Source organism: Odocoileus virginianus, chromosome 9, assembly GCF_023699985.2.
Source record: "Odocoileus virginianus isolate 20LAN1187 ecotype Illinois chromosome 9, Ovbor_1.2, whole genome shotgun sequence".
NCBI lineage: Eukaryota > Metazoa > Chordata > Mammalia > Artiodactyla > Cervidae > Odocoileus > Odocoileus virginianus.
Window position 1 is genome coordinate 54,501,218 of NC_069682.1, and position 70,884 is coordinate 54,572,101.

Genomic DNA, 70,884 nt, shown 5'->3' on the forward strand with positions numbered 1-70,884 from the left:
AAAACAGAATGTCAAAGTCCTTTGGCAGATCTTCCCACACTGATGTTTATGACCTGGCCAGGCGAGGATTCCGCAGTAGCTGAGCCTGGGAGTTGGGGGTCTGGGGTCTTTGGAGCTGCCCCGGGCACAGGAGCGGGGCCGGAAAGACTGGGGAAAGTTCCGCCGGGCAGGAGAGGGGTTAACGGGTTCGCAAACTCTGGGCTGCCCGGGCCTCCCTGCCAGCCTGGAGCTGACACAACTGACCGCTGAGTCAGGCCCGACCGGGCTCCTGGGCCCGATTGTTTGTAAAGACAAAAGGGACGCTGACAGCCCAAGTCTCCAGCCAGGCAGGCGGGCGCTGGGAGGAGACAGCTGACCCCGAAAGCCTGGCCGAGGCCCCTCCTGCCCATGGGTCTCAGAGCAGCCTGGTGGGAGGCGACCATCCACCAGCCGCTGGAAAACGCAGAGCTGGACCGTCCCTCCAACCCCAAGCTTGTGCCTGTTTGTCGACTGTCCTTCCACCCCTTGGCAACCAACAAATAGAGCCTCTGCATCGTCATTGGTCTTAAATGGCCGGCCAGCAGATTCAGTTACAAAACACTATCGCCGGCGCTCAGAAGCATGTGGCAGTAAGATCTGAGTGACCCCTGACCACCCTCCTGTGGGCGGCACTCTGAGGACTGTGAGGGAAGCCGTCTGGGCACCCTTCCCACCTCCCACCCCAGAGAGCAGGGGCTGAGAGCAGAGGCCCAGAGCCAGCTCGTGGAGGTTCAAGTCCCCTCACTTCAGCCACCCTGGATGGGTCGTTAACTGTTTTTAACCTCTCTCTGCCCGTTTCCTCACCTATGAGGGAGGGATGATGTCCATTCCAACCTCAGAGAAGTGCCACGAGGGTGTGGAGCACCTAGCCCCATAAGCCAGCATTGCCTTGTGTCGTTATTATTCCCATTTTCCAGATGAGGAAACGGAAGGCTCAGGAAGACATCACTTAGCAAGGAGGATCCCACTGGTAAAGTGACAAAGCCAGGATCTGAACCCAGGTCCGCAGGCTCCAGAGTCTCAAGTATCAGGACTCTGAGACTCAGTCCCAAAAGCAGCTGTGATGGGTCAGAACAGAGCCCAGGCCCAAGCGGAAAGCCACGGAGGCATTTTAAGCAGAGAGCTGCGTGTGCTCAAGGCTCACACCCGGATCTCAGTGCTAGCCCCTGTCCCAGCCCCTGCCCCAGGGAACAGAACCAGGACTGTGAAAAGTGAGAAACGCCCTCCCCGTGTGGCCTGAACCCAAACAGGAAGAACCTGGGTGACAGCAGGAAGATGGGGGTGTCCCCAAACACCTTCCAAGACGCCTACAGACACAGATGAAGCAGATCCTAGGGTGGGAAGAAAACCAGAGCCCCCTACTCCCGGCTGCCCTCCAGGCTTCCTCCCAGGACACACAGGCACCAGGCCCACACACAGTCTCTGACCCACAAGGGGGCGGGGGCACAGGACAGCCACAGAAACTGCCTGTCAGGGCAAGGAGCCCCGAATCATGGCCAACCTGCTCAGTCCCCCCGAGCCCAGCTCCCAACTTGCTCCAAAGCCTGGTCCACACCACCCCAGTGAGCCAGGGGAGCAATCAAATAAGTCTCTGGGGCAGACAGACACACACACTTTTGCAACTTTCAACACAGAACACAGGGCCTGGAATCTGATCTCTGATAAGCTTAAGAAGTTCTACCATCCTAAAAGGGGCTGCCCTTTCTATAAATGGTCCCCCAACACAAACCCCTCATCGTAATCAGCACATTCCCCACACCAGGGCATAGAGCCGACATCAGTCATGGGGCTGAGAAGTCAGCCAGTACGGCAGGCTCCTTTGTGCACCTAAAGTTTGTGTCCTTTCCCAAGCAGCTACCAGGCCTTATTAGATGCTTTAAAAAAAAAAAGAAGAAGAAGGCCCTTTTCGGGTGGAGGAGGGTGGGACACTCTACTCCAAAGCATGTTAGACAAAAGGCCCACAGGCTGAGCCCACTCGGGCGGAGACATCTGGCCCTGATTCCAGCTCACCTGCTGCAGCTTCACAAACACCGGACCGGTTGGCAGTGACCTGCTGCCGCCATCTGTTGGGCACCGGAGCAGGTCAGAGAGGCGCCCTCAGAAGAGCCTGGTCCGGTTCCTGGTCGGCAAACACTTCCAGCATGCTCAGCTACCTGCCTGGCCTCCGCCCACAGAACTCAGAGGTGCTATCACTATCCCATTTTACAGGTGAGGAAACCGAGGCACACAACCAATCAGGGGAAGCTAGGACCTGAATTCAGGCCCATGTTCCCCATCTCTCTTCAGTGTGGCCTTTGCTGGAGGCAGAGAAATGCAATCTGCCTTCTCTCCCTTCTCCCAGCTGAACCCCTCCCACTCCCACAACACAATCACACTTCTGAAAGATTGGAGCAAGTGACAGGTCTCAGACAGAGAAAGGGAGCTGCAGACAGCACCACCAATGCCAGAGGGTCAGCAGTCCTGGGATAAGAGGCTCCCTCAGACTGAGGGCCACCTGCACGGGCAGACCCAGGAAGCCCACGGCCCCCTGGCCTAGTCTCCAAGGGCTGTGCGCCCCCCGGCCCCAGCCGGCCACGTCCACTCACCCATAAGTCCGCTGGATCAAAGTGGGGGGCACCTGCTGCACGCCGATGGCAAAGCCTAAAATGAGAGACCAGTTAGGGAGGGGCCCAGCCTCACCCAGGGAAGACTCCCACAGCCCTCCACCTCTAGTCCAAAGGGGCAAACAGCTTCCTCTCCCCTTCTGGCCATCTCCACCTGAACCCCAGAACTCCCAGCCAAAGGGGGCCCACGGAGCTGAGGGGCAGCAGCCACTGGGCTTGCGTTCTCCCGACCTCCAGCTCTGGGACCCACTTCCTCCCTCCGGTGAGGACAGCTGACAAGCGGGTGACCTGCCCTCCTCGCCGTGTCCCACTGGCACATGCCGCCGGAGGAAGGGGTTTGACTTCTGAGCTGGGGGATGACTGCCCTGTGATGGCTCTCTTGGAGCACATGACAGCCGACTGTTACTCCTGGAGCAGGGCAGTGGGGGGGGGGGGGGGGGGGGGGACTCTTCCACCCCACAGAGAGCGAGGCTGAATATAGCAACCTGAAGCACAGGGAAGGAAAGCACGACTCTCACCCGTCTGGAGGCTGCGCGGCTTGGCACCCAGATAGGCCAAGTTCACGTTTGCCTTGCGACCATCGATGTTGGGGTTAGGGTCTTTGCAAGCCCTCTCAGCGGCTGCACGGTCGGCCATGGTCACCTGGAGGCGCACAGAGGCATCAGGGGCTTCCCCGGAAGGTGGGGGAAGCAGAGAGTGGGCTCTAGAGCCCAGGCACCCCCGGCATTCACCTCCCCTGACCCCAGGTGCCCGCTACCCAAGGCATCTGCCCAGCCCCCGTCCAGCCTAGGCCACCTCACCCCAAAGCTGCCCCTGGACCCCAGCTCCTCCCTCCGAGTTCAAGTGCTAAGAAACGCGGCCTTGAAGGGCAAAAACAATCCCCGGGGACTACAGCAAATCCGAAGGGAAAGAGGGGTCCTGGCGTGGCCTACCCGGCGCGTGGGGACCACCAATTTCCTCACGGGAGGGGTTTGGGGACACCCTAGTTAGAAAAGGAGTTAAGTGTCTTCAAGCCAACTCTGACTTAGGTTGTTTGGGATGTCTGTGGGAGTTGCTAGAAAATAAAACACGGGTTGCTCAAAGGCTCCTAAGTGCCCCAGGGTGAAGCCCTGTTCCTCGCTCGCTTGTTGCTCCAGGAAGTGCCGAAAAGTAGCCGGCTGTCCCCAAAACCTCTCCACAAACTTAGAAGAGTCCTAATTGAACAGAGCGGCTCTCCCTTTTAAAGCCGGCGTGGCGTGGGGGCAGGGAGACGGGGGCAGGACCGGCTGCAGCCCGAGAAGGGTCAGCAGGTGCCGAGCCGGCGGGAGGCGCCCGGGGCTGGCGTGCGCCCGCCGCTTAACTCAGCGCCCTGGCCGCGATAAGTGCGGGGCGGGAGCGCCCGGCCGCGGGGCCACTTACGAAGCCGTATCCGCGAGACTTGCCCGTCTGGCGGTCGGTGATGACCACGGCCTCCTCGATGTCCCCGAAGCCCTCGAAGTACTTCCTGAGCGAGGCGTCGGTAGTATGGTAGGGCAGGCCGCCCACGAAAATCTTGGTGAACGTGGTGTCCTTCTGCGAGCCGTGCATGGCGCCGGGGGCGGCCGGGGGCCGCGAGAAGCCCGCGCTCGGGGCGCACGGCGCGGGCTGCAGCAGCATGGGGGGCGCCCCGCCGCCTACGGACTCGGGCCGCGTGGGGCTGCGCTCATTGGGGGCGGTGGCGGGGCGAGCGCGGCAGCGGGGGCGCCGGTTTAGCCGCCAGGCCCTTCCACGCGCCGGCCGCTCCCGCCGTGCGCGCCTCGCCTCGCTGCGCTGCGCTGCGCTGCGCTCCTGCCGGCGTTGCGGGCACTCTGCGCCTCAACGCCGGCCCCCGGGCTTTGTAGTCGGCCCCGCCCCCGGCCCATCTAGGCCCCGCCCTATAAAACCAGCCCCGCCCCCATCCTCAGCCCCGCCCCGTCCCGGGCGCGCGAGGAGCGCCGGGAAGCGTAGTCCAGGCCCCGCCCCACCGCGCCCCACGTGAGGTGGGGAAGTACTTGGAGCAGAGCGCGGGCTTGCGGAGGGGGCACATTCCGGTTTTCTAGGGCACCTGTTTAGTGCTCGCTGGGTTCTGGGCCCCTCTCCTCGTGGAGAGCACAGTCTAGCGAATCAGATGTACACGATTCAGATCATGTTTAGTGAGACCGCGTTTCTCCCAGTGCTACCTCCAGTGCAACAACATATTGAAGGTGAAATGATTTTTGTCTTTACGCACAGGTGCTAAGTAGCTTCAGTAGTGTCCCACTCTTTGTGACCGCCACGGACTATAGCCTGCCAGGTTCCCCTGTCCTTGGAATTCTCTAGACAAGAATACTGGAGTGGGTTGCCATGCCCTGTTCCAGGAGATCTTTCCAATCCACAGACTGAACCCTCATCTCTTAGGTCTTCTGCACTGGCAGGCAGGTTCTTTACCACTAGAACCACCTGTGAAGCCCCGTTTGTCGAGTGTGTGTGTGTGTGCGTGTGTGTGTGTGTGTGTGGACTATATACATGAATATAATTAGTTCGAGGAATTTTAGAGTGTGTGGGTGTGTGGTCTATACAGACGAATATAATTCATTCAAGGACTATTTATTAGGGTGCGGGGGATGCAGAAATACACAGAACACACTCTAGCCCCACCAAGCCACTGTGAACAAGACAGATAATTAAACGGGTTCAGTTCAGTTGCTCAGTTTTGTCCGACTCTTTGCAACCCCATCAACTGCAGCATGCCAGGCTTCCCTGTCCATCACCAACTTCCAGAGGTTGCTCAAACTCATATCCATTGAGTCAGTGATGCCTTCCAACCATCTCATCCTCTGTCTTCCCTTTTTCCTCCTGCCTTTGCTCTTTCCCAGCATCAATCTTTTCCAATGAGTCAGTTCTTTGCATCAGGTGGCCAAAGTATTGGAGTGTGAACTTCAGCATCAGTCCTCCCAAGGAATATTAAGGACTGATTTCCTTTAGGCTTGACTGGTTTGATCTCCTTGCAGCCCAAGGGACTCTCAAGAGTCTTCTCCAACACCACAGTTCAAAAGCATCAATTCTTTGGCACTCAGCTTTCTTTATAATCCAAATCTCTCCCATCCCTACGTAACTACTGGAAAAACCATAGCTTTCACTAGACGGGCCTTTGTCCGGAAAGTAATGTCTCTGCTTTTTAATTATACAATATATTACCCATTAGGAAATAAATCAGGGCACTGCCAGCCAGGAGTGGCCAGAGTGGTCCCGGAAGCCCCTCTGATAAGGTGATTGGGCAGGGGAAGTAATTCTGGCCTCATTAAAAGCCCATCCCGGTGTTCGGGATTCCTCCATCTCTGTCGGCAACCTCTGGGGCAGAGCAAACAGAATGGGCAGTGCTATTCCCTTTGTCCCTTCTCCAAACATAGGGACAGGCCCACCCCTGGGACTCTGGAGCAAGACCTGCTGCAGAATTGTCAAGGCCGCTTGTTCAAAGTTACTAGGAACTTCCTATCTGACCAGAGCACTGAACACAAGGCCCCGGCACCAGCATCCCCCACCAGTGGGTCACACGGCTATGCAGAGCCAGGCCCTGAGGGTCTCAACCCCTCCACATGTCCAGGCACCAGCATTGGGATGTCCTGTGCAGTGGACATTAAGCCATCAGCCACTGTGGCCACCTGACTACACCCTGAGGGGATTCAGGTTGGGGCGGGGACAGGATACTGATCCTAGACGGTTAAGGTACACATCAAAGGAGTGATTTACATGAGCCCAGACTCTTGCATCTTTGCATGCATACAAAAGCACTAAATTCATTAACTTGTCTGGTTTTTCTTTAATTCACAAGGATCCTTTGATGTTCGACTTTTGGGTTTTTGTTACAAAAACTCCCTGTATCCTGCCCCCTCCTTTAGGAGAGAGTGCTTAGGAACACTCTCTCACGCTTAGGAGCACTCCCTCTGGGCTATCCTAGAGACTGCTTCCAGAGTTTGAGTCTGCATAAAGCCCACTGAATAAAATACAATCCTCAGCTTCTAGTTGTGCACCTTTTTTTAAGTTGACAGTGCTCACAGTGGGGTTGAGGGGCACAGGAAGGCAGGCGAGGTGTTTACTAGTCTTTGCGATTATCCAGTACATTCTTTTAGGCCACATTTGACCCCCAGGCCCAGACCAGCTGTGCCTGAAGACCCCGACTCCTTAATCCCACTCTCCCCTAGGCAACCACTGTTCTGATCCTTGCCTCCCCCAAGACGCCCGCTTCAGCCCCCTGACGCTGGGAATGGAGCCACGAGTCTTCACAGAGTCCCCTGGGGACACACTTTTCTGGCTCCCCTGATTTCTCGTCTTGTCCTCGGTATTTCTCCCAGCTCCCCAGGCCCGCTCCTGCCTCGGGGCTGTGTCACACCACTTGCCCTTTAGCCTGCTCTTATCCATTTATTGCACTTTTCACCTCTCCAAACCCTGGTCCCCTATTCGCGGGTTTAAGTTCTCTCTCTCTCCTGCGAGGTGGGGCCTTGGATGTTTTCCTCAAGCTGTACGGTCTGGCAAGCAGAAGTCCCCCGAGGAAAGGTTTGTTGAGTGAACGAATGCATGGTGGAAGGAAAGAGCCGAGGAGAGCTCTCGACCAGAAAAGGGACCCTCAGCGCGCCCTTGGAAAACTTTGCTGAAGTGTCATCTACAGTTGTTGGGCCAGGGAAGGCGGCCATCTTGCAGCCGCGTGATCTTGGGCACGTTGGATACCTTCACCCGGCCTCAGTTTCCCCTTCCGTGATTGGGCCTCTATGGGCGGGGGCAGGGCGCAGGCGGCTAGGCCTACAAGTCCCAGCACCGCCCGGGCCGGTCCCGCCCCGCCCACTCCGCGCCCCTCCGGACTGAGCGGCCGCGCGGGGAGGGGCGCCGCAGAGAGTGAGGCTGCGCCCTGGGCGGCCGGCGGCTGCTGAGCACGTGCTGACGCCGCGGGATCTGGAGGGTTCAGACCCGGGTGGGCGGCCGCCCTGGGCGGGAACAAGGGGTTAGAAAGGCAGAGTGCGCAGGACCCGTGCCCAACGTTTTCCGCTCGTGTCCTGCAGGATAGCTGCGGGCCCCTGGCTCTCCCGCCCTGCCCGGAAGAGGGCATGGGGCATCTTTTTCGTAAAAATGCGGATGCTCAGCCATGGTTCATTCAGTTGTTTATCCTCCGGTCCCTAGGTTTCTGCGTCACCAGCCTCTCCGCCCGTCGAGTGGCCCCGTGTCCCCACGTGTCACCCCCTTCTGCCTGAAAATCGGCCATTCTCCCAACACGTACTTAATGATCTGTCTGTCAGGTGCCGGGCAGGGTTCTAGACCCCAGGAAGACTGCAAGCAGGAAACTAATAACGTTCCCCACTCCCTTCACCCGCACACACGTCCAAGCTTAAACGTTTTAGGAGGACTAGAGAGAAAGTGAATGAATGAATACTATATTTACTTTTAGGTAAATTTTTCTAGGCAGGTGCTGAGACAAGGGCAAAGAAGAGTGACAGGTGTTCTCTAGAAGTAAGTTAGGAGTCTAGGGGATTGAAAACCAGAGCCATTGGCGCAAAGGGCACGGGTGACCGAATGTGAAAAGTCAGAGCAGGAGGAGATCCAGGCGCCATCACTGATGCAGTAACCTCTGAGTGCTGGGCACTTTTATGTGATTAATCCTCCCACACCACTAATAATAATAAAGATCAATTGTTTTAATGCCTGTTGGGGTTAGGTCCTGAACTGGGTAATTTATATATTAGAAAGTGTGAAAGTGAACATGTTAGTTGTTCAGTCATGCCTGACTCTGCAATTCCATGGACTATAGCCCTCCAGGCTCCTCTCCCTATGGGATCTCCCAGGCATATTGAGGATACTGGAGTGGGTTGCCATTCCCTTCTCCAGGGGATCTTCCCTACCCAATGCAGGGACTCCTGCACTGCAGGCAGAGTTTTTACCGTGATTTAACCTCCAAACACCCTTTGTCACAGGGAGGGAACTGAGGCACTGAGTGCCTTCCGCAACACCACCCAGAGCAGCAAATGGTCGGCCAATCCATGATCCCCTCACAGCCTCTAGAGAAGGCCTTTAATTTTTATTTATTTATTTATGCCTTTGCTGGTCTGCGTTGCTACACAGGGTTTCTTTAGCTGTGGCGAGCAGGGACTACTCTGTAGTTGTGTGTGCTAGCTTCTCACTGCGGCCACCTGGACTGAGGTGGTGGTCCTAGACTCAGGCCCTTCCTCTGGAAATGTTGGCCCTTGTCTGAGGCCATGCTTGGATGTGGGTATCTGCTATGGGTTGGATTGTGTCCCCCAAGAATACATTCAAGCCCCCGGTACTCATAAATGTGCCCTTATTTGGAAATAAGATTTTTGTACTATACATCCATTTAAGACAAAGTCATTGGAGTTGTATGGGGACTAATCCAATGACTGTTGTCCTTATAAGAAGGCTACATGAAAACTTAGACAAACAAGGAGAAGGCCATATGACACCAGAGGCAGAGAGGTTGGAGTGATGTGCCTGCAAGCTGAGAACACGGTGATTGCTGGCAACCCCAGAAGCCAGCTCTGAAAAAGGCATACTGGGAACAGAGTTCTCTCTCACTGCCTTAACCAGGACCACGGCCCTGCCGACACCTTGACTTTGGACTTCTGGCCTCCAGAACCATGAGAGTAAATTTCTGTTGTTCTAAGCCGCCCAGTTCAAGGTCAGACGTTGCAGCAACCCCAGGAGACCAGCACAGCTGGAGGGGAGAGAAAGCCAGAGCCCCGGGTGGGTGGAATTGTGGCTGTGGGACTCGTGGTTTGGAATGAATGACCTTCAGAGTCGCACAAGGGTACTGGGGCTCTCTAGGGTCATTCCAGGACTGGGAAGCACTCCTGTGCCTCCCTGGGCTTCAGCTGTTCAGCTAGGGAAAAGTCCAACTAAGCATCCTTTCACTTAGAACGTTGCCAGTTTATGTCCTGTCCTGTTCTTCGCTGCCCAACCCACACTGGGATTGAAACTGATGGCGCCCACTTCCCTGACCCCCTCCTGGCCTTCTCCTGAGTCTGGGCCCTTATACTCAGCAAGCAGTCAGGCTAGGACCCCACCTCCCATCCCCACCTACATCTTGGAGGCAGCATCTGGCTGCAGCCCCAGGACCCACACAGACCCTCTGTTCCCAGCCTGTGCTGGAGGGCAGCCAGCCTGGTGTCTGGATCCGCTATCGCTGAGCTGGACGCTCCCAGGGCCTGGGACTCAGACTCCCTCCAGGCCTCTCCTCCAGCATCCCTCAAAAGCTCGTGTTCCTTCCCAACCCTACTTTATACATCTGTTTGCTTCTGTGTGGACCATCTCCCCTGGCTCTGGGAGGACAGGCTACTGGCTACTTTGTTCACTTCCATGTATTCAGGGCCTGGCACATGGAAGGCACTCCGTAAAGATGTGCTGAGTGGAGTTAACAGCTGTGTCACTGAACACATTCCAGAGGACTGAGATCGGGGGCGTGAAAGGATCCCTAAAGCTTGTTTCTTAACGGATATGCGAGCTACACGATGTTCCTCTGGAGTCAAGCCTGGGCAGCCCCATCTCCATCTCAGAGCTGGGCTGCAGCTGAGGGGCGGGGTGCAGCCACCTGCACCCCCTCCCCCACCCAAACTGGGGGGCCCAAGGAACCTTGAAACAAAAAACTGAGGTGGGGAACCAAAAGAGGAAGCGCAAGAGACTTTTGCACGTCATTCGGGCATGGATTGGGCCCTGCTGTTTCAACTTCAGAGAGTAACCTGCCCCCTGGGTTCCTCTGGTCATCCGTCAAGTAGTGAAAGTCCCTCTCCCTTCTCTTTGGGCAGAGGGCAGGCTGCACTGCACAGAACATAGCCTCCACCTGTCTCGGCGTTAGCTTCCTCCGTTCTAGAATGAGCATGATGACAGTGACTTCTTCCTAAGCCTTCAATGAGGCTGAAATGAGATCACGCGCAGAGTGCCGAGCTCGTCCTCATACTGAACGTTGTTCAGCCGCCCAGTCGTGTCCGACTCTTTGCAACCTCATGGACAGCAGCACGCCAGGCTCCCCTGTCCTCCACTGTCTCCTAGAGTTTGCTCAAACTCACTTCCCATACCGACAACTGCAATTTCGACTTTTTCACCAGGCATGCCTCGGTTTCCAGGCTACACAGGCCAGGTGAGGAGGTGGGCACCTGGCAGCCCTCCAGTGTGTGCTCCTTCCGTGGCTCCCCAGTGCCCAGGGACAGAGTCCCGGATCTCTTCATTCAAGATGCCTTCCCTGCCTCCCAAAGCAGAGCCAAAGGGCCCAGCCTCCCCGGCTGTGTCCCCTTCCCAGGAGCCTGCAGCTATGTGGGCCACAGTGCCCCTGGCTGCTCTGCTGGGCCCAAAGAACCCTCTTCAGACAGATGATCTTAGACACTTAATAAAATCCCAGAAAGGCAAAGGGAAACCGTCATACTAAAACACAGCTATTACAATAGTTAAAATGAGGAATGAGTGTGCTCCTTGACTAATGCAAGAAACAACATATAGCAGGGGCGCTGGTGAGTCAGTAGTTTCGAAGGACTAATGAGCAAGTCCCCTGTTATCAGGATGTCAGTGATGCCCTGGGGTACAGGGCGTCCATGGTTGGGTCACAACTGCTGCTGGGGGGCCCTGGACCAGGTTGTGATTCATCTGTGCCTCAATCCGACCTCTGGTCACTAAAGATGTAGACTTTCCCCTTGCAGTTCACAGACCTTGCATTCTACCTGGGGGGTCTGTGCATGCGTGCTAAGTCACTTCAGGGTGTTAACTCTTTGTCACCCTGTGGACTGTAGCCCGCCAGGCTCCTCTGTCCAACCAAGACTACTGCAGTGGGTTGCCGTGCTCTCTTCTAGGGGATCTTCCCATCCCAGGGTTTGAACCCGCGTCTCTTACATCTCCTGCATTGGCAGGCAAGTTCTTTACCACTAGCACCACCTGGGAAGCCCATGGGATCTGTGGGTCCCAGGTAAAGACCCCTTTGCTTTAGTTCCAGTTACTTGTATCACAGAGGGCCTGCACTTTTTGACTTAAAGCAGCAGACATTTCCTCTCTTAGAGTTCTCAAGGGCACAGCCCAAATGTGTCTCACGGGGCTTAAGTCAAGGTGTAGGCAGAGCTGGTCCTTCTGGCGACTCCAGGAAGTAATCTGTTTCCTTGCCTTTTCCAGCTTCTAGAGGTTGCCAGCATTCCCAGCTGGCAGCTTCCTCCCAGTCTTTCTCCCACTGCACCTTCCTGATGCTATCTCTTCTACCCACCTCTTTCACTGTTAGAGACCCTTGCAACTCCACTGGCCCCCCGGAAAATCCAGCACAAGCTCCCTATCTCAAGACCCAGAGTCTTGGGCATATCTGCAAAGTCCTTTGCTGTGCGAATGGGCATGGAAAGCAGTAGGAAACTTGGGGACTGATGATGGTGTGTCAGTGCATACCTTGGGGCACCGCCTCTGTCAGCCTTCTAAGAGCAGCCACCGCTGGGGTGAGGATGTGGATTAAACAGTCAGTCTCACCAGGAAGGCTACAGGTAGTTTTTTGCATCCTCCAGGCCAGCAGGTGTGCTGGGAAGCCTGTCCTATCAATGGGAGCCCCCTTTCCTGGGATGGTTCATGGCTAATCCCCGGGCTGAGAGCAGTCTGCAAGAATCAGTGCAGGGATGGGGGCCAGCCTGACTCTGCAGCTGGAGGGAGGGTGCCCACCTGCCGGCAGGGGTCTTCCCAGTGAGCGCCAGGGGGAGACGCTCTGCACCTGCTCTGGGGGCCCGGGAATGTGTGTGAAGGCTCCTGTAGGTGTGACATGAGCACGGGGTCTATTCCAGAGGGGACACCTGGTCATATGGCTGGAAGACACATGGCTACCTGGTAACACTTAGCTCAGGGCGCTGGGACAAAGCACCACAGAAATCTATTTCCTCACACGTATGGAGGCCAGGAGTCCAAGATCAAGGTGTGGGCAGTGTTGGTTCTGTGAGGCGTCTCTCCTTGCAGATGGCTGGCTGTCTTCCCCTTGTCATTCCATGGTCTTTCCTCTGTGGTGTCTGAGTCCTAACCTCTTCTTTTAAGGACACCAGTCATACTGGATTAGGGCCCATTCTAGTGACCTCATTTAATCACCTCTTTGAAGACCCTCTCTCCAATCCAGTCATAATTGAGGTACTAGGGGTTAGGACTTCAAGATACAATTGGGGGAGTGGGGGACAATTCAACCCATGACAAATACCTCCTTTGCATCTGCAGGTGACTTAAGTTGTTAGCCTTCAGAATCGTGCTCAGGGCCTTCCCCGCTGTTCAAGGGCCCTCACTGTGGAGGCCCACAGAGGCAGCCGAGCAGTGGTTCATGTCATGTGAAGTCCAGAAGCCAGGGAGCCTTGAGGGAGCCCCTGGGCCTTGGCGCCAGAAAACACGCGCTGAGCTGAGGACAGTGGGAAGCAACCTGCTTGAAATGCTTCCAGGCATTCTCTCTCGGAAAAAGTCAGCCTCCATCGCACTTCTTTAAGGGCCAACCCCAGAGCCAGAAAGATCCACGAGGGAGTGGAAGTGATGGTAAATACAGTGCCTGAGGTATTCTTGCCTGGAAAATCCCATGGACACAGGAGCCTGGCGGACTGCAGTCCACGGGGTCACAAAGAGTCAGACATGACTGAAGCGACTGAGAACCCACACACGGTGCCTGATGAGGTGCCCAGAGTCAGCAGGGGCTGGGCTTTGACTCCGCTGCAGTCGGCGAGTCCTGGCCAACGAGTAGCCAGTGAAGGGCCAGAGATAGGCCCCTCCCAGTCCCCGGGCAGGCTTGTGAAATCTGGTGAGTGATCAGTGCCCCGAAGCTCTGTTGACATGGTACCAGGGGACTGCCGGCCACATCTTAATTCAAGACTCAGGAGGAAGGGTCTCCACTGCTGACCGGTGATGAGGAAGGGACGCTGAAGCCTTGGGGGTGACCCAGCACTGCCAGGGGCCCTGATGACCTAAAGGGTAGTGCTGGTTTGGCCCATGGGAGACAGGGTATTGACAGTGTCTTAGTACTGTGTCCATGTCCTCTCCCCATCACCACCCTTGCCCCACACCTGGGAGGGAAAAATCAAAAGAATGCACACCAGTTGCTTTTCAGTGGCTGAATTACTGTTTAAGCAAGTGTATAACTGGTTTTTCTTATTTGCTTTGGAAATGGCCCTCACCTTGAAGAATATTTCTCAACACATCGATGCAAAATTCACAAGACTTACATCAGGCTGCGAAGTTATTTACTTTGCTTCTGTTTGCTCTTTGGTGACATAACACCTGTCGTGATTAAAAAAACAAAAAACCCCTCTCAAAACTGCAGCCACAGGATTTTCCCGCCTTCTCCCGCCTTCTGATGAACAAGATCTGTGAAATCCAGGAGTCCTCACTTAGCAGGAAATTCTGCAGAGCTATGAAACACTGGGTCTCTGGGTGTCAACCCAGCACCTCTCAAGGAAATAGGACTTTAGTGTTGAAACTGCCTTTGCTAAACACTGCAGCCCCGAGAGACTTCCCACGAGGTACTCTGGACCCCAGGCCTGGGGCTTATATAGCTTGTTCAAGGGCCTGCAAATGTGTCTGGGGGTGGGGTTGGGAGCAGGAAGGAGAGAGTGGAAATTAGCTTCAAAATATAAAAACAACCCCAAACTAAGGTAAGTGTCCACAAATATAATACCATCAAATTCTTCAGTGTTCCAAAGATTTGTCAGAAAACATGTTTTGAGAAACTTCCTGGTATTCTAGGTGATCGTTAAGAAATCATTGCCAAGTATGAGTTAAAGACTGCCAAATAGTCTCAGAAGTAAAACAGAAAAAAAATTTTTTCCCCAAAAACTTGCAGCAAGAATACGTATTTAAGGTGGAATGTGGGTGCATTTTAACATATGATGTGATGAGTGGGGAGATCTTCAAAAAGTCAGAGGGCCTGGGGCCCCAGTGTCCTGGGGAAATACACTGTGGTGGATTTACATTTCTAGTAGCTGCAGTTACAAAAGTATGACAGGGTCATACCATCATCCAGAATATTATTTCAATGTGATATTAAAAAGAAGATATTTATATTCTGTTTTTGAAATCTACTGTGCCAAATTACTTCACTTTCACTTTTCACTTTCACGCACTGGAGAAGGAAATGGCAACCCACTCCAGTATTCTTGCCTGGAGAATCCCAGGGAGCCTGGAGGGCTGCTGTCTAAGGGGTTGCACAGAGTCGGACGTGATTGAAGCGACTTAGCAGCAGCAGCCGTAGTGCCAAATTTTACGTTTACATCTCCATTCTGACTAGACACACAGAGGCCTGGAGCACCCAAAGTTATTAAAATGCATCTTAAAATGACCTGTTTGCCACCAATACCCATGTGGGATGGAGATTTTCTGAATCTTACTTTCCCAAACCAGGGCAGAGATGCTGAAGGGTGAGCAAGTGCTCAGAGCTCCCCTGCCCCCCACCCCACACAAGAAGGCCTCAACATCCCAGGAGGAAACCAACAGGGACATTAGATCTTAAGTAGAAATTCAGGAATCTGACCACTGAAAAACTGTTCCCTTCAGCATTGTGACTCAGACGATAATCTGCCTGCAATGCGGGAGACCCAGGTTTGATCCCTGGGTCAGGAAGATCCCCTGGAGAAAAGAATGGAAACCACTCCAATATTCTTGCCTGGGAAATCCCATGGACAGAGGAGCCTGGCAGGCTATACAGTCCATGGGGTTGCAGAGTCAGACGTAACACTTTCACTTTGACTTTCAGAATTTCCCACACAGAACATCAATCTTCTAAGATAAAAATGTATTAAAGACTAGGCTTTTAGCAGATCAATAATCCTTAGACTCTACTTCCCAACTATTTTACAAGCTTAGTAGCAAGAGCAAATGGTGAGCCACACCGTTTCTTCTAATAAGCTGAAGTCAGTGAAATTGAATACAGAAGCTGGTCCCCAACACTGGCACTGGCATCCTCGGCGCTATCTGCTGGTCACGTTGAAACACAGCCTCCCTGAGGGAGAATCCTCTTAGGGACGTTTTGGTCCCAGCAGGCTCCCTGGGACAGGAAACTTCCCAGACACCATCCCCCTGAAGTTAGAGTATAGCAGCTGACATTTATTATGCGTCAGCCACGGAAGCCCTTCACACCCATTAGCTCTTTGAATACTCACACCGACCATTTGTGGCAGCTACTTTTAATGTCTCCCATTTTAGATGAGGTCACTGAAGCTCACAGACGTTTAAGTCACATGCTTAAGGTCGCAGAGTTGGTCATCACTTGATAGCTGGGACGTGGAGGCAGGCAGTCCAACTCCTGAGTGCATGTTCGTAACTACGTCATACAGGCATTTAAAATGTCATCTTGGAATCGATGTAATTACCTCTTCCATTTGGGGAGAATGCAAGCACACAGTTAAGACTGGTGGTAAGACAATAAATGCTACTTGAGGTTATTGAACCTCAAGAATTCACCCAAATCGAAAGTCCCCAACACCTGGGTTCTAATGCCTGACAATCTGAAGTGGAGCTGATGTAATAATAGAAATAATGTGCACAAGAAATGTAATGTGTTTGAATCATCTTGAAACCATGCCCTCCACCCCCTTGTCTGTGGGAAAATTTTCTTCCACAAAACTGGCCCCTCGTGCCAAAAAAGTTGGGGACCACTGCCCTAAACCATGTAAAAAGAGGGACAAAAAAAGAAACCCCAATCCAGTACATTATTAAACATGTAATGGTAGCACACCACGCAAAACAGTATTTACCATTACTGTAAGCCACGTACTGAAATAGGTTCTGTCGTCTGTGGCTTCACTCGACACTACGATTCGTTGTAATTGTACCACCTACAAGGGGTCATGATTTAATTGGAAAATGCTGGCTTAGATGTTCCTATATGCATTCAAGGTTCATTTCTTACTGAGCCTTTCCTTTAAAGGAAACTAAAATTTTGAATTAAAAAAAATCCCTCCATCTCTCTACGTAGCCCAGAACACATGAAATAGTCACCTTTGTGGAATTTTCACTGTATTTTTTATGGTTACTTTCTATTTGGGGTAAGAGATACTAATTTTCCATGTAGTATTGAAATTTTTTTCTCTAAGTTTATGTCAATGACAAATTTATTTTTGAGGAGCAAATGTTTTCAATAAGTGAATCGATTTAAAAGAAAAACAAGGAATGGTAGCAAAGTGTTGACTGTAGCATCTAGGTGTAGATAAATGGTCACTATAAAATTCCCAACTGCTTCATATGTTTGAAATTTTTCATTAAAAAGTGTTGGGGGGAAAAATGAACAACAAAACCTGTCTTCTCCATGAGGTTTACATACTCCACCTTCAGTGAAAGCAACTCCATCTTACACTGGGTATAAATTTTTAATGGCAGAATGACTTGACACTAATTAAAGTGGAGTGAAGATTATACTTGGGTCTTCCCAAACTAGATGACGCCATCAAATTATGAATACCTATTGAGCACCTGGGGCTTCCCAGGTGGCTCAGTGGTAAAGAATCCACCTGCCGACGCAGGTTCAACCTCTGGGTTGGGAAGATCCCCTGGAGAAGGCAATAGACACCCACTCCAGTATTCTTGCCTGGGAAATTCCACGGACAGAGGAGCCTGGTGGGCTACAGTCCATGGGGTCGCAGTTGGACTGGCACCTGCTGTACGCAACACATAGTATTATGTCTACAGGGATGTTGAAGATGGAGAGAGTTCCTCAGACCCCACATACCTCTTACAAACATGAAAACAAGTATTTTACAAAGTTTAATGATTTCAACAAATATTTACAGGTTCACTTTTATGTTTCAGGTTCTAGGTTGACAAGAGGACTGAACCCATCTCCAGGACTCACATCCTGAGGCCCTTACTTACTCCTGGTTTCTGGCAGCCATTAAGTCCAACCAGGGACTTAAATATTTTAAATCTGACCGTTAGAAAAGAGCACTCTAAAAGGTTCATGGCTTAAGATGTACTATTCTATGGTCACTTTGAACCACAGCCAGTCACTAGCTTGTAAAAAAAGAACAGTGAAACTCTGGCTGAACTAAAAGTGATACATTTCTTCTCATCTCCAACGAATGTGGACTACCGAGACAATCAAGCTTGGCTAGAGCCTGGCTCTCTTCATAGGCACATCTGCACATACATACAGATGACAGGGCTACAGCGCTGATTCATAAAGGAAAGGAAAAAATTAGCTGTAAACAGTTAACTTGAAAACTAAGACCTTTCTAGTGCATCTGTCTTTCTCTCTCAAAAAATTAAAAAAATTTAAGCCAAAAGAAAACAACAACCAGCCAAAACAAAACAACAACACTTTTCAGACCAAAAGAGCCAGAGAGTTAATGGTCTGAATTAATCTATGATTTGATGAGCAAAGAATTTAAACCACTGAGTGCAGGTTATGTCTTTCAGTAGAAAACTTTTATTTTGTCTTTTAGGAGTAGGCAAACATGTCTTACAATATTACAATACCTGACTTCCACACTGAGCAAGTTAACTTACAACCGGCCCCAAAGAGTAAAGCAGAAGCATTTGGGTTTGCAGGGTAAAAACACAATAGACTCTCATTTCTGATGCTTACCAATCAGGAATTTTATTACAGGAAATAAAAAAACACTCCAAAACTATGGCTACTGGGGGCACGAGCTCAGAGCACTTCCCATGCAGTGGACTTGGGTTCTAACTTGGGAGTCCACAAAGGCATCACCCACTTGGGCTTTGCCCACAAAGGGCTGTGCCTCAAAACAGGAAGAACCATGTTCCAGTCACCAGGACACCCAGCAGAGGTGAAAAGCACTGGAATGTCAAAGATGGGAATGAGGGAAGCAAAAAAAAAGCACATCCAAACTCTGTCCAGCAATGCTTGGAGAGGCTGCTGCTGGACATGCCACAGGGCAGAGACGACCCCAGCTCAGGACTGTCTCTTCTGAGGGGCGCGATCTCTCATTTCTGACAGGGCATTTGCAATCACGAAACAAAACCCAACGAGGACTCTGAGCAGGACAACCACTTCAGAGTTCATGGGTGGGTGAGAGGAGAGTCGGACAAAGGGAGCTTAGGAGACAATCTTCAAAATGTTTATTACAAAATACAGTACAGGCTTGCCAAATGTTTCCCAATGTTCTCTAATACATACACTGCGGGATGAAGCACTGCAAATACCTGGCAGGCGCCCATGTGAATCTAAGGACGTCTATAATGATTTGAATCTCCTTAGAGGTATAGACGAAACCTGTAACCGGCAGTGGAATGGAGTCGGACAGTCACTGTGGCCGCCTGGCTCCTGCCTGCTGAAGAATGACATCATTTTCTCCAGAGGTTGAAATCCACATCCAGGGCTGACAACCTACTGAAAGCTGGGACCCAAATTCGTACAAAGACGAGGCAGAATGGAGAGAAAACTCTGGACAACCCACAGGTCTCCAGCCACTACTTCTTATTCCTGGGTTTTAGCTCTTCGGCTGCATTACGCAGGAAAATGTAATTTTTCTTTTGGGGATTATAAAATTCATGTCCCTAAAGGGGAAAAAACGGTATCTTAAAAACGATGAAAAATCAGGTTAGCATTTTGTGGGTACTTTTAACATGCCAAGTCCTACGCCCAGTGTGTGAAGCATAATCTCTTAGGAGTGAAAGAGGTAAATGGAGAAAAATAAAAGTCAAATCTTAAACAAAAACTTCAGTCCCCAGAGAAAAGGTTAAGGATGTGGGACTTGTAATGTCCCCTTGGAAGGATGATCTTTTACATATTTCTCTCTTCAGCACTGAGACTCCTGTCAACCTTCCACCCACTGCTTTACTGCTGAGACAACTCCCCAGACTGCACAGCCTGGGGAGGGGAGGGTGGTGGAGGATGAGCTGCAGGTTTCTCAGCACAGGAGACACCTGGTCTGTGACATCAGAGGGAGCAGATGTGCCATCCCAGACGCTGAGGGAGGTGATGTGCAGGAGTTGGTGTTATCTGCCGGGGAGGGAGGGGGGCTACCTGACACTGGGGGAGCTGAAACACCCAGTTCAGGTCAGGCTATGAACGACGAGGGGAAAAAGGAATGGCAGCCACAAAGGCTGTAAGTGACAATGACAGTGACAGGACAGGAAGAGAGCAGAGTGGGTGGACAAGACAAGAGGAGTGGAAACCCACGGTGACCGAAAGGCCTGGAACACGAGGTGGGAAGGGCCTCTGGGTGTGCCCTGCCACCTGCTCTGCAATGGCACACTTTATTCTCATTCCTTGACAGCTGTGCCGAGATGGTTCTAGAAATTCTGCTCAAACAATGACCAACCAGTCTCATAATATACAAAGTATAGCTTTTCTTACTGGTTACACTAAAGCAGCAAGCTAATATTAATCACGTAATCATGACTCCATACCACAGATACTGTCCTTCAACTGAGAACAATGAAAAACTCCTAAAACAACTTTTCTTTAAATTAAAAGATTATAATTAAGTATTCCACTGTAAGTTGACATTAACTGTTCTGATTAAGGATTTCTAAGCAGCATTCAAATCAATGAGCTCTGGTTATACACTTCTTTCAATTTACAACTATTTTTTCAAGGCTTGAAAACAGAGACCTGAGTGTCATGTGAGTAAAACATGGAGTTTTGATGTGGCTGCAGGTCGAGCAGGTGAAGAAGACAAGTTCCATCAGAGGCCCACGGGGACCCTGGGGCCTCAGGCCAGAAGCTGGCTCCTACTCGACAGGCAGAACCAAAAACAGCACACTCTTTGTAAAACTGAGGGTATGGCTTCCACAGGTGAATGGATAAACAGTGATCCCAGACCATGGGATACTACTGTCATAAAAAGGAACGAACTAGTGACATACTCAACAGCAAAAATGCATATCTAGTGTATGACTCCATCTGTATAGAATTCTAGAAAACACAAATTCATCCATAACAACAGAAAGGAAATCAATGTGTGTGTGAAAGAAAGGATTACAATACACAACATTTTGGAGAGATAACTGTTTGTTAATCTTGACTGTGGTGATGGTTTCCTGGGTACATAAAGATAACTGATCAAAGTATACTTTTTACATATGTTATGTGCAATTTACTGCATTGAAGTTGCTTAAAAAAGGGCGGGGGGGGGGGGGGGGGACGGGCAGCTGCATGGCTCACAGAAGCAAAGACTCATAAAGGTTGTGCCTCCCACAGACCAGAGCAGGCATCACAACAGTGTGCTGATCGGGCAAGATGTACCACATAGGTGAAGTAGATGCAGCTCAGTGACTGCCCAGCTCTTCTGAGAGAAAGAGACAGAATCATAGGTGATTCCAAGACTTCTGCCCCACTGACCATATGGTGTTTAAGTAAAGAGGAGCACAGGAGAAGCAGCAAGCCTGGAGGATAAAAGGAGACGGGTTGGAAAATCCACCCGATTTTTATGTCCTAGGTTAAGGTGCTCAGGGGGTGCCCAGGTGCAGACACCCCACTGGCATGGGTACACAGAGAACTGGGGCACAAGGTCAGGAGGAGGTGAGACACGAGAGCCACCAGCTTATGCTGGAGGTGCTTCATGAATGCACATGCGCCTTGAGGAACCTGAAGGAGAACTACAGAAAAAGGCCTGCATGCAGGAGCTAGGAAGAAGAGCAGAAGCCACCAGAGACGGTGAGCAGTCAGGAGTAGGTATACAACAGACAGTAGACATGTCAGAGACCAGGGAGAAGGCTTTGTGAATGAAGAGGAAGGGGTGGCCCATGGTGCCCAATGCAGACAATAAGCAGCTTCTGGACTGAACGGGACAAAGGCAGCGAGGTCCCAACGACAGCTCCAGGAAACCAACGAGGAGACAGAGGTGGGGGAACAAGAGGGCAGGTGGTTACCTCTCTGGACGAGTTTAACACTAAGGGGACACTGGGATTCTTAACGCTTGTTTCAGAACAGCTGAAGTGTGTGCTTATAGACGGCAGAAGGAGACAGGGGACAGGAAGAGAAGGTGGAATAACAAGAGGCAGAGAAGAATGGAGTTAAGTGTGTTGGGGATGGGAGGGGAGGGGGGCAGGACGAGTGAAGACAGACACATGTGGAGGTGAGACTGTGGCTGAAACCTGAGTGCTTGGGTCAGTTCTTTTACACAGCACTGGGATGACTCAAACACAACCAGGACCCCATCAGTCCATAACCTCCCTCCCCAAACAGTGAACAAACAAAAAGCTTATGCCTCTGGTGAAGGCCGGGCACCTTGCCGAGCCCTCGTCACTCTCACCCAACAACCCCCGACATCCCTGAATGACTCAGATGCCCCAGAGTGCCAGCTGCTGGGTTTACGCTGACCAAGCACCTCACGTGGGCATGTTCTCAGGGAAAGGCTGAGAGGGAGGCCCTGCTGCTTCCTGCTGCAGTGAGGTGATGGTGACAGGTCATGTGCAAGACACACAGCACATCTGGAGAGGCCTCACGACTAAGCTCAGGCCTTCGTAGACCAGAGCCTGGCTCTGCTGCTGGATGGCGCCAGTGCAGGCCTGGGGATTCTCACCTTTGACCAGTCGTAGCTGGAAGCATACGCAAATATGTTTCCATTGTGATTGAAGCAGCAGGCCGATATTGGCTGATCTAACTGTTCCGAAGTCTTTAGTTTTGTTCTGGCATCTTTGTCCCAAAAGCTGAATCTACCATCAGATCCCACAGTAGCAAGGGTGCCATGGACAGGATGGAAGGCAATTCCATTAACCTACAAAGGATGGATACATACAGTGAGGAGGGAGGAGAAACTGGGTTTTTGACAATGCAGACTTCCTGGTTCAATGAGAACATAAAATGAACAACCATAATTTCATTAGAACTGATGGCCTGCTGATCACATCAAAAACCAGCCCCGCTTCCTGAACCAACTGACAGCCCAGGACTGAATCTTGTCTCTCGTTAAAAACACAAGTCAGCAGAAGTTAATAAGTACGTAAACTAGTGGCACCAAGGAGCAAACCTCAGGAAAATGCCTTTTTCTTTTTCAGCAAATAGCAATTTCTCAGTTTTAGCTAAGCGTACCAACTGTCTACTAGCACTCATACTGGTGGAAGTTGCTCCCCAAAACTCCTAAGCTTGCATTTCAGAAACAGAGAATGAAGAGAGTCAACATGTTCATAAAAACAGAAAACCGAAACCTCCCATGTAAGCCATTTGTCCCTGCACATGAACATACACAATGACAGTGATCTTTTCTGATCCCATAATGACTCAGCTATCCACCACCAAGTCTAGTTTCTAGATACATTCTCAGGATTAACGTTTCTAAAAACGCACCGCATAGATGTCCTGAGGAGCTGAAGTGTTGGTCCCGTTAGATCGATGACATTTAAAGGTGAAGTTATCCTTGGCACTGAAAAACAAAGGCCCAACTTAGCTTCCCTTCAAAACAAAACGTCTCACATGAACATCTGCAAGCTGACCAGGCCTCACTTACGGATTTGGGGGGTTGATGTAGTGGATAGCAACTCTCCCCTCGATGCTTCCCAGGGCAAAACCTGTCGGCTTGTTCTGTTTGTCTTTAAAAATAGCCACACATCGATGCTATAGTTGGGGAGAAAAAGTATATCATCATGTGAAGTATAACATTCCATAAATAACGTGAAAGTAAACAACTTTTACTCCATCTTTGGGTTTTGAAAGAACCAGAAACATATTTCTCAAACACGATAAAGAAGATTTTTCCATTCCTCCAGTAGGCATTATTTTTTTATTCAGCCACATGATTTTATGAACAAACCGCAGACCACGTTCTTCCGTCCAGGTGCTGCTGCTACTCTGCTACCCTGCAGGCCTCGCTGTCACTGCAGCAGGGCACGCACCCCTCAGCCCCGCCAGCTCCTATTCCGGCACTGAGCCCCTGGTGGGTTGGGAGGACACGTCCCTTTGATTTGCAGCATACCACTGACTACGCGAGTGGCCTCTAGGAAGTCACCCAGTGTCCTAGGGTCTCTGCATCCCCATTTGGAAAAGGGAAGTAGTGTTTGTGGGGGAGGATGTGGGAACAAGGGTCAAGCATACAGTGGATGTGGCCAGAACTTTCTAAACCATGAATAAGCTATGCAAAAGATAGACACTACACTTGATCCAACACTGAACCTGAGGGCCCAAAGGAGTGTCTCTTGGACTCCACAGAAGATCCCAAACAAAGAGCCCATGGCCCAGTCTCTGGAGGCAGAGACGCATAGGTCCACACTCCTGCTGTCATTCAACAAGAGCTGCATTCGAGTTGGAAGGAGAGAAATGGTCAGATTTGAAACCACACACAGGGTACAAGTGAGTGTGGTGGTTAATGAGATAGGGGAGGAGAAAAGGACGGACAGTGAGTAAAGGACAACTCCTGATTCCTGGCCTAGACAGCTAAAGGCCCCACCTAGTGAGATGCAGAGCATATGGGTAGGAGCAGGCTGGGGGCAGTGGGGAGGCCCTGGGCCTGGTATGGGATGCTACTGGGCTGAGATACCAGGGGTTGGGGGTCGGGGGGACGCATAGGAGCTGTCAGACTGCGGGTGCCCTTGTCAGGAGCACAGAGAGTAGGCAGCTAGGGATCCAAGACTCCAGCTCACCATGCACCCCTAATCAACAGTCATGAACGGCAGACGGGACCGTGCTGAGCTTCAGAAGGCAGTGGCCTAGGGCAGATGCCTGGGGAACTTCAAGATACAGCAAGAACCAGCAAGGAAGACAAAGCAGCAAGCAGAGGCCAGAGTTAAAGAGACTGGCATTATAGAGCCCAGGCACAAAGTCCTCAGAACATATAGTTAAGAACACTGGTGAGTGCCATGGTTGTGGTAAGATGAGGGTGACGAGTATCCATCCACTGGAGTTACTGACTAGGAAGCCATCAGTGGCCGTGCCAGAAACAGTTCTGGTGGAGTCACAGGGGCAGAAGTCTCAAAGGAGTGGGTGAGAAATGAGTAGGAGGTAGGAGAACCAGGAAAGCTCATTTAAGACACTTGACTTACAAGGGGAAAAGGTACCTAGCTGGCTGAGGATGTGAGGGTCAGAAGAGGTTTGTTTCCCAGGATTAGACTTGAGTTTGTCTTATGCCAGCGAATAAAAAGTTGGAGGGGGTGAGGAGAGGGGAAGATGAAATACAGGAGGGAGGTGAATGGCTGATAGCCTGAGGCTCCTGAGAGGTGGGAGGGCGCAGAGCCTAACCAAAACTGGCCACTGGAGAGTGTGGACCACTCTTCAACACGTGGGAAAAGGCAGGCAAGAGGCAGGTGTAGTCAGAATTCTAGGTTCAGCAGGAGTTAAGATGAGGAAGTTTCCAATTATCAGCTTCTGTGTTCTAGGAGTAGAGGCAGATCTGATCTGCAGAGACAAAGGCCAAAGGAGGGAGGGATCGGAAGAGGGTGAAGAAGATCTAAGACTCTGTGGCAGGTGGAGACCAAGCTGAAGGCAGAAGCTGTGGACTCACGATGGAACCAGTTCACTGTAGTGTGTACCCATTCAGCAGCATTCTGCTACCCAGGGCATGTCTGCCAAGGATGGTATTTACCCGCTAATACTGTGTTTATATATCCTTAAAGTCTCCTCCTTTTAATATCCAAAAGAACAACAATCTCCACATGCATGCACTTACTCCCTATGATGCTAAATACAAGCTTCCTGATCTGATTCATGACTCACCTGATGCTTCAGTGGAGACTCTATCCTCCTAAATTCAGAAGGCTGATTCTCTAACTGATACACAATCAGGCCCCTCTCTGCAGTTGCCACCACAGCCATAGGATATATCTAGGAAAAAGAGGAAAGCAGTGACCTACTTAAAGTGGGGTGTGCTCTTTTGTATACCAAAGTATTCTATCAATTTTTTCAGAGTCGCAAAAATTAGTGAATTTTTTTTAAGCTTAACAATCCAATGGTATTTACATGTTTCAAGGTAACCTAGAGAAATCATATTTGAAAGTAGAACATACCTTTTTAAAAGACTCACTTTTTAAAACTATGAAATATTTATTTAGGACATATACTGAGGAATAGAGAAAAAATAAAAATCATTGTTCTACCACCCCTTCAAATGGTAACAGTTGTCAGCATTACGGTATGTTTTCTCTTGTCTTTTTTTTGAGCATTTTTTATACATGTGTGTATATGTACATTTTTATATAATTCACATCCTTTACTAAAGTGTGTTCAGTGAACACCATTCCACACATTTTCCTGAGAACAGTAGTGATGGCCATTTAAGTAATGTTCCCTCAAATCAAACGACTGCAGAGTTGGCCCACTGGGTCATTTCCAATGTTTCACTCTATTATACAGAACAAGGAACATTTGCATCTCTACTTTTCTCATGATAAATTCCTGAAAGTGGAATTATGGGGCAGTCAGTACACTCTTAAGACTTATTGCTACACCAACAGAGAAAGTTCTTCAGCTTCTATCCCACTCAGGGATAGTCACCAAAGATCTAGTTCCACATCACAAAGTTATTGCCAGTTTTTGTACAGTACACATCATACCGGTGCCGGCATGGCCTGTGACTGAATATCTTCGTATAATAAGTGACTAAAAAAGTGTGACATCCAGTTTTCTGTAGTTCTGGAACATATGCAGTACAAAAATCTAGGTTTAAGACAACTGAGGCAATCCAAACTACATCCCCCATCTATTATTAAAGTCTGAAGGGTTTTTACGTTGTCCTCTAATTGTAAGGTATCATAAAGTAAGAAACTTCTTACCACATCAGCACAGTAACACCTTTCAGGGAGCTGTAACACCATCATAGGATTTGATGATCGTGTATCCCAAAACTGAAAGACAAAAAAAACAACAACAAAACAAAAGCAAAAAAACAAGTGACCAACCATTCAGAGCTAACATCCAGATAGCATAAGAACACCACCTTGGTCAGGCCAGGAAGTCCCTCGACTATGCAGCATACCTTCAAGGTCTTATCCCAGCTCCCGGTCATCACACAGCTGTAGTTTGGTGCTTTGATCCAATGTATTGTTTTGACAGGAGCATCGTGCTTTCAAGACAAAACCAAAACAGATCAAGGTAAATGTAATGTAACATGCCACATAGCTTTGGTTCTGGAAATTCAAAGAAAAGGAATCTTAAATATTGAGGTCATACTCAACAAAAACCAAAGGATGGTATAGTCCTTCCCCATGGCCAAAACATTCTGTGTAACATTAAGAGCATGTACCTACCTTCCATACCAACAAAATTTAATTTGATTTGAACCATAATTAACTAGTATGAGAGTGAAGAGGGAAGTACTCAGAAACAACTCACAGGGAAGAACTCCCCCACAGTTGTATCACTGAGGAGACAAACATTAGAGATCAAAGAGGTGCTCTAAAACACGGTATTGCTGTCTCAGGGTATGTGACACCTTCCTGAAAGTGTCTCAGTGTCAAGAGGCTCTTCCTCACCAGGCCTGACCCTCTGGCTCTAGGCTCTCTCCTCTTCATTGTTTCTGCTTTTCTTAGCAGTCTTCACACAAGAACCTGCCTGCCACCTTCAAGCAGGCTGTAAAAGCTCCTGACACAGGGAAGGGTGCCTCTCATTCACTGCTGTGTCTCTACTCCAAGGACAGTGCCTGTGGTGTCACTGGCAATTGATACATACTTTTCTAATGAACAAGTGACCAAACGCAGCCTGGGACAACACAAGCCAACACGGGTGCTGGAGTGCTGAGGATTAGTTTTAACACTGCCTTTTACAGGTCTGAACATCACTAGCTCCTTATGATGCAACCCTCAACCACACAAATGCGGAAGACCCTTGGCCAGAACAACTTGTGAAACACCAGTAAAAACTAGAGTGCTCATAAAATTGGCGTTATTTTGTGCTGAAGAGGTTTCTGGTATATTTAAGTCTAATTGATTTGGTACAGCTCAACTGCACCTTTCCTGTAACAGAGTAAGAATCATTACAACCCTGCCTTGCCCAGCATCTCTGCAGAGGATAAATTTTATTATTTATTACCTGTGCAATCTGTATCGCCTGGTTACTATTGAGGTCCCACATTTTGGCAGTTTTATCACATGAGGCTGTAAATACTTTGCTCCCATCCTAAAATAAAGTAGAAAAAAATCTGACATTCTAATAAAAATAAAAATTCTATATGAACATTTAGATATTAGATTGAACATACTGAGGCAGGTTTTATTTTGCAATTTTTATTTTTCCAATTATTTGGGGGCTTGTGTATTGCAAACTACAATGTCATAAAAAACACATTTCCAGCTCTCTTCAATTATCAATTTTTTTCTAATAGACAACATGTAAACAGGTTAATAAAACACTTAAAGAGCATTTAGAGTTACGTGATGAAAACCAAGTCCCTCCCTGACCCCAGCTCACTGTTCAGAGGCAGTCATGGTCACTGGCAGCCCTCTAGGAGCAGCCTTTTATATCCTGTTTCAATGTTCTACCAGGAGCCACTTACGTTTTTTTTTTTTTTTCTTATTTTCATCAATTTCAAGCCTTCCCAACAGGTACAAGAATAGTACAATGAATACTCACAAACACATCATCTACATTCACCAATTTAAACATTTCGCCACATATACTGTATCTTTCTCCCCGCAATTTCTGCTCTATACCACATATGTTCAATCATTATCACTTGTGTTCAGTTCAACATCTAACAGCATTCTAAAGTGCATGCAATAAAACTACACTAATTTACAATGATCATTGGTCCAATATAAACTACAAAATAGCTTAAAAATTGGCACTGTGTTATAGTTTTAAAATATCCACATACAAAATTCATAAAGTAGGTCAGTCAATTATGAAGTACAAGATAATTTAAAAACAGTAAGTACCGAGTTGAAAATCTAGACCTATCATCAACATTTTTTTTTCCTAAAGGGTAATACAGTAAATATTTCAGCTTTGCAGGTCAAGTGGTTTCTGTTGCAACTCCTAATTCTGCTGTTGTAGCTAGAACGCAGCCATACACACTGTCAAATGAATGAGTGTGGTTGTGTTTCAAGAAAACTTCATTTACAAAAGTTAGCAATGGGCCAAATTGGGCCCATGGGCCATAATCTACAGACTCCTATCATGTCACTTCTGGTTCCACAGCTCAAAGATTTACCATTATCTTTCCCTAGCAAAAACTTATTTGAAGTCACCAGCTCACCATCTGAAAGAAGACAGAAAACCGTCTTCTCTGTCAATGAGGCTCTAAGGGTCAGTCCACAAATCCTTGGAAAGATGCTAATGTGGGCTGTCCTGAGGCTGAGTGAAACACTGGCCCCTCAATCTCCTGCAATGTTGACCCTACCAGCTGCAGGATGCCAGGCCCCAGTGGGCACACTGAGACAGAGGCCAGTCTATCAAAAGGCTGGCGCAGAGGAACGAGATCACTAAACGCTCCCAAATCAGCTCCTCTAAGCTCCACCTGCTGTGTCCACGCAGCGAGCTGTGTCCTTGGACTGCTGGAGAATCATTCTCACCAAGCTGGGCTTTTACACCTTGAGGGTTACTCTGGCTCTTCTGTGCCTTTCCATATATGCGTTCCTTTCCACGCCAGCTCCTATTTCCTACAAGCCCCTGTGAGGGAGGCTGTCAGTGCCTGGGCTCTGGAACCAGAAGGTCCAGGTCTGGGCTCAGCCTTTCTCTATGTTACCTCAAGCAAGTCTCTTAACCACTTCCCACAGGTGCAGTGCTAGTCTTTGAGTGACTGGATAACAGATTCAGAGAGATTAAGTAACTTGGCAAAGCCAAAAAGTGAACATGGAGCTGAAATTTGAATCCACATTTGGAATGGAGACAGTTCTCTAAAGCTATAAGCAAATGGTTTGCTTTTAAGATTCAGCTCAATTCTTGCCTCTTCTGCAAAGCTTTCACTGCACCCTTCCCAACTTCATAGTTGCTTCTGGGTTCTGTCCACCCAGCACAGTGCATCCTGTCTCTCTAAGAACTTAGCTCCCTGAACTGGAACTCTTCCTGTCTATATTTTGACTTTTCCACTAGACGGTGCATGACTCTAATGGAGTTAGAGAAAGGAAATAGGCTGTGTACTTTTCTGTAAAAGGCGACTCAGGAACACCTGAACAACAAACAGAATTCTGGTGTCAGGTAATTCTATTTCTTACCATACCTGATAAGAAACTCACAATTCTGATCTGTTCTCTCATCAGTAAAGAAAGACAGGTAAAATAAATTAGAAGTATTTAAAATCTACTCAAATAGTTGTTTTTCTAAGTGTAATTTAAAACTATTATTAATCTCATAATAACCTAATCAGACAAATCAGGAATACACTTTACAGATTGACAGAAATGTCTTAGAGAAGACTTTCAGAGATGATTAAAACGGGAGCAACTCAAAATATTTATAAATAGAATCATTTGCTATGTGTAAGCTAAATATAATCACATGAATGGTGTGAGTAGTCTGGTGTTTCTCATAAAAATTAACATAAATTTTTCATATGACTCGGCAAGCCCACTATTAGATATAAACTCAAGAGGAAAGAAAATTTATATTCACGGAAAATCCAGTATACAAAATGTTTATAGCAGCATTTATTCATTACAACCAAAAATGGAAAACAACCTAAATGTCCTTTAGCTTGTAGATGGTGAACAAATGGTGAACATCCATACAATGCACTACTACTCAGCAACAAGGAGGACAAACTACTGCCAGATCCACGCTAGATGGACCTCAAGAGCACTGAACTGAAAGCAGCCAGACTCAAAAGGATTCTATTGATGGCGTTCTAGTAAAGGCAGAAACACAGGGACGGAAAACACACCAGTGGTCTCCAAGGACAGCAGCTGAGGAGGATCTGACTACAAAGGGCAAGAGGAAATCTTTTGGCTGATTGATCTCTTCTATATTTTGACCACAACTCTATGCATTTCTCAAAACTCACAGAATCATACACTTAAAAGGTTTAATTTTACTGCCTGCAAATTACATCTAATAAAAAAAATTCTATGAGCCTGGGAAGGAACCTTGAGACTTAGCTTCCTCAGCACATCTGCCCCACTCTTGAGTCAGGCGCTTTTGGTTTTGGCTGTCAGCAGGAGAAGGAGGGGAGGGAGGCTGGGCCCTTCACAGCCAAGGCTCCTGCTGTGCGTGACTTCACCATCCCTGTCGGCTTCTTTGTAAATGGTATACCTTCATTAAACTCCCCAATCACCCACCTTCTCCCCTCAAAAAAAAATAAAGAGGGTGCCCAAGTTTGCCCTTTCCCCTCCCCCTGCCTCCTGCCTCTGGAGGGGATGGGCCGGTTCGCAGCCGGCTAGCCCTTCTCTGTAATTCCTCGGTCCCTTTGTTCCACGAATGGCCGGCAGTGTGTTTGGGCTGGTTAATTCTCTCTCTCTCTTGCTATTCCCCTGTTTAAGTTGCTATCTCACGTTAACTCCCTCTGATTGCCCTCAGGGCATTTGGCCTGGTCCTTACCCTAAGCAATGCCGCCCACTCCTCTCCGTTTCGCCCTCACTTGCTGGAGGCGGATGCGGGGGTCTGGGGTACTTTTCTGCTAGGAGTTGCTTTTAGGCATGTAATCTGTGGGTTTTATTTATTTTTTCCTCCCAGTTAGGTTGCCCTCCGAGATTCGAAAACTTCCCCCAGGCCCGCCCATTGAGAGGGTTTCCTGGTGTTTGGAAAATGGAAGCAACCTAGATGCCCATCAGCAGACGAATGGATAAGGAAGCTGCGGTACATATACACCATGGAATATTACTCAGCCATTAAAAAGAATTCATTTGAATCAGTTCTAATGAGATGGATGAAACTGGAGCCCATCATACAGAGTGAAGTAAGCCAGAAAGATAAAGACCAATACAGTATACTAACGCATATATATGGAATTTAGAAAGATGGTAACGATAACCCTATATGCAAAACAGAAAAAGAGACACAGATGTACCGAACAGAATTTTGGACTTTGTGGGAGAAGGCCAGGGTGGGATGTTTCGAGAGAACAGCATCGAAACATGTATATTATCTAGGGTGAAACAGATCACCAGCCGAGGCTAGATGCATGAGACAAGTGCTCGGGCCTGGTGCACTGGGAAGACCCAGAGGAATCAGGTGGAGAGGGAGGTGGGAGGGGGGATCGGGATGGGGAATACATGTAAATCCATGGCTGATTCATGTCAATGTATGACAAAAACCACTACAATATTGTAAAGTAATTAGCCTCCAACTAATAAAAATAAATGGAAAAAAAATAATAAAGAAAGAGCTCAGAGTTGAATAAACTCAAACACATTTACTTATAATGCTAATGTTCAGGATTTGGAAGGAAAAAGAATTTCAAAGAAAGGAAATATTTCAAAAGTCCAATAATGGTAAAGGATTAATTTTCCCCCTAGGACTTACTTCCTGGGACTGTAAATTTTTAATTTTAAAACAACATAAGCTCCTGGCACATCAAGAGATATAGGAAAAGCTTTAACTGTCTAACCCTTGCTCAAGAAAATGGCAAGCACTCCAGTATTCTTGCCTGGAGAATTCCATGGACAGAGGAGCCTGACAGGCTACAACCCATGGGGGGAGGTGCATGTGGTGCACAGAGAGTCAGACACGACTGAGCAGCTAACACTTTGCTCAAGCAAACAGGTCAATGAATTAATGGATTTTTTTTTATGCAAGAAGCTTTCAGAGAGACTAACTAAAGCTAACGTAACAAAAGTTAACTGACTACATTATGAATATCAATCAATGACCGTATTTAAATTCAGAAACAGCATTTCTAAAATGTGTATGTATACATGCTATTTGTATTTCAGGTTATATAAAAACATGACGAAACTTACATCGCTCCAGCAAACATCTAGCACAGGCCCCGTGTGCATCTGCTGGGCTTTTGGAATAGTCTGTCCACTATCTTGAACTTCCCAGCATCGAACCTACAGTAATAAAACAATGAAGACACAACAATTAATGATAACCCCTATGCTCCCAGCCATAATCACATAAACACAAATTTACATGACAGACACTTTCCCCTATCAAATTGGCATAATAAAATGAGTAATACTTGGCACCACCAAGGAGAAGCTGAAATCTGGACTAGTGGGAGCTGTACCCTGTGTCTCAGACATTCCCTTTCTGGGACTTGAGAATTTCCCATGATGTACTTTGTATGCATTATCTGAATTCACCTCTACAACAGCTAAACCTCTGTGTACTTACTGTCATCTCCATCTTATTTCAGGATATGAAGCTTAGAGAAGTAAGATAACTGGCCTAGGTCCCCCACTTAAGTGAACAGCAAAGCCACTATGCATTTATCTGCTTATGAGTGTGATTAAATGGTTCAAATTTGCTCTAACAAGCCACCTGTACTTCTTTTGTGAAGTGCTTCTAAACATCTTTTGTCTTTTTTTCTACCAGAATTTTTATCTTTCTTTTTGAATACTACAATTTTGTTTGGTTAAGTATGGTGTTGATGCAGGACTGTTAATATAGCTAAAGGTGAAAAACTTTAACATATGCCTAAAGAACAGGCATCCTTCAGGATGCCTAGAAGAGAAATTCACATAGAGCATTAGGGACAACATTTATTCTCAATGAATACTACACATGATCAGGGAATATACTCAAGATACTGAACTAGAGTATAAATTTTTTAATGATGCATATGATCTTGCTTTCTTAAAAAAATGGCACAAGAAGTGATGCCTGCCATTCAGAATGGTTCACACTCTTAAAACTCATTTCTTTAAAAAAAAGGTCATGAATAAGCCATAACTTTGCTTTATTCACTTGGAGCAAAAACAAACAAACAAAAAACCCAGCCCTGCCCATGCAGAGAGATACACGACAGAGAGCATTTACATTTAAGGAGATACATTTAAGGAGCACTTACATCATTAGCCCACGATCCTGCAATAAGAAAGTTCCCCGGCAAGGTTGGGGGGCTAAATGATAGACAACCAATGCTATCATCAGGAGAGGATGTTACTTCAATATCCTGGGGTGGAAAAAGTCCATGTTAAAATGTATACATCATCACAATTCAAAATTGCTTTCTTTCTCACCAACACATCAAGTTGAAGTGTCCCTGTTCCCAAGAACTAAGTGAATCAGATCTCACTTACTTGGATAAAAAGGGGGAGTGTAACCCAGCCAGTGAAAGTACTGGCACTGCTGGACTGCAGGCAGCATCTCAAAGCCAGGCCTGCAGCCACGTTCCCCAACAATGGCCCACCAGGTCATTCCTGCCCCACAGTGCTCAACCATCATCATCACCTGCCTCCCTCTCCCAGAGAAATTCTCATTCAACAGTTGTGGACTGGACCCTGGGCACCTGCAATTTTAACAAGCACCTTGTATGATTTCAGTGACTAGGAATGTCAGGGGAAATAGGACACTAGTCCAGGGGACACACAATTTCTCTGCTCCAGTATTTGAGAGAGCAGGCTGAACAAAATTTCATTGTTTTCACCTCAAAGGAGGCTCCCACACCAAGTGGGATTCTCTTGCTGTCATGGATGTGGGACTCTCTGGCCTGCGCTGTTTCTAAAACCCCCGTGAAGCTGCATGTGGTACCTTCATAGGGTTGTGATTATCTGTGGTTGTGCTGCCAAACATGCTGGTCCCACCAGATCCAAAACCCGAGGTTGTTCCAAACAGACTCATTTTGGCCCTAAAAAATAAGTAAAGGACAGGTCTTCTCATAAGTAATTAACATCCTTAAGAGGCAATAAAAAGATACAGTTAAGTTATAGGAGGGATATAGAGAGTAAATAAATAAACGACTTGGTATCAGGCTTCTCTCTTCTGAGGAGATTTAATATGCAATAAGCAGAGTGCCTTTTAACAACAAGCCTTCTATTTTTAGAATAGTTTTTAATGGAAAATTCCAAAGTCAGGAGAGTTCCCATATATCACACATCCAGTTCCCTTCTTACATTCATCACAATTAATTAACCAATACTGATACATTACAGCAGAGTATTTTTCAGCCACCAACTAGAAAATAAATTCATTTTTACACAGTTTGAGACACAGCACTGAGCAGTAGGAATACAATAGGAAACCAGCAGAAGGCTCTGTTCTTCCAGGTTCCCATTTAGTGACAGTTCACTTTCCTCATATAAATTTCCACACTCTGGTTTAGGTCACTATTTCTGCATGAAGTTACTAAGAAAAGCAACCAATCTTGGCAGCAATCACAGGAGTTTTAAAGAGTAATCTACCTTTATCTGGTTTGGCATTGTGCTGGACATTTGCCCAGCAAGAATTCCCCACTTTGAGTTTTTTAGGGGTGCCATAGTCTAGTAGGCCCACCTAGGTTAGAACCATGCCTCTGCCACTCACCAGAACTGGGATCCTAATCTGACCAAGCCTCATTTTCCCTATTCTGCAAATACAGAGTATATTAACACCCTATCCAGAGTTGCTCTGAGTATCAAATCAGATTATCTACGTAGAAAATGTAGTTATCTAGTGGATAGTGGGTCATAAACAAGTTTCCTTTTTTCCTTACAAGGAGAAAGTATATATATTTTAACTCTCTGATGATTCACTTACATTGATGTATCTTCAATTCTGTAACTGGTTAGTAAGTTCTTACATCCAGCTGCCTACCCAAAGGAGCCTTGCAGCTGAGTGACATAGATAACAAGAGTAGCATCTCTTATGATGACAACACAGAATGGGAAAACTATGAGGAATTTTGGAAGATATCTGAGTTTCCTGAGCTTCAAGAAAAATAATCAAGTGTAGACATACTAGGTCTATGAGTACATTAATATCTCAAAAAGTGACTGTGCAAGGATGTGGGGCTTGCTGACCACCTCTGATTCAAATGATTGAGATGTATTTGGAACATCAACTGTGTGAGCAAAGGAACGACAAAGATTCTGCATTCAAGTCCAGGAACTAAATATATGATTTTGGGCAAATTATTTAGTCCCACTAGCTCAGACAGTAAAGAATCTGCCTGCAAAAAAATTAAAAAAAAAAAAAAAAAAAAAAATCTGCCTGCAATGTGGGAGACCGGGTTCAATCCACAGGTCAGGAAGATACCCTGGAGGAGGGCATGGCAACCCACTGAAGTATCCTTGCCTGGAATATCTCACGGACAAAAGAGCCTGCCAGGCTACAGTCCAAGGGCTTGCCAAGAGTTGGACAAGACTCAGCAACTAACACTTTCTCATCTACAAAAACAGACACTAAGATCCACCTGAAGTGAAGCTGTACACACAATGCCTGAAACTTCTATTCCTTCTTTCTATTCAACCATGGAGCATTAATCAGCCTGTGTGGACCATATGTTGCACAGGACACTGGGAACCCATAACAAGTTCAGAAGGCAGGAGTTCATCTCTAGCCTACCTAGTCTCTTGCTCCCTCCTTGAGCACTCCAGCTCTCAGGGTTTCCTTTCTGCATGTGAATACAACAAGCGCCTCCCAGTTTGAAGCATTCCTACCAGCTATTCCTGCAACCTGGGGTGACCCGGACTCCCCCGGTGGAGGGTGTCGCTTTTTGAGATTATTAATGCGCTCATAGACCTAGTATGTCTACATTTCATTATTTTTCTTGAAGCCCAGGAAACTCAGATACCTTCCCAAATCCCCAGCTGTCTCAGTGTGAATTTTCAGGTCCCACTTCAAAAGGTAGCTCCTCTTGTGAACTTTTGTGGGGGGGAGTGATGGAAATGGTCTAAACTGCATCGTGATGATGCTTACACGACTGTATTAAACTTTCCAAACTCATCAAAATGTGCACTTTAAATAGGTTACAGTGTGTAAGTGACGTTCGGTGAAACTCTTGGAGCATCTTTTTTTTTTTTTAAAGTCACCTCCTCTCCTCAGAGGCTTCCCTGCCTTCCGAAAGTAATACAACTGATCCTCCATCACTTGCCCCTCTTCTTCACAGCACCGGTCCCCATCCGGGACTTGTCTGCAACCAGCCCCCTCCCCAGGAGAGTGCCAGCTCCAAACGGCCCAGAGATGTCTGGATGTTCCCCTAAAACACACCTGGCCCGCAGCACAGCGCCTGGCGTGTCACAGATGCTTGCCTGGGCGGAGTGTGCGCACACGGATATAATAAAACACTTGGCGGAGGAAAACAGAGTTAACTGCAGACACTGATAAGTGTAACAAAGGCGCTCAAGCACGTTACCCTGGAAAAGACTACCAAGAATGGTAGGGAAGCTCTCCGAGGCGGCCGCTTGCGTCTGAGGAGAAGCCAGACGTGTAACCAGGAAGGGCAGAGACGATAGGGGCTGCCATCGACTCTGCCCTTTCTCGGTGCCTCAGTTTCCCCACGAGAAAAACGAGGGGATCAGACCAGCGGTGATCTTAACGCACCCTTGCAACTCCGACGTCCCTCCCAGGGGCCACTCAAGAAGCTCGCCAACGGTCCGGCTCGCGCTTCAGCACCTCGCGGCGGAACGCACTCCCCCGGGGACCCGGCCTCAGCGGCGCCATGGCGGCGGGGAACAAGGAGAATCCGCACGGGGCCTACCTGAGAGTCGCGCAGCAGAGGGAAGCCGGCGATGGGAAGCGGGAGGAGCTCGAGAGCCTGCGACCCCGCCACCCCGCTCGGGCGCGGAGGAGACAGAGGCGAGGTGACAGGAACACTAACCCCGAGGGACTGGGGTCCCCTCACGCCCGCCGAGGAAATTGCCCTAATTACCGCGGAGACATTACGCATGCGTCCCTAAGCCACTTCCTTTGGCGTCCGGAAGTCAGGGAAGGAAAGAAAAGGCTTCTCCGCCCTCAAGGCAATGGCACATGCGCAGAAGCACTATTGATGCCTAGAAGTCCTAGTGCCCGCAGTTTGCGGATTGGTCGAAAGTTGTTGTCGACGTAGTTGCCGAGCGACCGCTCTGATAATTCCGCGGCCCCGGCAGGAAAAAGGTAGTTAGAATCTTCTCTTGTGAATTTACTGTAGCAAAATTCTGATTGCCGCAAATTCAAGTTCAAGGCCATCCTTCGAATAACTGTCTGGGTTTGCTGTCTGGGTTCCTACCGTGGCGTCCCTATTTGCGACTGGGGTATCTTGAGCCATTTGGGCTCTTTGGACCTCAGTTTATAGCTGTAAAATGAGGACAATGATGCCTAACTTCCAGGACTATTCTTAGCTAGGCTCAAGTGAAGTAACACGAGTGAAGGTCTTTTGCTAAGTGTAAGGTTTCATAGTAATATTAAGGGACTGCTGTGACGCACATATGCCAACTCTGAATATATCAGCTGGCTTCCCCCTCCTCCTTTATGAATATCTGAAGGAAAAAAGGGGGGGTTGTGGTACATACACTGAACCTTCTTTTCTACTCAGTGTGGGCTGCGTACCAAAAACCTTGACGTCTGAGAATCCGGGGGACCTAGTTATAGCATGAAGATTCAGAAGGTCCAGTGTGGGTCCAAGAACCTACAGTTCTGGCAAACTCCCAGCTGAAGTCACCAAGCAGACCACAGCTGAGCACCAAGAATCTATATGTTTAGAAATCACTTGGGGAAACTTTTTAAAAAATAACTGATGCCTGGGCATCACTCTTGAAGATTCTGATTTAGCTGGTTTGGGGTGGGAAAAGGGAATTAATATTTTTTAAAAGCTCTCTGAGTGATTCTAAAATGCAGCCAGAGTTCAAGAACTTTAGTCTAAATAATGATAATAGCTCGTTTATTGGCTGGCTGCTGTTTATTATCTGGCTGCTCCATCTTCTGTAATTTCCAGATCAGCCCTATGGGGTAGCTGTCTCCATTTTATAGAAAAAGAAAAGGAGGCTGAGAGAGGTAATGTGACTTGTCAGACATCACACAGCTGTTAAATGACAGAGCCAGTTGAAGTAGGTCCTGTACCTAACTCTCCCAACCAGCAAATCCTTAGAATCATCTCTGACAAGTACGCCCTCCTCAGTGACACCTTTCCTCATTCTTTCCCACATGAATCATCTCATACCATCTCTCCTTTCATCTTTCAAAGTCCTCTCAATGCAGTTCAGCTCAATTGCTCAGTCGTGTCCAACTCGTTGTGACCCCATGAACTGCAGCACGCCATGCCTCCCTGTCCATCACCAACTCCTGGAGTCCACCCAAACCCATGTCGGTTGAGTCAGTGATGCCATCCAACCATCTCATCCTCTGTCGTCCCCTTCTCCTCCTGCCCCCAATCCCTCCCAGCATCAGGGTCTTTTCCAGTGAGTCAGCTCTTCACATCAGGTGGCCAAAGTACTGGAGTTTCAGCTTCAGCATCAGTCCTTCCAATGAATATTCAGAACTGATCTCCTTTAGGATGGACTGGTTGGCTCTCCTTGCAGTCCAATGGACTCTCAAGAGTCTTCTCCAACACCACAGTTCAAAAGCATCAATTCTTTGGTGCTCATCTTTCTTCACAGTCCAACTCTCACATCCATACATGACCACTGGAAAAACCACAGCCTTGACTAGATGGACCTTTGTTGGCAAAGTAATGTCTCTGCTTTTTAATATGCTGTCTAGGTTGGTCATAACTTCAAGGAGTAGGCGTCTTTTAATTTCATGGCTGCAGTCACCATCTGCAGTGATTTTGGAGCCCAGAAAAATAAAGTCTGACACTGTTTCCACTGTTTCCCCATCTATTTCCCATGAAGTGATGGGACCAGATGCCTGTTACTCCAGGTATCTCTTGACTTCCTACTATTGCATTCCAGTCCCCTATAATGAAAAGGACATCTTTTTTGGGTGTTACTTCTAGCAGGTCTTGTAGGTCTTCATAGAACTGTTCAACTTCAGCTTCTTCAGCGTTACTGGTTGGGGCATAGACATGTCACTGAATGGTTTACCTTGGAAATGAACAGAGATCATTCTGTCGTTTTTGAGATTGCATCCAAGTACTGCATTTCAGATTCTTTTGTTGACTATGATGGCTACTCCATTTCTTCTAAGGGATTCCTGCCCACAGCAGTAGATATAATGGTCATCTGAGTTAAATTCACCCATTCCAGTTCCATATTAGTTCACTGATTCCTAGAATGTCGATGTTCACTCTTGTCATCTCCTGTTTGACCACTTCCAATTTGCCTTGATTCATGGACCTAACATTCCAGGTTCCTATGCAATATTGCTCTTTACAGCATCAAATCTTGCTTCTATCACCAGTCCCATTCACAACTGGGTGTTGTTTTTGCTTTGGCTCCATCCTTTCATTCTTTCTGGAGTTATTTAGTGCTTATCGTATTCTGTCTCATATGGTCATGGGTGTATTTGCCTTGTCTAGCTTCCTAGATTTTAAACTTTGTGTTTTACATCCACATATGTAGCACTGAGCACAGTCTTACATATTTTGGTGTTTAATATGTGTTGAATTATATTTTCCATGTCCAAGGAATCTTCCAGAAGCCCCTATTATATACAGATTCTTGTATAATACTGGTTATTCAGCATACTTTAAAAAAATCTTTCTGCTGTTTAGGAATATGTAATTGACAAGCTGCTTTTGCATACCCTATCAGTGGAACAATAGTAGCAGCCTGTGCACCAAATATAGCAATAACATTCCAAGGGTATTATTCAAACCCACACTTGTCCTAACAGTTACACTACAGAATAGCTATTACTACTGTTATCCCCATTTTACAGTTGATGAAACCAGGGCCAGATTGTAACTTCTCCCAGTTACAAAGGCAGTGAGTAGAAGTGGAACTGGGATGCAAGCATCCTGCCCCTCAAAATATGACTTTACAGATGGAAGACAGGCTGTGGTGTCACCTAACTGTTCCCCTCAGAAACAGGAAGAGGGATCAAAACCATCTGTATCAGGGGGTATGATTATTGAGCCATAAAATAAAGGTGAAATTATGAAAAACAAAAAGCAATTAAAATTCAGTTTTGGTCATGGCTATTATTCACATTAGTAAATCCTTCTGCAGTTTTAATACAAGGGGATATTTATGAATGACCATAGAGCTTTCAAACAAAGCTAGTGGAGCTGATGGAATTCCAGTTGAGCTATTTCAAATCCTGAAAGGTGATGCTGTGAAGGTGCTGCACTCTATATGCCAGCAAATACGGAAAACTCTGCAGTGGCCACAGGACTGGAAAAGGTCAGTTTTCATTCCAATCCCAAAGAAAGGCAATGCCAAAGAATGCTCAAACTACCACACAATTGCACTCATCTCACATGGTAGATGCTCAAAATTCTCCAAGCCTGGCTTCAGCAATACGTTAACCGTGAACTTCCAGAGGTTCAGGCTGGTTTTAGAAAAGGCAGCGGAACCAGAGATCAAATTGCCAACATCCACTGGATCATCGAAAAAGCAAGAAAGTTCCAGAAAAACATGTATTTCTGCTTTATTGACTATGCCAAAGCCTTTGATTGTGTGGATCACAATAAACTGTGGAAAATTCTGAAAGAGATGGGAATACCAGACCACCTGACATGCCTCTTGAGAAACATGTATGCAGGTCAAGAAGCAACAGTTAGAACTGGACATGGAACAACAGCCTGGTTCCAAATAGGAAAAGGAGTAGGTCAAGGCTGTATATTGTCACCCTGCTTATTTAACTTATATTCAGAGTACATCGTGAGAAACGCTGGGCTAGATGAAGCACAAGCTGGAATCAAGATTGCCGGGAGAAATATCAATAACCTTGAATATGCAGATGACACCACCCTTATGGCAGAAAGCGAAGAGGAACTAAAGAACCTCTTGATGAAAGTGAAAGAGGAGAGTGAACAAGTTGGCTTAAAGTTCAACATTCAGAAAACTAAGATTACGGCATCTGGTCTCATCACTTCATGGGAAATAGATGGGGAAACAGTAGAAATAGTGTCAGACTTTATTTTTCTGGGCTCCAAAATCACTGCAGATGGTGACTGCAGCCATGAAATTAAAAGACGCCTACTCCTTGGAAGGAAGTTATGACCAACCTAGAGAGCATATTAAAAAGCAGAGACATTACTTTGCCAACAAAGGTCCATCTAGTTAAGGCTGTGGTTTTTCCAGTGGTCATGTATGGATGTGAGAGAGTCATGTATGGACTGTGCAGAAAGCTGAGCACCGAAGAATTGATGCTTTTGAACTGTGGTGTTGGAGAAGACTCTTGAGAGTCCATTGGACTGCAAGGAGAGCCAACCAGTCCATCCTAAAGGAGATCAGTTCTGAATATTCATTGGAAGGACTGATGCTGAAGCTGAAACTCCAGTACTTTGGCCACCTGATGTGAAGAGCTGACTCACTGGAAAAGACCCTGATGCTGGGAGGGATTGGGGACAGGAGGAGAAGGGGACGACAGAGGATGAGACGGTTGGATGGCATCATCGACTCAATGGACATGAGTTTGAGTAAATTCCAGGAGTTGGTGATGGACAGGGAGGCATGGCGTGCTGCAGTTCATGGGGTCACAAAGAGTCAGACACGACTAAGTGACTGAACTGAACTGATAGAGCTTCCCAGGTGGTGCTAATGGTAAAGAACCTGCCTGCCAATGTGACGTAGAGAGTTGCAGGTTTGCTCCCAGGGTTGGGAAGACCTCCTGGGGGAGGGCATGACAACCCACTTCAGTATTCTTGCCTGGAGAATCCCATGGTCAGAGGAGTCTGACAGGCTACAGTCCACGGGGTTGCAAAGAGTTGGACATGACTGAAGCAACTTAGCACGCACACATATAGTTTATATTCCATTTTTAGGTGAGTAGAGAGTGAATATATTTGTAATTTTAGTATCAATTTCTTTTCATTTGAAGTGATCTTTAATTCTTCTATTTTAAAAGTCCTAATATGTTGTCTTAGGTTTTTGTAAATAGCTTGGTTGCAATGAAGCACACATTAAGTGTAGCTTTACAAGGAATTGGGGGCATCTAAAGCTGATGATACAAAATGGGTTCCTGTGTGTAGAAGTACTCAGTCTCACACAGAAAGCCTCATGGTTTTCACAGCCTCTTGTGTCTCAGACTCTTTCACCCCATTCCTGAAAACAAGGGCTTGAAAATATTACACAGAAATATCCACCCAAAATAGTGGAAAAATTTGAGAGAACTACAGAGCTTCTGCCAGCAGAGGGAGACCTTGGCTTACTTTTACAAGACTGTTTTCGTGGCAAACAGAGGTCCAAACAACAGTAATGTTTCTCAGTAGTTTACTACAAAAACATCCCGCTGAAAATATTTTTTAACATATATGTGGCTTAGCTTTGACAGCATCTCTTCTTTTCAGCATCACTGAAGAGGTATTTACATCAAACAGTTCAAATGAGACACTAATGGAAGTCATAGATGGAAATCCCGGAGTGGTTTTTTTGCCTGTTTTGTAGAAAGTGCAAAATGGGTTTATTTTCCCATGAAATCATGACTTCTGAAATCAATTAGCATCATCAATGATGACAGCTAAATTTCCCAGAAACTTGGGGATATTATGAGAGCTTTTATTTTACAAGGGTGATTATGAGCCCTTAAGGAAAAACCAAGATTCTCTGAACATCTTTCTGTTGCACCAGTTTTTATTCACTTTAATTATAAACAGATTCCAACCCAAATGTTCTTTCTTTATTAAAATTATGAAAATATTAAAAATAAATACAGATGGTAGAGAGGATGTCTGTTGTCAGTTGCCATTTTAAACTGCTGCCTATTTTACAGTAATCCTTTTTAGAAACAAATCTTAAGACTTAGAATTCTAGCTGGGTCCCAAACAGCTACTAACATTAACTTTTCATCTGTATCTAATAAAGATAGGGAGCTAAGCCCAACTGCAGTGTATTTTGCTCTCCTCTCTCCTCCCATTTTCGTTTCCCAAAATAAATGAAAATTAGTTTACATAAATTTCTAATATAAACTTGAAAGGAATTTAATTATCCAAAGTGAATGTATCTGCAAAACTTTTTCAAATATATTTTCAGATTTTAATGACTATGGTAGATTTTTTTAATTTCTCCTCATTTTGACAGTATACCCTAATCCAGACCTTGTGACTTAACCACATATTTCTAAGTTAGTATTTTCCTCCTTTACAAAACTTGTCAAAATTCAATGATTATTAGATGTTAAGGGAGGAAGTGTTGTATACATTCAAAGAAAAACTTGCAATTTATAACATATTTTTTAGAATTTGCAATAGTCTCACAAGTAAGTCAAATTAACGGTATACCAGAATATACTCAAGAGGAAATATCTGGTTCTGATGTGACTAGAGAACATAACGTAACAGGCTTGACATCAGGGACCCTTACTGAGCAGTGTGCATGCCTGGCCACACATGACACCCTTGACAAGCACCAGTACCATGATTAAAGCGTGAACTGTGGAGTCAGACTCCCTGGGAGCAGGTCCCAGCTCCACCACTTTGTAGTTATGTGACCTTGGGAAAGTTACTTAACCTCCCTGCACGCTTGATGCCTCATCTGAAAATGGAGATAGGAAAGGTACTTGCTCATAGGGTTTCTGTGAACATGAAATTAGTTAATGCTGGTAAAGCACCTAGAAAAATACCTGGCAACATGTAAGTGCCATACAAGTATTTTTCATATTGTATTTGACTTTATTTACCTCCTGAGTGGGGCTGGCTTAAAGGCTGTGCCACCGGTGCAGTCACACAGGGCCTCGTGCTGAGACGGGCCCCGTGCTTGCTCTAAGTCTCTGCTGCCGTCCTATTGAAATTCTTAGTAACTCTGAACAAAGGACCCTGCGCTTACCTTCTGCACTCAGTTCAGTCACTCAGTCGTGTCCAACTCTTTGCGACCCCATGAACCGCAGCACGCCAGGCCTCCCTGTCCATCACCAACTCCCAGAGTCCACCCAAACCCATGTCCATTGAGTTGGTGATGCGATCCAGCCATCTCATCCTCTGTCGTCCCCTTCTTCTCCTGCCCTCAATCTTTCCCAGCATCAGGGTCTTTTCCAATGAGTACCTTCTGCACTGGGCCCCAAATATTCGGTACCTGGTCCTGCCCTGGAGGTAGATGGTGTCACTGTCCCCTTCTGCTACATCTGGCTGGGGCTTTAGACAAGAACAGCCTCTGTGTTCTCACCTGTAAACTGTGAGTCTAACTACTGCCCTGACAAGGCTCTTGGAAGAGTTAAGTAAGATAATATGTAAGCAGTGATTGGCACATGTAAATTCTCAGAGGTATATTCTGTTCACATTTATGGTGATAAAAATTAACCCAATGTTTCTTCACTTCTCCTATAAATACATATTCTTGCCTACAGTTACAAGAAAGTTTTCAGTGCAGTTAAAAGTTTGTTGAAAATACAGAATAAAATCATAAAACTCATCTCTGGAAAATTAAGACAGGTTTACAAGAAGAAAAGATCACACCTTTACTGTTATAGATAGGACTTACCAAAATTTGAGGCTTCTGTAAATCTTAAAGCTGAACAAGTTCTTTGTTCTATAAACCTAGGCTAGAGAAGAACTCAAGTGACTTGAATTTGGGTGAGAACTGATAAAATCCTGGGGAAATTTTTCAAATAAGTATATTAAGAAGTATGCTCAAAGTCAAATCAAAGCACTGAGGAATACATCAACCCAGTATTTATTCATAATAAACATTACCACTACTTTCACAGTGAATGACTGAGGCATGACCTCTACACTATGAAAGCAAAGGAAAATGTGACTAAGAAGAAACTGCTTGATACTTTCATTAATTTGCAATCTTTCAAATTTAGGTTATTATTACTTTTGTTACTGGGGCTTCCCTGGTGGTCAGACGGTAAGGAAACCTCCTGCCATGCGAGAGACTTGGGGTCGATCCCTGGGTTGGGAAGATGCCCTGAATAAGGGAACAGCTACCCACTCCAGTATTCTGCATAGTCCATTGGGTTGCAGAGTCAGACACGACTGAGTGACTTTCACTTCACTTCTTCACTTTTGTTACTAATAGGATACTTCATGAAGTAATAGGATACTTCATGCCTTAATATTACTTGTACTGTAGAAAGTAAATAAAGCATTTCTGCAGACTTTGATGACATGTATTAGATGTTTTTTCAAACAAAATTTAAAAGTCAAAATAGCATACATTCTTCTATGATTTAATTTAAAACACAGGATAGAAATTAATCTCTAAGATAAGCCTTCTCAAGAAAATTAGAGTATAGCAGTTTTTGACCAAAAAATACAATTATGAAAATTATTAATTATATCTCTAAAATGAAGAACATTTGCTCTTTGCACAACAGTATCTACTGCTGAAAACAAAACTAATGAAAAGCCTCTTGTGATCACAAGATACATTCTGACATATTTTTATATCCACCCGCCAAATTTTAATTTGTTAGGTAAGTATACTCTGGAAAGATAGTCTGATGATAGGAAGGTCAAAGCTTGAATTTCTGCCTTCATTTTAGAGTCTGCCATTATTTCCATCTGTCAATAAAAGTAAACTATAGTCATACCAGAGTCCTTTGCTACAGTTCTGTCAGCTCAAACTGGTAAATCTAGATTTGTTTTAGTCTCCAACACCATGGGCAATAAACTTTAGGTCAGCCGGAATATTTTAGAGCTGCTACAGCTGAAAATATTAGTATGGATTCCTTCAATAGTTAGGAATGGTCTGGCATCTTTTTAATTTCCTTCACTGCTTTTTTCCTTCAAGAACTACAATAGAACTGTAGACAATGGGTATTTAACTATGATGAGAATAAATTAGGTCAACTCCACCCAGCTAACCTTATCTATTAGCATTCACAATTCAATGTTTCAGCAACAATTTACTGCCAAACAATGCACATGGCAGTTGCTAGTTATATAAAAATTCAAGGATAGCTTCAAAATATGATGCAAATAAGCCACTGCTAAAAGTAAAAAGCAATAAAACATGACATTTGCATTTTAAAAAGAAACATACTTCTTTTCTCCAAAATGGTTGGCAAGTAATATAAGGTCTCTTTAGGATGCTGTCAAGTTTCATCTGGTCCCGTTTTGTCAGTGGAATTAAAGTACATTTGGGTATATTTAATCTGGGGGGAAAAAATAGGTAAAAAAAATCAGTAAAAACAAAGTGCTCCTGTAACTTTAAGGTCACATACATTTCATTTTTATTTATCGTGCTATTTCAAAAGACGAAGAAATAACAGATGAAAAAATCAGTACAGGTTCACTTTTAAATATGGAGTTTGAGGGAATCTGGTATGTCTTCGACCAGCAAGTGTTCAAGATCATAGTGGAGGTCTGTTTCAAATTGTTGTTTTCTTTCATGCCACACTCACAGGATGATGACAGGAAGATAGACATTCGTTATAAAACAAATGCCGGGAGCACTAACATCATGTGTCTCAACACCAAGGCTGCCCCCAGAGCACCACAGTCTTAGAGCAGTGAGTGCCAGTGTGTGTGTGGCCAGCAGCGAGATCCACTGTGGGATTTCAGGTCCCACTGAATCCTTAATTCTTTGAAATTCAATGAGAATTTTCTGGGCCAAGGAAGTTAGTCTATCAATTTTCACTTATGCAGTCATGCGTGCACACAGACGTACGTACACACATCTATCTTGTTTAAAATTTTTAAAAAGTGGATTGTAATTTTATCTTGGTATGTGTTTTAAAAATAGAACATGAAAAAAAAAATAGAACATGAGAGGTCCAGGATTTATGCTGTGAATTGCTTTTTGAAGTCACAAATCCTGGATTTCCCAGCAGAGCTCTAGTTTCAAACAGTCTTTCTCAATGTCCCCACAATAATGACTATTTGCCACTGGCAGCTCCTGGATAGGGTGACAATTTGATTGAAAGGGAGGCCTAGAGGATTTCCCTTGAAGCCATGTTTGTGTAGCTATCATGCTATATTTTCTTTGATTGTACATTTATTTAGAGTACATTTATTTTGAGAGCACTGGTGGAATTTATGAGATACACCTAGAGTTTCTTTGTTTTCTGCCTTAATCAGATTCTCTGTCCTAAACTTGTATTAGAAACGATCTCAATACAAATAGATCACCCCCAAGGGATTTTGACCATGATGTATACACTAAACTGAACAAGACTTTGATTCACTACAGCGTAAACATTCGAGAGTCAAAACCTGAATGTTTTCTCTTGTGCACTCATTTTGTAAGAAGCACTGATCATTCCATTTTTAGAAAATAAGCGCGTTTAACCAAGGTTTGCTCACTGCTTGAAGAAATCCAAATATGTTTAATTTCACTCTCACCTCTCACTAGCCAATTAAAACAATAAAATATCTTAAAATATCACATTAGCAGAGATGAATAAAGTGATAATGTCTTATGCTGAGGGGCAGGTGAGCTCTTACTCTCCAGGGAAGACAAAATAATTAACCTATCCAGAGGGCAGCTGAAGCCTTAAAAATGTGCATACCCTTTGACCCAGCAATTCCGGGAATTCAGCCTATGGGACTAATTAAGGATACAGGCAAAGATTCAGTCACAAGAGGGTCGGTCAGAGGACTATCTTTCAAAACAGAGATTTGGAACCCATCCAAAAGTCCAACTACAAGGGACTGACCAAATAGACACACTCAGAATTGAAACCAAGTGGAAGAAGACATTCAAATAAGATCATAGGGATGTATTTATTGATAAGGAAGTGCAATTACATTGTGTTGTAGGAGAAAAGAAGATTACAAAATCAAGCTCTTTCAAATTCTTTTGGAAGAAATTATGGCAATGCACAGCAAATAATCTACAAGGGCAGAACTGTTCGTCTATAGGTGACTTTTATCCTGTTACTTAATGATATTTTTTTCTATAATGAATACATATATCTTAAAACTGACAAAATGTGGATCCCCCAACTTTAAGTAATCTTAAAATGAGATTTTTAAATGAAATTAAGAACCTATGATAAAATCAATTCAGATGGCAAATGGTGTTGTCAATGATTACTATTTAGATTCAATGTCTTAATACTTTGTAAGTATAAAGAAATTATTAAAGACTTTAACCATAAGGGTAAAACAAAAAAAGTCTTCTAACTAGCTAAAGGCTCAATTAACCAAATATATTTAAGTATTTTAGTAGTTGAAACAGAAATATCGATAAATTAAATTTATAATGATATGATCCTGAGTTATCGTGAACAACATAAGTAAAAAACAGTAAGCGCTTCTCCTGGTAGTAACTCTTCAGGCTGAGTGCTACATGTTACAGTGAGTCATCATTTTAAATACCCTCATTCTGCCAACTGTCTAACCTTTTGATATCAGAAGGGAGGAGACCAAGCCATCTAATAGCTGGAACTGTGAGATTATGGGCTTCAAAAGACATAGCCTAAAATAAAGAGCAGAAGTATATTAGCTAAACCTTTTGCAGAGAACTAGCAATACTTGTTTTTGCAGCAAATTTTTTTCAACTTATTAAGGACTAGTACTGAAGACTTCACACTCCCCGAGGCCTCAGAAGTAAGAAAATCACCAAGAGCTTAGCTAAACTGGACTTTCAGTGGAGGTTTTAAAACTGCTCTATACTATTTCTGTGTTGATTTTCTATAACATGAAAGTACAAATGACCCTCTCTGACCCAAATTTATTGTCGTTTGTGATTCCACACCTTAATCCCTTGCTCCACCATCCTTTTCTTCTGCTATAAACATACATATCAGGGACACACAAAGTGTATACCAGTGGTTCCCAAATTTAACCATGAGTCAGGAACACTTGGAGGGCCCACCCTTAGAATTTCAGACTCAGGAGGTCTGAATGGGGACTGAGATTTGCATTTCTAACAACTTCCCAGGACCACATTTTGAGAACCACTGATGTGTAGCAGTTGCCGTCCCTAGTGGTAAAGTTTGGTGGTCTTTTCATTTCTCCTGATGGTTGGAATTGGAAAAGTCAGAATTCAAGACTATATATAATTTTCAGGGTATAATTGGTAATCAGTGTTGTTATGCTGAGGGCTTGCCGTTACTTCAGCAGGCCAGGAGAGTGGAGGATAATTAAGGCCTCTTGCCCGAAGGTAATCCCACTCTGTCATCTGCAGTCACACTGGTTATGCTGGAAGCTGGAATCATAAACTCTGAAACAGAGCAGCCCTAGACTAGGACAGTAGCTTCCCTGGTACCTTTTGGGCGCCCTCAGCTTACTAGGGGCTGATAAGTAAATGCAGAAATCACTCCAATGAATAATACAAACTATCTCAATAGTGGAAAAGGAAAAATATTTTTCTATACTTACCATAGATCCATACTTATAGATACACATTATCTCTATGCCTGTTAAAAGAAAGTTAACTTTGAAATTTGTCTTCTTGCATATTAGAGTTAGATAATTATATCTAACATCTGCAATTTTTATTTTTGTGGACAATACCAGTGGAAAATTTAGGGTTCAGTTTAATACAGTAAAAAAAAATGTCCCAAGTGATTAGTCATTCATTTAAATCTAATAATATTCTTTTAAAGTATTTTATGAAAGTGTTCTATGAGGAGAAGAACACAGCTATAAATATGATTTGATTATGACTATTTCAGATAGTCTAACAATAAATTACCATGTGGATCAGCATCTACCAGAGTGAAAACAGGAATGTGAAATGTATCCCACAACTTCTTGACTAGAAGTCTTGTGTTCAGATCAGGCACCCCCTTTCCCTAAAAGCAAGGATTGAAATCATGCATTTTAATTTCAGTAGAATGAAACTGATGACACTGTATCCTTATTTTATTATTAACATAAATATCTTCATAACTCAACTTAATTATCCCAGGTCTATGTAAATATTTTAGCAGAAACAGAAGTAATAAAAAATGTGACATACATAAGGATGTCCACTGCAGTGTTACTTAAAAGGACAGAAACCACAGTAAATATCCAAAAGATCTAACAACAGGCAGCACAGCACAGTGGTGGCATGCATCAGCTTCAGAGCCGACTGCCTGCGCAGGCGTCTGGCTCTGCCGCTTCTTAGCAGCAGGGACCTTAACAGTCATGAAAACTCTCTGAGGTTTGGGGTTTTGTAATAACACCTTCTAATATTATTATAGGAACTAAGTTATTTAATAATTATTAAAGCATTTAAAAATATCTGGTTTAAACTCAGGATTTAATAAAACCAAACAGTAGAATAGTATTATGAAGTGATTAAAACAATAATTATGTAGAAAAATAATTTGAAGAGCATTACAATAATGTTAAAAGAGAGAACAGGAAACCAAACGAAATGTGGAACAGGGAGGAAGCAAGTAGAGATGAGAACGGGCTTTTGATGGGAGAGCCCTGAGTCTGAATTCCCTCTCCACCAATCACTAGTGGGTTTCCTAGTCTCTTTAGGCTATGGCTTTATTTATAAAACTGGGTAAATATGCCTACCACCCAGAGTTATGGCACTGCAGCAATGTGGGGTTGAACTATCTTAATCCCAGTACTAGTTTTTTTTTTTAATATGTATTTATTTAATTTACTTATTTGACTGTGTCTGGTCTTAGTTGCAGCACACAGGATCTTCTGTTGTGGCACTTGGGCTTTGTTGCCCTGTGGAGTGTGGGATCTTAGTTCCACGACTTGGGATTGAACCCACATCCCCTACACTGCAGATTCCCAATCATTGGACCACCAGGGGAGTCCCTCTCCAAGTCCTAGTTTTGACCAGCCTTGAGATCGTGGTGAAACACCTTCCTGGGTCCTGGTGTCCTATTGTTAAAATGGGGATGATAACACCTACCTCATAAGGCTGGAGAGACTTTACAAGTTGATGTGAGGGCATGAAGAGAAGGGGGCAACAGAGGATAAGATGGTTGGATGGCATCACTGACTCAACGGACATTGAGTCTGAATAAGCTCTGAGAGACGGTGAAGGAGAGGGAGCTGGTGTGCTGCAGTTCATGGGGTCTGAAAGAGTCAGACACAACTGAGTGACTGAACAACAAACAACACAGAAAACGGCAGTAAATGTGAACCCTTATTATGTAAAGTGCCTAGCAGAGTTCCTGGTGCATCACGAATACATAGTGAATGGTAGTGTACTTTAATTGTTTCCTTTGGGAGAGAGAACCCATATGTGTGGTAGAGGAGTCAGACAGTACCAAAGATTCCTTCCTAGCCCAACCCTCAACTCTCAGTTCCCCTCTGCAGGGGCAGCTACTACAGGCCAGCTTCTAGTGGGTGTTTCACCATAGTAACAACAGCAGGTATCAATGGATGCCACGACAGCACCAACATGTAGGCAGACAAAGACTAGAAGGCAGCATTCAAGAGGAAAGACAAGGTAAAAAGAGAAATGTGACCAAGAGCTGAGCTTTATGTGCATCTCCAGTGCACTAGTACCAGCTGTGATTCAAACTCCAAGGGCTGAAACGGAGGCCTGGGCCACTGTTGGTTTCTTTGTCTATAATGGCTTGTCTTCTGATCAGCCCAGCAAACATGCACTCTCACCAGGAAGGTGTGAAAGAGCAGGAAGACTCCACCAAAAGTGAACCACAGGACAACGCCACTGAGAGATCACTTCAGGGGTTCAGCTATGGCCTTTATTACTGACAAGGTCTCAGTGTACACTTTGTCACAACTGTTCTCCCCTCTCTTCAAACTGAGCAATGCCACTAGGATCTCCTCTTATCATTTCAAATTTTTATCTCTAAGACTACATTCAACATCTTTTTTCTACGAAGAACCAAGCCTCCCTTGCCACTTGTTCTATAGCATCCATGGGGATATCGTGGTAAAGCTCCACACAACAGAGTCGCTTGGACTCCTTCGTCTCATCCCGTGGTCATCACGTCCTTTTAAACTTGCCTTGGAAATGTCCTTCGCTTGAGTCCTTTCTCTTTAACCATTTCCCTGGCAACCTGCCACCAAGGTAACTACCTGAGAGCCTCCAGACAGGATCCCTGAATCCAGTTGTCTCTCTATCCATCTAACTGATGATGCTACCACACAAATCCTTGTCATTTCCTTTCTCACTTTTGTTAACACTTGATAGTTTTGTACTAAATCAGGATACTTCCTGGGGGTGGCCAGGCCTTCTAAGATGCCAACAGCTGCCCAACATCCTGCTCCCTCAGCAGGGCAGCTCTCCTCACTGCTTCCAAAAACATACCTTACAAGCATCATACTTACTATTAATAAGCCAGGAGAACTGTAAGTAGATGAGCTTTTTTTTTTTCTTCAGAGAACTAGGTCTTTATGCAGATCTGTAAGAGTGGAGGAAGGCTGGCACAGGAGGGGGAACCTGATGTGTCTGTTGCCCTCCCATCATCTCACTGACCCACACCCCTGGCTTCCTGTACTGCCACCTCTTTCTTCCCCAGGCCAGCAGATGTCATTGGTCTCCCCGGTTTATGAACACCTCCCACATTACCCTTTGCTAATTATTGCCTGTAGTTCTCTGTGTATTACCTCAACATATGCTTCTGTGTTCTCTGCTCTTCTTTCAACAGCATACAAACCATGTGAGGAAGAACAAGGAGTAGCTCTTGTTCATTCAACCCTGTCAAAGCTCCCATGTTACCATATTATAGTCAAGACAAGTAGCCCCTGTGGGAATGGTGTGAGGGTGATACTGAGAGCCTATGTAAACTTACATTTTTATTAGAAAATCTGGTATTTAAGAATTGGGACTATCACCTTGATTTCAGTCAGATTTGAGGATGGTTAAATAAATGCCTCAGAAATTCTTGTTCTATAATCCCAAAGGATGCTTCATAGTGACAAGAGAATGCTGTTCAAACGCACAGATGATGTTATAAACCACTCTTGTGTGTATATGTGCTTCAGTTGTGTCTGACTCTTTCCAATTCCATGGACTACAGCCCACCAGGTTCCTCTGTCCTTGGGACTTCTCAGGCAAGAATACTGGAACAGGTTGCCATTTCCTACTCCAGGGGATCTTCCTGACCCAGGGATATAACCCATGTCTCCAGCAGTGGCAGGCGGACAAACCGCTCTTACTGATCACCAAAGTAGCCCATTAGTCTAGTAATTGAGGTCAAAGTAGATAATATACCGTAACCATGATGCATGGAGACATTTTGTTGCAGAAGTTGTCATCCAGGAGGCGCTGAAATGTTGCATCTTTTTCCACAATTAGCAGAAATTTCGCATCCGTAACTAAATCTGTGAAGTTAAGGCTGATAAATTTAAGGCATGTGTGTTTCAACTGAACCAGTAATTGTAAGTAACAATGCCATATCAATCAATTCAAAAGTAGCTATAGATATAGAATTTTTGTTTTTACCTTCACAGGTCAGATACCTAGTCTCTTCCAGGGCATCTTCCCAACCCAGGGATCGAACTTGCTTCTCTTGCTTCTCCTGCATTGGCAGTCAGATTCTTTACCACTAGCTCCACCTATTCACACACAGTATTCACATATCTGTCTTTGTTACTAGATAGTGAGCTCCTAAAAATATCCTAGAAAAGGGAGCATGGTATGTTCATCTTGACCAATAGAGGGTATGGCTTACTGGTTACATGTTATGAAGGCTTGATTTATTAAAGTAAAAATGAATGAACATTCTGTAAGTTTAAATAGCTTTCTCACTCAAAGGATACTCTGAATTCCTTGAATATTAGATGGCACAGCAACAGCCTAAGTAACAAGAGGAGACAGTTTTTATTTTAAATAAATAGCAAATATAACAACATTTGGGCTTCTCTGGTGGCTCAGACGGTAAAGAATCCACCTGCAATGTGGGAGTCCTGGGTTCGATCCCTGGGTTGGGAAGCTCTCCTGGAGGAGAGCATGGAAACCCTCTTCAGTATTCTTGTCTGGAGAAGAGTCTGGCAGGCTCTTCCCTTCTCCAGGAGAAGACTCTGGCAGGCTACAGTCCGTGGGGTCGCAAAGAGTTGGACATGACTAAGGAGTAAGCAAACATACACAATAACATTTTAAAATGTATCAAGAACACTTTTTGTTGTTGTTTAGTCACTCAGTTGCAACCCCCATGGACTGTACCTCACCAGGCTCCTCTGTCCATGGGATTTCCCAGGCAAGAATATTGGGAGTGGGTTGCCATTTCCTCCTCCAGGGGACCTTCCCAAGCCAGGGATTGAACCTGTGTCTCTGAGTCTCCTGTATTGCAGGTGGATTCTTTACCACTGAGCCACTGGGGAAGCCCTATATTTTCATTTTTTAAAAATACACTGTCATCAGAAGTCTACGCCTCAGTAAGAAAATAGTAGGACACAGATTTACTCTTAATAAGAAAAGAGACATACAAGCCAAACTACTTCCCAGCAGGTGAAAATTTCTTGGAAACTTTATAGATATGTGGCTTAAAAAGCAGAAACTGATGAAGGAAAGACTTCCTTATGTAGAATCTCATAGGTGTCATTCTCCTCTTTCCAAAATGGTGAGTTAACCATTTCCAAACTTCTGTGCTAGTTCTGTGACTTTCCATGTACTAAAGCCTAGCAAACACTTTAGTCTCAAACTTAGAAATTTCAGAACCAGAAAATTTTATGAAGATACATAAATAGCCATGCTAAAATGGTCAAGTCACATTCTGCCTGAAAACAGTGCATTTAAAAAAGGAATGTGTATGTTTGTTTATTTCAATATGACATCTGACAATTGGCATATTTGGAAACTGGGTAATGTACAACCCCATAAAGCATATACCTATTCATCCTTTCATTTTTATTTAAAGTCTTAAACTCTGAACTACATAACAAAGCCAGTCAATAAAGTGCATTTCAAACACAAAGGAGTTTGAAATGGAGTGGAAGCACGTGAACACATTATGATGCTTACTGTTGCACGTGTGCAGTTCACCTTGGTGCCGTCTTCCTCAAGGTACTTTAAATCGCCAGCAATTAAACCTTTTGATGTAGACAGCTGAAAAAAGTAATAGTCATCTATGAAACCTTTTTCTCGAGTGCATTTTATGCTTCTAAGTCCCTTCTCATGTTCACCTGCTAAATTATATAGGCATTTTGGATCAGACTGGAATTTAAGAAATAAAGGAGAAAATATGTAAGCGTTTATGAATGAAAAGTGTCTGACAATTCATCAGTTTTGCTTCCTTTAGCCAAGGGGATATACTGAGACTAGATTATTTAAATTCATAGTGAGAAAAACATAATATCAAAAATATGAAAAGAAGGCACAGGTTACATTTATTCTATTTTCATACATTTTGTGTTAAAATATCTTGTATTAAATGCTACTTACTATATGCAGACTCCTCCTCGGCACTTTTAACATACAGGAAATATCATTGATAATATTGTCCACAACAGTCTGGTTACCAAAGAGTTGGCTGTCAGTGTAATAAATGTCTCTGTGAAAAATTTTAAAAATATATATTTTAATTAACCATATTTTCTCTGAATATGATAAATATTGGAATACTAACTGAAGAAAGCTTTGAGTGGGTGTAAACAAATAATTTATTACCCACAGTCTAGTTTTATGTAACTTTTCAAAACATATAATGAAAGTCAATCCCACTTAACCTCACAACACATTTCAAAGAGTAATTTATTAGAACAATGTACTTACCTTTTGGTTGCATAAGTGTTGCTCTGTACTAATTTATAAATCATGGAAAATATTTTAAGAATTAGTGCTGGAAAATAAGATGGAGTAAGTGAGTTACTCATCACTTACAAAAATCAAAACATTCTGTGATCAAGAATTAACTCTCTCCAGTTACTTTCCACAACATTATAAAAATTATCTTTCCAAAAGAGAAGTGTTAAGTACAGAATGATAATTGTCTACAAGTTAGATAAAATTAAGTGTTCTATGTACAGCAAAATTGAAAGACTATTTTTCCATTGAATCATATACTTGAACATTCATTTTGGAATAATACTTTACTTCCACATTTATTGACAATGCAAAATTCTACAAATTTATTTCAAGTACAGGATGGCCTATTAATTAACAAGTAAAATAATTTAGCTCAGAACAACTATGACCCAGAAAGTAATCAAAATTATTTATTTTACCACTAAAAGCTATGAAAGATGAATTTACCAAAATTTTTAACTGATTTTGGTGAATCACTTTTGATTTTTCTTGTGGTACAATGAGATACCATGTGAAGACCCACAGAATCTTCAAACCTGTCATTTTGTTTAAAGCAAGGGAATAGAATAAAAAAGAGTTAACTTCTGAACACCAAACAACATACAATATATGTCCTCTTCTGAACATCATTTAAATCCACATTTCTTCTCAATGTAAGCACTGAAGTTTTAGGATAACCTCGTTTATAAGCTTAGATAATTCTAAGTGGTAATCAGGTAATTATCTTTGCAACATACAGAGGCACTAAAAGAGTGTTTAAAATACATGAATTAAACACCTTTGATTATAGTGTGTGTGCATGTGTGTGTATTTCTTTCCTGGGAAGACATTTAGGGTATGTGAACTATTATAAATTATTTCACAATTTTATTAGAATTTTGCTTATTGATTTAATACTTTTATTCAATTTAATAATAAGATTTGAAATATTTCATTTAATTTACCCCCAAAGTTACAGTAATGAAATAAGTTTATACTCAGTGTTAAATTGAACTGCCAAGCCTGTCCTAAAGATGGCAGAAGGCACCAAGCAAACAGGCCAGGTGACAGCTGCTTCAAGGCTTGGTGAAATCCACCTTGCAAAATATGATTCAAAAGTTTACAGTTTCACTAATTATATTGACCATAAAAGAATAATGAATGACTAAAGAGCTTTAAGATTTCTTTAATTCTTTTCCTGTAACTCTTACTGAGGACTAATCTTGCAGTGTTTTTCATTGTTTAGTGAAAAGTGTCTACAGGTTGAGGACCTGAAAGAATCAAACTATATAACTAGATTCCAAGACTCTGATAAAGCTGTTTGCTGATTTTACCCTCTTGGGGACATGACTTCGCAGGGGGAGATCTGCTAAGAGAATGAACTATCGCAATGTGTTCTGTGCTCAGGATACATTTATTTTGGTCTCAATATCAGGGCTGGTTATAGCTCCCCTGAGCAAGTGGTTTGCTTCTGCAGTACAGATAAGAATTCTGATGGTGATATTTTCCCCTTTGAGTGCTAGAAAGCTTAGATCCAAGGCTGGAGCCTATTTTTAGCAGGACTCTAAGACTTTATCATATGCATTTTGAATTCTAACTTTTTTTGGTGCTCCATTTTTTTGTTCCTAGCATTGTTTTCCCTTTGCCTTATCTTTCACACCTACTTCTAGTTTATATAACCTGCCTGTATGGTATGTATTTTATAAACTTCCTTAATTCCTTTTTGGCAGGGTAAAGGCAACAAATAGAATTAAATCCAACTAGAACTCTAACTCAAATAAATTCTAATAATGACTTAGATAATGCACTTAAAAATTTAAAAATGCAAAATGCCCACTTTATATTTTCCCAGCTTGATCTGTTGTCTATTGTGAATGCAGGTGCTTCATTTCTTGCCAAGCTTGTGACTATGTCTTGGATAATTTTTTCTATAGATGAAAGAACCTCAGAACTGAAACAATAAACACACAATGATTCAATCTTAATTCTAAATTAGACCTTTACAATAGGTAACATTTCCCCAGAATATTAATTTTTTGTTTCATTGGTGGTTCTTTAAGACTAGATGATACATGTCAATATTCTTTCCCACTAAATTTTAACATGAGTAATACATTAAAACAATTGTATTTATAGTGTTGGATTTCAAAGAAATTTCATTTGCTTCTAATTTTACTTCTCAATTACCAACTTAAAAGTACTATCTCCCTTTTAATGACCAATTTATAAATACATTGATATAAATGTGTTGATATAATGTATTGATATAAATACATTGACCTTCATATCAACCTACTTTAAATACAAACTCATTGACTTGAAATACTACTGATAAATCTTTTAATTGATGTAATACTGGCTTTTAATTTATTTCCCCAAATGCAATGTGAAAATATTTCAAAAAAACAGGTCTTACTATAGTATGTTACCCTAATTGATGTCATGCCATAAGTCAGCTCTTTTGAATTTTAGTGATACAAAAAGAAAAAAGTTTAATCATTACCATAAAAGGACTTGGCAACTACTACACCACAGAAAATGATTAAGACTTAGCACAGTTTTCCATCAGCTGACTCTTAATTTCACAAGCCATCAGCTTTAAAAAATGTTATTCTGTTATAAACACCACAAAAATATTGCCTAGGAAGGAAAATCATATTAAATCTAGAAAATGCACAAAATGTAGTGTTCTAATTTCCATAAAAACTTCACAGCTTTCATTGAAAATGCATGTATCAGAAAATAACTTTTAAAACATTCAATATTTTCTAATTTTGGGAGCAAAACTGATTCAAGTATCTTATTCATTTTTCTAGTTTGGAAAAGAAGCTTTAACGTTATGACTAATTTTAAAACAATCAGATTTACATCTGAAACCTAAACAAGGGACTGCCACCCCCTTCTTTTACCCTCTTCTAGTACTCTCTTAACTAAAACATATTGTAAAATTTGTTTGTCGCTTTCTAGGGTGTCTTGTTTTTTTTTGGTAGTTGGTCTGGGCTTAAATGACAGTAATTTGTTTAAGTGAAAAACCTTGCTGATAAAACTAGAAAAGCAGATCAAGAAAGCGGAACAACAGAGCATTTTAAGTGAAAGTGGTGAATAATGTAATATTTCCTGCAGTTAACTCCAGGTTGGGCAGCTGGAGAATCTCTGTAATTGATTTTATCAGCACCACACTCTTAAGCTAAACTCTTAACTGCTTTAACTGATTTAAAGAAATGTGTATTTTCTTCCTTTTCAGGTCCATAAATCCCATTGTCTTACTATAAACCACTTAAAATGTGTTGACTTCCTCATTCATTTTGATAAAACACACTTATTAAGAACTCACAACATTGATTTCCCCCACCTTTCCTTCAAAAAAAAAAACTTGAAAACTTCTAAATTTTCACAAATTTTAAAAAATAAACACCAAGCCAAACTTCGACTTAAACTCCTCAAACTGTCCAGATCTGAGGAAACCCGTGACCCCAGGTGTGGGGATGCTCCTGGAACATTCTAGAAGACACAGCGGGGGGTGGGGGGGCTGTGGGGGTGGGTTGTAGGCGCGGCTGGCACCGGGCTTTTTGAGTTGAGAATAAGAAGAAATAGGGGGCACTAAACAAGGGCCTTTCTTGGCGTTCAGGGCTGGTGGGCCAAACAGGCCTCCGTGGCCTCAACATTCTGAGGTGGCCTTGCTCCCCAGATTGGGGAGACGGGAAGGGGGTGCAGCATTTCTCCACAGAGCACCTCAAGCCTGGCTGGGCAGAACCTTCTTGCTCCCTAACTCCCAGCCGTCTGTGCCCCAGAAAGAGCCCGGATACCTAGAAGCCAAGCGCATCCCGCTTCCCGCGGGCTCCTTGCCGCCTCTCCTCAGGGCAGCCAGTAGGGAAGCCCTGTGCTGGTCCAAAACCTCGAAAAACGAGGCCTCGGGGCCCCTGGGCGTAAAGGCCATAAGGACCGACTGCAACAAAAGCGCCCAACAACAGGAGCTCCACCTGGCCTGAGATCACCCTTCTCTGTACCCACAATGCACTTCCAGGGGTGGGGCCTGGAAGGACAGAGCTCCTCTCCCGAGCTGAGGGGGCCGGACTGCGCATGCGCACACCTCACCCCCAGGTGGGGCTGGACTAATGCACGTGCACAGCACTTGCACTGAGACACGTGTGCGCAGGGCTCTATCAGGTGCAACCTCACGGGAGACGAAGTGATGGGCCCCTTCCTGGGTACCTTCTGACAAGCCTCAGGGACCAGCAGGATCTATCTGGGATGTGGGACCGAGATTTGAGACCTTGAAATGGTTTTATATCTCCTTTTTTTGGCTAGTTAGGGAAAGTCGTATCAGTGATTTTTCACTAAAAAAAGTAGTTATGGCTATCCAGCTGTGTATCAGACACAGTTCTAGGCACTGGGTTCAGGTGAGGATCAAGGCAAACGAAACTTCTGCCCTTGCTAGCATTTATGCAGTAGCCGAGGGCTTAAAAACCCATTTCATTCAGCCTCTCCCTTTAAACTCTCATAACCACACCAGTGGGGATTTTGCAAGAGAGGAGAAAGCGGTCCACAAGCCCAGGCAAGCCTGGGTTAACATCCCAGCTCCATCACTTTGTTGGCCTGCCAGATTTTGCAAATTATAACACAAGACCCTCAGTTAAAGTTGAATTGCAGATAAACAGTGAATACTTTTTTTAAGGATAACTTGGTCCCATGCAATCTGTGGGACACTCTTTTACTAAAAAATTATTTCATTGTTCACCCAAAATTCTTATTTAATTGGTCATCCAGTATTTTAACCTAGCAATCCTCCCCTTGCAGATTGAACTGAGCCTTCACTCCTACTCTCTTCTAGAGCAGAAGACAGAAATTCTGAAGCCTCAGGGAAGGAGTGCTGCCCCTGGGGGACAATTTCCTTGAGGGAGAGGAAACAGGGAGAGGCCCTGGAGCAAGGCGGAGCTGAGGCCTCCCTAGGGAGTAGGGGGCAGGATGGTGTCTTGAGGTCTTGGCCCCAGAAGAGCCACCTGACAGCAGGCCCTCTCCAGGGAACTGTTTTGTTCCCTCAGTTCCTGGTCATTTGATCCTGTTAAAACAAAACTTGCTTCCCACCATAAATAATGAACTCCCTGTGTTGATAATGATGACTGTGTACCAAGCCCAGTGCTGAGGGCCTTTATTATTATCAACACGAATACCTCCTCACTGCCTACCTTGCACTAGGCAATTGTAGTCTGCCCTAGGCAATTGTAGTTACTGAGGACACGTCTGTGAGCAAGGCGCGCAGAGTCCTTGCCCTTAGGGGACTCACAGTCTAAGGGGAAGGGGGAAATTGAGGAGAAATAGGTGGACACCGAAATAATTGAGGGCGAGCTGTACATTTGAACCAACAACCCTATGCAGTAAAAATTACTCTATCTGTTTCACAGATGAAGAAACTAAGGCTTGGAGAGCCGGAGCGGGTTGTGCAAGACTGCATTGTGATCAGCATGATTAAAGGTAAATCTCGACTCCAAAGTGGAGCTTCGACCATTAGGTTATGAGGCACCACTGAGAGTCTGGCTGGAAATGAGTCATAATTTTGTGAGGGTGTCTTTGGTGGTGGAATTGCCCCTCCGGGCTCAGGTTTCTCACCTTTCAGATGAAGGCTTTGCAGCAGGTGGGTTCTCCATGAGAAATAAACAAATAAAAGGTCTTTAAATGGTGAGACTGAGTGGGGTGCCTGTTTTCCAAGACTGGAACCATCTGACCACTGGTCTCTGTCCCTTAGGAGGGCAGACCCTTCTGTATCACATAGCACTAACACTCAGCCAGAAGCCAGTGGCCTCTCTAGACCTGACATGAAATGAAAGGTCCTGAACTGGGTGGGGACAGGGGCAGGGGATCAAAACAGTGAAGGGAACAAACCCATAATAAAGCTGGCCTTCCTACAGGCAGAAACTGCAAGGGGCAGACTTGAAAGGGCCTCTCTGGATTCTTCCTGCATGGATCAGAAGGGGTGGCCTGAGCCCTCCTCCCAGGCAGCACATCCCTGCCCTCAGTTATCCACCTCCACTCAGGTAACCTGCATGCACCTCCTTTACATCAAAGTGAACTGGCCCAGCCCTGAGCTGAGAGGAAAGCAGAAAAACAGATTCCACCCCTCACGACAGATTGCAGAGGAAACTTGCAGGTGCCACTTTGCAGGGCAGTCCCAATACCAAGTTCTTTGCTCCTGCTGGCCCACTGCGCTCAGCACAGGGACTAGGGTCGGGGTCAGGGAGCTCCCCAAACTGCATTCCAACTACACACAGTTGGAAAAGTGAAGAGTTTTCCCCAAACCTTACTTGCAGGTCTTTCCTCCAAGTTCAGCCTATCAGTCAGAAATGTGTTTGAGGACCAGCAGCTTCATGATGGTTGGAAAGAGCATCATTTAAATTAGATGCAGTGACCGTTTCCCTGTCTAATGCACCAAGAGGTGGGGGAAGGATGGGGAGGCCCTTTTGGCAAACCAGACAGGAGAGGATCCTGTGCTTGGTACATTTAAACAAAGTGGTTTTTTCCTTAAAGCAAATGTGAATGAATTTTAACATCTTGTAGAATTTGAGAGGAAAGAGTAGAGAAAGTGCTATAATAATTTCTTTACTTCTTGGGGCTTTATAAGGTGTTTTACTTTTGTGTGTATATTTTAAAATTTTTTTAAAATTGTAAGAATGATACATGCTTCCATAAAATACTTACATAATTCAGAAGGTATGAAGTTAAAATGAGCAAACTGCAACTCCATTGCCCTGCGTCCTGCTCGGTACTCTGTGATCCTTCTGACCCTGGAATTAGTCCTTCTTGCCCTGAGGGCCTTTGCACTTGCTCTTCCCTTAACAGCCTGGAATGCTTTGTCCTCTTTTCTCTCTGTGCTTTCTGCCCTCCCTCCCTAAATCCAGCCTGGCTCGTTCTCCTGTGTCCTTCAGATCTGGTTTGGACCCCTTTCCACACTGCCCCTAAGTCTTGACCCCTGCTTTTTCCTTGTCTTGACATGCCTTCCTTTCTCCTCCCTGGGGAGCAGGCGCTGAGCTCAGCCAGTGGTCCTAGTTCCTCTGCGCCTGACACAGGGAAGATACTCAGCTGTGCTTGTTGAATGAAGAGTGACACCATGAGGTATTTATCTCTGTAATCTCTCTTTAGTATTTCATCCAGTCATCTTTCTACAGATGTCCAAAGCGGCATCATTTTTAAAAATAATTTTATTTCTTTATTTTTTGGCTGTGCTGGGTCTTTGTTGTTGTGTGGGCTTTCTTTCTAATTGTGGCAAGTGGGGGCCACTTTGTAGTTGTGGTGTGCGGGCTTCTCATTGTGGTGGCTTCTTCTGTTATGGAGCATGAGCTCAAAGGCTTCAGCAGTTGCGACTTCTGGGCTCTAGAGCACAGGCTCAGTAGTGTGGCCCACGGGTTTAGTTGGTCCAAGGTATGAGGAATCTTCCCAGATCAGGGATGGAATCCATGTCTCCTGCATTGGCCAGTGAATTCTTTACCACTGAGCCACCAGAAAAAGTGAAAGTGAAAGTCGCTCAGTCTTGTCGGACTCTGCGACCCCATGGACTATACAGTCCATGGAATTCTCCAGACCAGAATACTGGAGTGGGTAGCCTTTCCCTTCTCCAGGGGATCTTCCCAACCCAGGGATCAAACCCAGGTGTCCCACATTGCAGACGGATTCTTTACCAGCTGAGCCACAAGGGAAGCCCACGAATACTGGAATGGATAGCCTATCCCTTCTCCAGGGGATCTTCCCAACCCTGGAATTGAACCAGGGTCTCCTACATTGCAGGCAGATTCTTTACCAACTGAGTTATGAGGGAAGCCCAGCACAATTTTTTAATATGAACAAGCCTCTACTGTGAATTATTCTGGTGTTGCTGCCACTGGTCATAACATCAAACATGCAAAATCTCATTTACTCCTTCCCATTTTAAGAGAGAAAGTTGAAGCTCTGAGAAATATAAGTGAATTTGCTGGGTTTTCTGGAGATGCAGATGACAAAACATGGACAGGAATAGTTTCTCAGCTCTTAGCCAACACATGATAATGCCTCTAAGTCAAGGTAACTTAGTGCTGATGAATAAATTCACACATTTTTCATAGCCAGTGATTGTATACCTGGATGTAGGTTGTAAGGCAGAGCAATGAAACAAAGTTAAATTGAATTTTATTAACAGCCCCAAAATATTTGTAAGTCTGTAGGTCATTTTACTGATGAAGTCATGCTTGTTTTTAGGGAGGGGCTATGTAATCCACTCCCGTAGACCCAACACCAGCTGCAGTGATTGATCAACCAGGAGTTTGTTTGGATTTTCCCATAAAAACCCAAACATTTTGGCCAATCCAGTACATCCTCCCCTTCCCCACCCTCATTCCAGATTATTTAGAAGCAAATCCTGGGCATCGTATTACTTCATCCACAAGTATTTGAACAAATATCTCTAAAAAATAAGGATCCTTTAAAAAATAACCATGATCCATTATCATATCAAAACTTGACTTTACAATCATCCTTTCACATCACGAATTTGCTCTCACTGTTGAAATTTCCCAGCCATTTCATGAATTGTCTTGTCAAAATGCAGACAGGGTACATCTTTGCATGACTGTGGGTTGATATTTTTCTCATTGCTGCTGTTGCTAAGTCGTGTCCAACTCTTCGAGACCCCATGGACTGCAGCACACCAGACTTCCCTGTCCTTCACTATCTCACTGAGTTTGCTCAAACTCATATCCATTGAGTCAGTGATGCCATCCAACCATGTCATCCTCTGTTGCCCCCTTATACTCTTGCCCTCAATCTTTCCCAACATCAGGGTGTTTACCAGTGAGTCGGCTCTTCATATCAGGTGGCCAAAGTATTTTAACTTCAGTTCAGCACCAGTCCATCCAATGACTATTCAGGGTTAATTTCCTTTAGGATTGACTGGTTTGATCTCCTTGCAGTCCAAGGGACTCTCAAGAGTCCCCCTGCTCCAACACCACAGTTCAAAAGCATCAATTCTTTGGCACTCAGCCTTCTTTATGGTCCAACACTCACATCCGTACGTGACTAGTGGAAAAACCATAGCTTTGACTGTATGAACCTTTGTTGGCAAAATGATGTCTCTGCTTTTTAATACACTGTCTAGGTTTGTCATAGCAGTCTTCCAAGGAGCAAGCATCTTTTAATTTCATGGATGCAGTCACCATCTGCATTGATGTTGGAGCCTAAGAGAATGAAATTTGACCCTGTTTCCACATTTTCCCAATATATTTGCCTTGAGGTGATAGGACCAGATGCCATGATCTTCGTTTTTTGAATGTTGAGTATTAAGCAAGCTTTTTCACTCTCTTCTTTCACCTTCATCAAGAGACTCTTTAGCTCCTCTTCACTTTCTGCCATTAGAATGGTATTATCTGCATGTCTGAAGTCATTGATATTTCTCCCAGCAATCTTGATTCCAGCTTGTGATTCAGCCAGCCTGGCATTTCCCATGATGTACTCTGTGTAGAAGCTAAATAAGCAGAGTGACAATATACAGCCTTGACATATTCCTTTCCCAATTTGGAACCAATCCGTTGTTCCCTATCTGGTTCTAACTGTTGCTTATTGACATGCATACAGATTTCTTAGGAGGCACGTAATGTGGTCTGGTATTCTCATCTTTTTAAGAATATTCCACAGTTTGTCATGATCCATACAGTCAAAGACTTTAGTGTAGTCAATGAAGCAGAAGTAGATTTTTTTTTTTTAATTCCCTTGCTTTTTCTATGATCCAGTGTATGTTGGCAATTTGATCTCTGGTTCCTCTGCCTTTTCTAAATTCAGCTTGTACATCTGGAAGTTCTTCATTCATGTACTACTGAATCCTAACTTGAAGGATTTTGAGCATAATCTTTCTGGCATGTGAAATGAGTGATATCTCTTAAGACTCTTTCATTCTAGAGGATTCTCTCTTTTCCTTCCTTTCAGTTTACTTGTTGGAGACACCAAGTCATCTGTCCCAGAGAGTTTTGTGCAGTTAAGAGTTTGTGGGTTACATCCCTGTGGTACCATTTAACATGTTTTTCTGTCCCTGGTAGTTCCTACCAGTGAAAAGTAAAAGTCCCATTTAGGGACTTGACAGTTTCTGGTTTGATTTTTATTTTTTTTAATAAAAATACTCAGTATGTGGTTGGAAATGTTTAGGGCCTCCAGTCTAACCTTCCAGGGTCTCTGTGGCTGGGACCTCCAGCTCAAGATGCTCCAAGCAAGCCCGAGCCTCTCATTAACAGGAGAAGCCAAGCCTAGAAGGTTTAGTTGTGCAAAGCAGAATCCCTGCAGAATTCAGAATCTCTTAGCGGAAGACCACCCTGGAGGAGGAGACCCGGGAGAGCTTTAGAAGCTGCAGTTACATCCACTTCGTGTGGGTCTGCAGGAAAGTTCCTCACACTGGCTCCCTCTCTGCTTGCCGGCACACAGAGTGGCCCACAGCCCCAGTCTGACTCATCCTCTCTGCCCTGTATTTCTTTCTTCCTCACACCCCAAGCGGACTGCTCATCCCTCTCCTCCACTCACCCCTGTCGTTGGAACTGCTGAAGCTGAGACCTAGAGATACCCCGCCACGACTACTTTCCACTCTCGTTCCAAGGTCTAGTCCCACTTTTTTTGAAAATCAGCCGACACCTAGCAGCAACTTGCTGTGATTTTAAAAGACTTTAAAAATTTTAAAGTAATTCTCATCTTCCTCTTCTGCTGTTTCTTTTCCTTCTTTTATTGTTTGTTTTCCATCTTAAAGACTTCTTGGCAACCAGTTTTGGGAGAAAGAGATCTTTTACCAAAGACCAGAAGGCGTGTTCCATGCCCGCAGCCAAGGTGATAAAACTCCTCAGGTGTTTTCCCTTTCCACTGCCAGTGTCGACCGAGCCCAGGCACGCGCCAGGAGGGCTTCCCAATACCTGTGGACAGGTTCATGATTCATGCAGCACTCAGAGACAAGCTGCTGCCTGGCACCCAGGTTCTTCTTGGCACCGGAGATTCAACGAACAAGAGCACCAGATGTCCACACACACACTGCTGGTGTTTTAGTGAGGAGGGCAGATTATAAGGAAGAAAACCCAAGTACACGTCATAAATTCAATAATGGTGTGTTACAAGGAAAATGAATCCGGGTGTTACGGCAGTGAGTGACTGGGTGGAAAACAGCAAAGAAGGTGGACAGACAAAACCTGAATAATGAGGAAGTTGGATCCAAGTCTTGGCACTGTCCTTTGGTACCTGTGTGATCTCCAGCAAGATTCTCAACCTCTCTGGGCTTCAGTGTCTTTTTTTGTGAAATGAGGGTATAAATGGTATCTACTTTATAGGGTTAGCATAAGAAGTAAATTAGTTAATATATGTAAATGAGTCAGTGTATGTCTGGCCCATTGTGAAAACTCAATAAGTATTATCTCTTATTAAGACATGTTCCTCTTAGGAGTGTCCTTGTGCATATCTACAAATTGAAGGCTCTGAGAAGTCCTGCATTAAAACCTTACTGAAATTTTTTGGTTTACATTTGCCAAACTTACTTTATTCATGACACTCCCTCATGAATGTTCAGGAAACCAAAGCTTCTCAGAACACATTTTTAAAAGTTTTATTGAGCTATAATTCACATATAAAATTTGCCCATTTAAAGGGTGCAGTTCAATAGTTTTTGTAGTATATTTGCAGAGTGTGCAACCATCATCACAATCTAACTTTAGAACATTTTTGTCCCTCTCAGAAACCCTGCATCTACTAGCAGTGATTTCTCATTTTTCCCTTCTCCCAGCCCATATAACCACTAATCTGCTGCTGTCTTTATAAATTCGCCTGCTCTTCACAATTCATATAAGTGGAATCATATGTTATGTGCCCTTTTGTGACTCATTGCTTTCATTCAGCTTAATGTGTTCAAAGTTCACTCACATCAGGGCATATATCTGTGTTTCATCCCTTTCTATGGCCAAGAAGTATTTCACTGTATGGACATACCACATTTTATTTATCCATTTATTAGTTGATGGACTTGCGTTGTTTCCACTTTTATGAAGAATGCCACTGTGAACATTCCTGCAGATGAACATTTTGTGGATGTATGTTTTCATTTCTTTTGGGTGTATACCTGGGAGTGAAATGACTGGGTCGTGAGATAGCTCTGTTTAGCATTTGGCAGAAAAGAGCACTCTTTTCGGTGTGTTGGTGCTATCCTTTTGTCTTCTCTGTTGTTTTCCTTCCTCTTCCTCCCTGCTACCGCCACCCTCCCAACCCTTCCCACCATCTAGGAAGCAGGTCAGAACTTTGCCACTGCCCAGCTGTGTGAGGTTTTGAGCAAGTGAGATTTACATTTCTCAGAACCTCCATTTTCTCACCTATAAGATGGACATAAAGACGAAATGAGATTATTTACGTAACATTCTTACACTAGTGTCTGGCCATCAATGGTAGCTGTATTCTTGTTAGTAGCATCTGTGCATGTGCTGGAAAGATCTTACCAGTATCAGCATTATGTGTTGGTAGATGTGACTGTAAACAGTGTCATGACCAGGAGTCCTGTGCTTGCCTCCCAGGAGGGAGAAGGACAGGCTCATCCTCACCTCCACTTGATTCCGTCAAATGAATCTCTAAAGTGATTGCATCGATGTGCAGTGTCAGTGGAAGCCTCACTTACATCCTTGCCAACCTTTGATCATGTTTCAGCATTCTTTACTTTTTGCCACCTTATGGCTTTGATGTGGATACCAGGCACCTTACCTGGACTGTTTCATTCAGCACCTACAGACACCCCATGAGGTAGATACAAAAATTCTCCCTGTGTTGCAGATGAAGAAACAGGCTTTGTGAGGTCAAGGGCCAGCCCTTAAGATATGAAGGCAGGCAGTCTGGCTCTGCTGCCTGGGCTGTCAGCCGTGGCTTCACTCTGCTTCCCATGGAGCCAGGGCTGGCAGATGCACATGAGAGTGACCTTGGGGTGACTATTTAAGACCATTAAGAAATTTACATGTTCTTCCTTTCATTCAACAAATATTTATTGAGCATTTACTTCATGCCAGACGCTGCAAACAAAGTCAAGTCCCCGTCCCCAGGGCTTAAGAGTCCAGTGGGGGAGACAGATCAAATAAATCTGCAAGAGTACTTCAGCTCCAGGGAGAGAAATGAAGCAGGATGAGGAGGCTGCAGAGCGATGTTTCCGATGGGGGGTCGGGGAAGGCTTCTGAAGGAGGTGGCCTTTATATGAAGACCTGAATGAAATGAAGGGTGGGCCACATGCCCACCTGCAGTGAGAGCTTTCTTGGAAGAGGAAACAGCAAGCATGAGTCTGTGAGGCAGGGCTTGGTTGGGATGTTTGAGGAACAAGGAAGCTGTTGTAGGTGGAATTCTAAAGCCAGATCCCCAGTCTCTGGTCATTCGACCAAACACGAATCCAGCTAGTGCCATAAATGGACTTTGCGTTTGTAATTAAGGTCCCAAGTCTGTTGACCTTGAGGTGTGGAGATGAGCCAGGTAGGTTAGGTCTAATCAGTTGAGCTCTTTAAGAGCAGAGAGCTCTCTCTGGCTCCTGGCAGGGGAATTAAGAGGTGGTTGAAGCACAGGAAAGATTCCATGTGCTACTGCTGGCTGCAAATAGAGGAAGACACACGACAAGGTGGCCTCTAGGACCTAAGAGCTGCCCCTGGCTGAACACCATGAAGGAAAGGGGGACTACAGTCCTACAGCCACAGGAATGGAGTTCTGCCAGTTACGGGCAAGAGCTCGGAGGAGAATCCTCAGACAAGAGCACAGCTGGCGAACACCTTGACTTCCACCTGAGTGAAGGGTACAGCTCACCCTGCTGGACTTCCAGCTTCCAGAACTGTGAGCTAATAATCAGGTGTTGTTCTAAGCTGTTGACTTGGGGGGTAGGGTAATTTGTTACATAGCAGAGAAAATGGATACAGAGGCCTGGTGGCTGGAAAGGAGGATGGGAATGGTGGCCGGGAGAGGAGACAGAGCCTGAGAGGTCACATTGGGCCAGATGCTGTGGGACTGTGTAGGCGGTGGTGAGCACTTTGGCATCTGTGCTGAGGGACACAGAGAACCACCATAAGCATGTAGTGCTCAGCCCTCCTCGCTGTCTGTTCCCAAGCTTGCCGCCTCTAATTTTCCATCCTCCCAGTGTTCCTCCCACCACCACCCCCTCCCCCACTTCCTGGTGTCATCTACCGATGCCTGCGTGTGAATTGGTTGGGGCACTATTGATGGGAAGGGACTGAAAAACAACACAAACTACTTAACCCCCGAGTCCAGGGACTTCAGGCTTAGCTGGATCCAGGAGTTCAAGTTACCTTCAAAAATCTGTGCCTTTGCAACTCTCTACTTTGCTTTCTTCATTGTCTTCATTCTCAGGCAGCCTCTCCCAATTCTGGTGGTGGAAATGGTTATCAGCAGCTGTGAGCTCACATCCTGCCCTGTTATCAATCTGAACAGAGCCATCCCATCTCTCCTGCATGGTTCCCCTAAGAGTCCTGGGATAACTGGCACTAGCCCAGGTTGGGTCACATGACCACAGCAGAGCCAGTCACAAAGGCTGGGAGTAGGATAGGGAGAAGACTTTCAGTGGCCAGGCCACCACTGTATACCTGTTCCAGGACATGGAGCACAGGGGAGGGTGGGGAGCAGGGGTCCCCTTGAATGGAGAAAGGGAGAGATGGTCCTTGGGGATCCTCTAGGTGGTCAGTGGGGTGCTGGAGCAGCCAAAGAGGATCTGGATGCTGGGCAGCACAGCCAGCAGGCGTCCACTAGAGCAGCCAGCCCCATCCACGCCTCTGGGCGCCATGGGTGCCTGTGGCAAGAATAGAGCTTCTGCATGGGCCTTCCAGAGCCTCACGCTGCGTCCTGCTCAGATCACAGGGCCCTCGCTTCTCCCCTTGTTATCTCTGCATCCTATTAGGTCTTGGCACCGGCGTCAGGGGTTGTGGAAATACCACAGGGCCCTGCCTCTGCCCTGTTGTTTACTGAAGAAATAAATAGAGAAAGAAACTCAACTGAACAGATGCTTGGACCAGCAGAGCAGCCCTGGGAGATTCATGCCACAGAGATTCATCGTCATAAACAG

General features: G+C 45.0%; 3 protein-coding genes across 8 annotated transcripts in view; all 3 read right to left on the reverse strand.

The window, feature by feature from the left end:
- The window catches only part of RBM38 (RNA binding motif protein 38), a 15,696-nt gene extending 11,243 nt beyond the window's left edge, over nt 1–4,453 (reverse strand). Inside the window, exons 1-3 of one of the 2 annotated variants that reach the window (XM_020905204.2) lie at nt 4,020–4,452; nt 3,140–3,263; nt 2,604–2,658 (exon numbers count right to left, since the gene is read on the reverse strand). In XM_020905204.2, coding sequence (XP_020760863.1) covers nt 2,604–2,658; nt 3,140–3,263; nt 4,020–4,256 — 416 coding nt within the window. In that variant the 5' untranslated portion in view covers nt 4,257–4,452. Of the gene's footprint in view, nt 1–2,603; nt 2,659–3,139; nt 3,264–4,019 lie in introns of both variants that reach the window. The other variant, XM_020905205.2, reaches the window with a different exon arrangement.
- A 13,515-nt stretch (nt 4,454–17,968) lies between these two features.
- RAE1 (ribonucleic acid export 1) lies at nt 17,969–37,219 on the reverse strand. Of its 5 annotated transcripts, none has more exons than XM_070472473.1 (12): nt 36,956–37,219; nt 34,030–34,126; nt 33,347–33,451; nt 32,292–32,384; nt 27,490–27,576; nt 26,438–26,524; nt 26,235–26,306; nt 25,180–25,287; nt 22,982–23,088; nt 22,822–22,897; nt 22,058–22,252; nt 17,969–18,859 (listed from the first exon to the last, which is right to left on the reverse strand). In XM_070472473.1, exons 2-12 carry the CDS (start codon nt 34,117–34,119, stop codon nt 18,833–18,835), a joined length of 1,047 nt encoding a protein of 348 aa, XP_070328574.1. In that variant the 5' UTR covers nt 34,120–34,126; nt 36,956–37,219; the 3' UTR covers nt 17,969–18,832. The 5 variants fall into 5 exon arrangements, with proteins under 5 accessions (XP_070328574.1, XP_020760866.1, XP_020760868.1 ...); XM_020905207.2 differs by having other exon boundaries at nt 17,969–19,085; nt 36,956–37,217; XM_020905209.2 differs by lacking the exon at nt 36,956–37,219 and adding an exon at nt 36,799–36,894 and having other exon boundaries at nt 17,969–19,085.
- Nucleotides 37,220–43,004: 5,785 nt separating this feature from the next.
- SPO11 (SPO11 initiator of meiotic double strand breaks) lies at nt 43,005–59,806 on the reverse strand. The gene is made up of 13 exons (XM_020905212.2): nt 59,624–59,806; nt 57,655–57,768; nt 56,286–56,374; nt 55,806–55,872; nt 55,476–55,584; nt 55,056–55,139; nt 53,855–53,891; nt 53,307–53,416; nt 49,860–49,959; nt 49,544–49,581; nt 48,562–48,638; nt 46,260–46,371; nt 43,005–45,778 (listed from the first exon to the last, which is right to left on the reverse strand). The coding sequence occupies exons 1-13, from the start codon at nt 59,752–59,754 to the stop codon at nt 45,659–45,661; spliced, it is 1,188 nt and encodes a 395-aa protein (XP_020760871.2). The 5' UTR covers nt 59,755–59,806; the 3' UTR covers nt 43,005–45,658.
- Nucleotides 59,807–70,884: the final 11,078 nt, after the last annotated feature.

Coding starts and splice junctions, on each gene's coding strand:
- SPO11 (XM_020905212.2), bottom strand. CDS start 59,754: ATGGCCTTTACGCCCAGGGGCCCCGAGGCCTCGTTTTTCGAGGTTTTG. Junction 57,769..59,623: donor GGGATGCGCTTGGCTTCTAG/GTATCCGGGCTC, acceptor TTATTGTTTCAG/TTCTGAGGTTCTTTCATCTA. Junction 49,960..53,306: donor CTCCATGCATCATGGTTACG/GTATATTATCTA, acceptor CCTTGCTTTTAG/GGAAAGGGGGTGCCTGATCT.
- RAE1 (XM_020905207.2), bottom strand. CDS start 34,119: ATGAGTCTGTTTGGAACAACCTCGGGTTTTGGATCTGGTGGGACCAGC. Junction 33,452..34,029: donor ATAATCACAACCCTATGAAG/GTACCACATGCA, acceptor TTTCCACCCCAG/GATATTGAAGTAACATCCTC. Junction 25,288..26,234: donor GGTGTTACTGTGCTGATGTG/GTAAGAAGTTTC, acceptor TCTTTTTCCTAG/ATATATCCTATGGCTGTGGT.